Consider the following 72,089-nt stretch of genomic DNA (forward strand, 5'->3'; position numbering starts at 1 on the left):
TATTTTTAATCCTCTTAACAATTTCTCCCACTGCTCAATGGTCAACACCATGTGCATCCGTTATTAGAAGATTTAGCAACATGGAAGGAGCAACAATTAGGCCATCGCTAGAGCGCCATAAACCCTTGCTCGTCCTTCTTGCTACCTCGTTGATTCCTGTTCATACAGTCCTGCTCTCTCCTGCATGTCACTTATGTCTCTTCAGTGACGCCAGGCTCAATAATCACAAGTGGTGCTAATACAGGAATTGGTGTTTCAGAAGCTCGTCTGTCTACCTCATCTGCCATGTTATTCCCTTCACTCACAAGTTCATTTGCCTTTCTGGTGTGCTTGACACTTGATCACCGCCAACTTAGCAGCACCATCATAGCCCTGATCAGTTCTTCAATCTTCTCACAATGCTGTATAGGTAATCCATTGCTTTCCTAACCCTAGCTGTTCCAAAACTGACCCCCTAAAGAGTGACGTACTCCATGGGCATAGGCTGAGTCTGTGAAGACTTTCACCATTTTATTCATCCCAGCTTGTAAGCTTCAGTCTGTGCTTTTAAGTTCAGCTAGTTGGAGCAGAGCAGGGCTCTTTACAGCCTTGTGACACAAACACTTTAAATTGTCACTCTTTGTCCTTTCTACAATTCCAGATCCTCCATGGTTTCCTACCTGATCCGTATAACATGAGCCATCTATAAAACACGTGTGATCAGCGTTCTGTGGAGGCACAGACTCCAAGTCCAGACGTATCCTGGTGATAACTAATGACTCTGCTATACGCTCATGAGGCTCACCTTCCACGGGCACAAACTCTGCCCTGTTTAGTGTGTCACACCTTTGGGTGACACATCAGGATACGTCAGCAACTGAAAAGCAGATATCAGTCTAGCTGGAGTCAAAACAATCTGCCTCTGATTTATTAGTTCAACAATCTTGTGATGGGGCTGTAAAATGATAACCCAGTGTTATAGTGGAGGCTTTATCACTGGCATATTGGACCTCTGCTAAACCCTGAAAGTAAGGTGGGTATCCTTGTGCCACACTGACCAGCTGTAGAGCTGTAATATGCCACTGGCTGTCACTTCTGCCCTTACATGTCTCTTACATCAACACAGCAGTGGCACAGCCTGAGTGGGCATTGCCCAGGTACAGCAGAAGAGGCCTGTCATAGTTAGGTGAGGCCAATGCTGGCACTGACTGCATCTCTGCTTAAGCAGAGTCAAACGCCACGTTAGCATCAATCGTCCATTCCAAGTGATTTCTCAGATTGTGTAACCCTGCAGTTCTCATGATGTCTCTCTGTTTTCAAAAGCATACTCTGGACTCCAGTCTGAGCTAAAACCAGTCATCCCCCAAGAACGTCACCATCTGTCCCACAGGTCGTTGGCTTAGGTGCCTTGCTTATCCCTCCCAGTTGCGGTGGAGCTATTGCTTTACTGCCTTGTGTGATAATCCTTCCTAAATACTCAGCCTCAGGTTCACAGTACTGCAGTTTAGCCTTTGAGACTTTATGTCCCCCTTCTGTGAGTTTCTCAAGCACTTTTATTGAATCTGCATGGCTTTGTCCAATGATGCCAAGCAAAGCAGCAAATCATCCTGCATACTGAATCAATGCACCATCCAGAATCAAGTCCTCCAGGTCAGTTTTAAGAACCTCATTAAAACATGTGAGGGTGTTGAACCCCTGTGTCATCCTCTTAAAAGTCTGTTACTTCTTCTTATACGTAAAAGCAAACAGCGGCTGGCAGGCCTCAGCCAGTGGAATGATGGAAAACGCTTTGAGCAGTAATCAGTGAGTGGAAGAGCGTTTTGTACTCTCAGGAATGTCTGTGAGCTGACGCGTGTGGGGGTTAGGGATCTCTGCTGGCCAGTCCTGTACTCCCTCGTTCACCGCTCTAGGTCATATTCTAACCTCCACTTTGATTTATCACCTTTCCAGACATGAGCAGTCTCGTGATTACAAACGCTTTGTGTCCTCTTTAAACACTCCTGCCCTGTAAAGCCTGTTATCGTGCTCTCATATGCCTTCCTCTGCCTCAGCTTTAAGAGGGGCTTGCAACCCAGGCTTCACCCGTCACTTCACTGGACTGGCTCAACTACTAGGCCCACATCGTTGTCATGTGCAGACCACAGCTCGGTCAGGACTGCTCCTCCATGTCAAGCCTTAGCAGTTCTTGTTTTGTTTCATGCATTTCTAACTGTCGAGATGCTGGCAGTTCCACTACTTTGGGCACACCTTCCATGCTGTGTACTAAATTCTTATGTATTTTTCATCCTCAGATCGATTAATCATTATGTTATCTGTCAGGCTCCATCATGCTCGCTCTGCGCCCTTCATCACAGGCCCTAAGTCTTTGCTCTCAAATCCCTCAGCTACTAGCAGAGTCACGTGTGGCACAGCAGAAGGGTTTCTGAACCATTTCTTAGTGAATTTGTGTTTATCTGTCTGCATAGCAGCTCCCTGTTTGCTGATTATCACATAGCATGTGACAAGAAGGACATTCTGAGGAGCAGTTTCAGAGAGCCATCTCCACTCCAACTGGCCATCGCCTCCATTATCATAAATCATCATGCAGTGAGGCTCCAGTTTAGGTTTCCTGGCCCTGGTAATTTCATTTCAATAAATGGTCCCCATTCTTACCAGAGATCAGCTCCAGCCTGACTGATGGAGTAAGGTGGCTTGTCCTCTGCCAAGTAAACTGTTGTCACAATGGTTTGCAATGTCATTTGTGTCTGACCACCATTTGGAACAATGCATACCCCGTCTGGGGTACACCAGATAGTCATATTTAACTTGCACAGCGTATCTCTTCCTAGTTTATTTTACAGGTGAACAGTCAGACACCAGTATGCAATTCTAGTTATTTTATCTTATATGTACAGACGCACTGGAGCCATCAGAGGAATTAATTGTGTTTGTCCTGAGAATCCTACCATCTTAACATGTTGACCAGACGTTAGAAGGTGCATCGCATCTCTCTTGTTGACATGTAGAAGTGGCTCCAGTATCTACCATTACAGGAATGCCATTACTTTTAACTTCAATAGTTGTTACTGGCTCTGTGTCTGCACCCCCGTTAACATCATATATTGACCTTCCCAAGTAGGATTCTATGGCCCCCCTAAAACTCCTGATTAAATCCCAGCCAAGCATTGGTGGGCCCTGAAGCAGCCTGCTGCTGACTCCAGTTTGGCTGACTGAAATTCTGCTGGGAATTAGACTGGCGATTTTGATTATACTGGGCTGACTGATTACCCTGTGCCCATGGGTTTACCTGCAGTTTCTCCTGTTATGTCCCAGAAGGCCACATCCCCAACAGACACCAGGTGGTCCTTGCAGTGGCTTAGAATTTCCACCCTCTTTGTACTTTTGCTGTCCCTAACCCTAACCAGACTGCTGGACATATATATTAACAGGGGTTGGTGCCATTGGGAGCGTTCAGGCAGCTACAGGATGAGGGATTGGTGAGGGAGATACCACAGGCGCCATTACTGAGTGTTCTTCTGCTGCATTAATGTCTGGGGCACGGACCAGTGGAGCCTGTGTTTTCTTTTTGATTTTCTGTGTCAGCTCCCCCATATGGAGCATACATTGGAATAAGTATCAAAAGAGTCCGCATCATACATTACTGTTCCTATAACTGTAGCCAGATTTGATTTTCCCAGTAGGTGTTCCATTTGGCTGGTGTCCCCTATCTTCACCAACAGGGCTTTCATATCTCCTATGGCCAAAAGCTTACCCATCGTCTTTTCCTCTAAGGCCCTAAACCATCAACCACCGTGTATGTAGGAAGGTCAGACACTTGGCCCTCCGGTCCTGCATTCCTCATGGCGTGTACTGAGCTCCATCTCCTTTAATTAATACTGGTAATTGAAATTTACCCACTCCTGGGATTTCTTCACCATTTTAGTTTAAATTACCTCTACTCAAATTCCCAGCACTCCCCGCTGCGCTCTGCAGTTCACCTGTGTGAAGGTCCATGCCAAGTAACCCTCTCCATTCTGCACTTCTCTTTATTTCTTTCCCTAATTCCACAGCACAAGTCACTCCTCCTGGGACCCCAGCGTGGCGGCTGTTTATTTCTTAATTCCCTTTTAAACTCCTCTACAAATTGATGTGTTAGCTGCAGCTTTTGACATTGTGGTCCTCTTTCCCTTTCCTTCCATCTTATCATATTTCTTATCAGACCGTCCTGCTGCTCACTGTTTTCATTCTCTCCCATTTCATCCCTTACTATACTCTCATCTTCTTCCTTCCAATCATCTGAGTCTTTTACTACTAACATTTCCTCCTCGTCACTTACTTCAAGTTCACTCCATCTTTTAGGCTTTCTACTGTTCATTGATTTATTTCTTTGCATTTTCTTTTTATGACAGGTGTTAGTGTCCTCCCTTCTTTTTTCTTGGTCCCTTCTAATCTTATTGTTGTTTCTTTTCTTCACATGGAAATTCACAAGGAGTTCCTATAATCTTACATCTTTCCTATAATATGCCCCTCTGTTAGCCCTCCTCACATTCTCTTAGTATCCCTCCAGTTTTCTGCTAGCGGTCCAACATGTCGCTCATGTCTTTATAATCTGCTGCCCTCTGTGTGCTTCCCCCTATCATCTCCTCATAATCTGAATCCTCCTCTGTCTCTTTGTCTACCTCTGCTTTTTGACAATCGCTGTTCCCTTGCCAGTATCTGTCCTTTTTAAACTCTGCCTTTCTCCTCCGTTTGGGGGTCCTTTTCTGTTTTTCTCCCCATATTGTTTCCTCACTGCTAGTCTTTATCAGAAGTTCTGTGTCTGCTCTCTGCCATCCCTGTCTGTGTTTCCTGCTCCTCCTCTCACTCGTCCTGTAATGTTCACTTTCACTGTCATTAATGGACGTTCTAATGCAGCATCTGCCGTCCCCCCCGCCTCCTCCCTGTCCTCCTCTAGCAGCTCTCTGATTTTATCAGCGCTGCTTCTCTCTTTGATGCTTTGCCCAACTACATTTACATCATCTCCAGTTCTGCCTTTTTCTGCTCGTGTCTTTTCATTTATAATTATGAACACGCTCTTGCATATCTTTACACACTGCCATGTTAAATGATCCCAATATAGAGTACTCAGCACCAAGACTTCTCGCTCTTTTATGTCACTTTTTGTGACAGGTCTATGTGTTTTATTTATGCTGAGGGATTTTTCATCCCAAGTCCTCAACGGTCACCTGACCCTCCGCCATTGCTATTCCCTGCAGTCTCAGACTCCATGTTACAAGCTTTAGCGTTGGATTTTTGCTGTGTTGCATGTGTTTCTTAAATGAGAATTAATGTGAAGTCAGGCTTATGTACCACAGACATTGGATTCATTACGTCCATCCATTCATTCATTTCTCTAACCCACTTCATTCTTAGCAGGGTCACTGGGAAGCTGGAGTCCATCCCAGCAAGCATAAGCAAGAAAAATCCCTGGACAGGACTGTAGTCCATCAAAAGGTGGACACACCCACCCACACACCCACCCACACACGCACACGCCCACCCACACACTCACACCCCCCCACACAGGCCCCTCCGCCTAACCTGCATGTGTTTGGGCTGTGGGAGTAAACTGGAGCACCAGGAATAAACTTGACAAACTCCATACAAGGAGGAGCTGGGATGAGCTCATTTCATTCCTGAAAAACTTATATGCAGCTAAACTTATGTTTCTGGACCAGATTAAGCCATAATCATGTGATCCATAATTCTTATGATATAATAATTCACTAATCCTCCTTTACGCTCACAGACCACATGACATCAATCGGGCTGATCTCAGACGGCGGTCAGTCAGCCAACAGAGAGGAGGGCGGCACTTGAGAGAATGGCGCTCGGTTAATAACCTGTTCCTGTTACTGTTACTTAGTGCCAGACAAAAAAAAATAAAAAATAAAAAAATCCTCATTTATTTTCAGAGGTTTAAGAATGATCTGGCAACACTTAACATAAATGGGGAGAAAAAAGAAAGAGTCTGCAACTTTACATTTTTGGGAACGTATCTAATGGACGACTAAATACATCATTGATCAAGAAGGCACAGCAGCTGCTTTTGTTTTCTCAGATAAATTTAAAATCTGATTTTCCTTTCAAGTCAGGTAATGTCCTCTTTTTGCACAATACGGTATTTTATTAGACGGGGTTTCCACGGATTTCACCGATGAACTGTCTGACACATTCACTCTTTCTGTGCTATTCCTCCATTTCATCTCCCTTATCTTAGCTGCTGTGTCGCTCGCTCCTCTTTCCTCAGATATGCCGATCATCTTCACACACCGCCACCTGCACCTCTTGATCTGCTGGTATGATGGCTGCCATCCTCTGTTTCTCAGACATGAAGTCCGTGGCTGATCGGCCGTTCAACGCTCAGCACTTAAGGGCTTCTAAAGTTTGCGGATCAATGTATCCGGATTCGCGAGATCCGTTTGGAATCAAATGTTCTAATCCTCTGGTGTGAGATCTCCCTAATGCGCAAGATGGAGTCCGTTCAAAGATCCAAGATGATCTTAGTTCTCTTTCTGGAACAGACCTCTCGTTTTAAGAATGAGTTTACTTCAAATGCGCCTCTGCATTGAGTGTTGCACTGTCCCCCATCGCCCTGACGATGGCGCTGTTGTGCAAGAAATGAACTAAGTAAAGCCGGACTCCATCAGATTTTTAATGTTTTTAAAGTTTGTATCTGTATTTTTATTTTAAAAGTTGTCATCACTCAAATTTTCACGACAGGCTCAGTGCAGTTCCTTATTTAGAAACGTATTTCTTTTCAGAGTATTTATCAGTTTCTTTGTCCCTGTTTCAGGCCCTTAGACCCCCAGTGTTCTCAGGGTGCGCAGGTGAAGCCTCAGACCTGGTAGTCTACAGCTTTTTAAGTGACCCAATGGCTCATCTTTGGGTTTCAGTTTTTGGAGGAGCCATCGTGATTGCCATAAATCTCTTGTCTTAGTTCTCTGTGATATGATTTAGCACCTTCAAGAAAAACTGGCAATGCATGAATATTCATTTGTGTTCCAGCTTTGAGTGTTAAATATTTGATTTACGGCGTCTTTAATGCTGTCTCTCGGTGGCTGTGCTGTACGACTCTGATGACTTGTGTTCTTCAGGCAGGTTCAGTTTTAAGGTCCTGCTCTGGCGCCCCCCTGTGGCTCCAGATGTTTATCCGCCCCAAATTCTTCTTTTATTAGAACTCTTACATTAAGCTGTTCCTGTTCTTGTACCGCGATGAAGCAGAGGCAACAATCTTGTAAAGATATTAGACAATTTAAACTTGTGACACAGGCGTCTCACTAATATATTCAATGGGACAATAGTTTTTCCAATTAAAAAAAATACAAGGGAAGCTTTATCTTGTGTCAGAAACATTTACAGTATATCCTTTAAAACAAATAAATAAGAACTCTGAATTCATAAGAGATATCTCCTAGATGATTTATTTATTTTATCAGTTGCAGATTGATTATGCTAAATTTTCACTGAATGAAGTTAGGATTAGGTGCATTAAAATTCTTTTTAGTATTTGGTTCTTTTTTGAGTTTCTGATTATATTTGCCATTATTTACTACACTTACATTCCATTTACTTATATATTTGTCTCACTCCCTCTGAGGCAATTTACAACTTTTGAGGTACAGTTAGCTCCATTTCTTTTGTTATTTCAGTTGTTTTCCAGGTGAAGTGTCTCGCTCCTGGTCATGATGGTGTCAGTAGTGGGATTTGAAACCACAGCCTAAGAGTTTGAAATCCAAGGCCTTAACCACCACACCACACCACACTGTCTGTCTGCTAGAAATCACACGAGTGGGTGACACTACAAGAGGTGGCCTTTGGCTCTCAGTGTCACTTGTCCTCGTGTCTATTCTGCTTGTCATACATTATCAGTGTTCAGCTGCATTACCGGACAAAAGTTTAAGAACACCTCAGTTTGTTCAGTTTTATGGAAATGCACACAAATTAATGTTTTAATGTTTCATGAAATCAAGGGACCACCCAAACAATGGACCGCATTCTCCATGAATGTTCCTGAGGCCCTACAGGTACAGATGAAGATCTTAAGGATTAAATGACGCCGCTCTTACCTGGATACAGCAGTGGTGTGAAAATATATGATGATGAAGGCATAGAATATGTATAAAATATTAAAATGTTTGATTCCTCAGAGTAGCCTGCACCTTTTACTGCTATAACAGCCGAACTGTGGTAACCCTTTTGATTCAGAATGCCAGTCACTCTGTGCAGGTCACCAACTCTTTCTCCAGCAGAAGACCCCCAGACCACCACACCTCCTCCTCCATGTTTGACAGCTGGTGTCACTCACTGAGGACCTTCATGTCACCAACTCAATGGCACAGAGCTGTGTGTGAAGCTGTGGTGCTGTGAGGCGCCTGTGGTCACTCAAGCTGGTGACCCTCAGAAACTCATCTTCTGATTGGCTGGTGACTTTGGCTCTGCCACATCTCTTCCTATCAGAGTTTCTTCCAGTTTCTGATTGTCTGTGTAGGACTCCACTGGACTCACTGACACTTCGATTTTTATTTTGTAGTTTCTCTAAATGAAAGGCCTTCATTTCTAAGAGTAGTAATGCTCTGTCTCGTTTCATTTGTTAATTGCAGTCACTGGAATGTACAACTTTCTAAAGTATAATTGTGTCCAAGTCGTACTTCAGAGGGTGTAGTAACACAGTCTTGCTCCAACTCTGACACACAGAGAGGTTTTAGGTAACCCACAAAAGCTGGGACACCTGTGCAAATTGCTTCAACATGGAAGGCTCCTTTTACTTTAATTGCTTGCGCCACATCTGTAGGTTAATCTATTAGTTGATCCCAGACAAAGGCCCATTTGTAATAGCCTAATATTCCTTTTTTTTTTTTTTTTTTGGTTTTGAATTAAAATGAAAAATGACATAGCCCAAATTAAAGAAAATGGTAAAAAAGTAACAATTTCTTAATCTGCACTTTTCCAGAAGGCAAAATAAGAGAAGAAATAAAAAGGAGAGTGCACTAAACAGGTAGAACAATTTAAGATGAAAATGACTCACCGATTGTGGAACTGGTTGGAACAAAAACCTGCAGCCACAGGAGGGCGCCAGAGCCACTGCTGCAGGGTGTTAGTGCGGGGACTCAGAACTGAGGAACACAGGAACAGCACTGAGAGGAAGGCTGCGGACGTGAACCTGCAAAGTCAATTAGATTTTATTGTGCACAGATAAATAAACACAATCATAAAAAATCCAAAAACGAGGCAAAGCAGGAATAGTGAATACAAGTGTTTTAAGAGTTCAATAACTTGGAAAAAACAGTATAATCTTTTTTCCAAAGGCTTTATACTCTACAGTTTTTCTACAAAGTAACACGAAAAACAAGAACACTCCTAACAGGTTTAAAGAAAATTAAGCACCCGCAGCAAAGACTCTTCTTTATGTGAGAGTCAGAGCAGGACTATCATCCAGCACTGGAAGTGACCGACCCTAAACTGAAGCCCCCCCGTTTGAATGGCTTAAATGCCCGCCAGATGGTGCACCGCGCCTCAGTTTAAATCTTGGACAGTTGTGTGCGCGTGCTACCTGATCTGCTTCGCGTATGCGCAATAATTTCCAGGCATGCGCGCTCTGCCTCCAAGTAGTGATGGGCGGAGTGAAGCCTCACAAAGCATCAAAACATTTGAAGCAATTGTGTCGTAAATCGTATCGAAGCTTCGAAGCATATGACACTCACATCTCTAGTGACACCTCCTGGCAATTTTCATTAACGTTACACAAACTTGTAACGTGATCCACTTCAAATGACGTCTGTTAAAACTCTTATTGCTTTTACTTTTCCGCTGCTACAGACTGACAACGAAGAGAAGGGTTTGTCAGCAGCTTCTAGCGTCAGGCAAAATGCACAATACGATAGCAAGAGTTAAACAAAATAAGACGCCTCACTCATTGATCCCCGGCTCTTTCAATGAATATTTACTTTTGCACTGTATCATTATAATCGCTCCTGTTATTAGTATTATAATTAACCCTCATCTTTTCTTGAGATCACATTTAATAGCCTTAAATGTTTCTTTGTTCTGACTTAATTAAAACGGAGTAGACGGAACATAAAGGTTTATCCCTGTACTTTGCCATGATATAGGTAAGCACATTTGAGAAAGAAAAGGTGAAATCCTTAAATCACAGATGTAATTATTCGATCAAGTATTGAAATATTTCATTTATTAATAATTCACAATATTTTGTCACAAAAGTGACGAGTTCGCTATGATGAAAAGACACCGTCAGTGGCTCAATTAACTAAGGTGGTTGATTTTCAAATTCTGAACGTAGTGTTAGCCCGAGTTCGATCCGAACTAAAGACTCCTCATAATTAATAATAATTAAAAAAATAATGTCGAGTGAAATCTTTATAACCAATTTGAACTAAATAATTTTGAGAGATACTGTGGAAGGATCGCATAAGAGATCTGTTCGGGAATCATCCCCACTTAGAATCGCCATCAAAATGCGATGACTAATTGCGTAAGGCAGCTCACGTATTTACATGAATTCATCTTCTATTCATCGCCATTTGACGTCCATGAACCCCTCCATTGAATAAGGTGATAACAAACCCACTGTGGTAGATCAGGTTGAATTTGCTCTGCTGCACCAAACATTCAAAGGTGTCAATCCGGAGCACATCAGAGAGGCTGAGAGACACGGCGCAGATCGGGAGACTGGAGATGCACCAGAAGAACTTGTGCCCAAGAGAGAAGTTCTCTCACAGTCGTTCTGCACAGCACTTTGTCGTGCTTTCAGCTGTGAGCATTAGCATATCACTTGCTGCCTATATTGTAGCATTCCAACTGTTTTTTCAGAAATGCTCTGCAATATGGCAGTATAGGAAAATTCATACTGTATGGGAAATTAAAAGCTACTCCTCATTTAACATAAGTACTGTAAAGATCATTTTTACTGCTTCCATGTATTCAAAGAAAGAAAGTTATGTGTAGTTGCTGTAATAAAGACAAAGACCAACAAAAAATAATACGGTACCTGTTTTAGAACCTTGAGGATGGTGTTGGTCCTTCCCCAATGGATCCACCTTTGCTCCTCATCATTTCCAGTAGCTGAGTAGAGTATCTGTCACATTGAGAGATGAATCTCACTTGTAGAGGAACTGCTGTTATTCGAATAAACTCTGCATTGATCTGAGAGAGTGCATGAAAGATCAAGAAGATAAATACTTGTTTTACCCTATTTTGGTTTTACGCACCAAGAGTGCCAATATTACTGAAGGGCACTATAGAAATTGTATATGAACAGAAAACAGCATATCTCATCCATCTGAAAAAGTGCTGGCCATCTCTCAACAACATCCTCAATCCTGGGCTGTTTATTCACAATTTCTGTCTCCTGTACCCGAATGTCTTGGCCATCATCATCATCTTTACTGCATTTCCATTCTTCTTTTTTACCTCATTCAGCAGAGATCTTCTCTGTTCCTCCAGACTTTCAGGATTTTCACCAGTGGAGTGAGGGATGGTGGTTGGCTTTAGCTCTTTTTGCTCTTTATGTTCTTTGCTGGATGGGCATCATCGTGAGATTTATGTTTCATAGAATTCACTATTAGCTCGGGTGATGAGCAATTTGAACGAAGTACAGTATGATAATTACCCATCTTATATTTAAATCTTTGCTTCCAACCACAGTTCTCGTTGAAAGAGCCTGGCTCTCTTAAGCAAGGGTGTTTTTGTGTCAGTGCCTTTGCAACATCACTAAAGTCAGCATCAGTAGGATACGCTTTGTATTTGTAGATTTCTTCAGCCACTTTATCTAGTATATCGGACAGTACTTTTGGACTGGGAGTCATTCTAGTCGGACTTTTTCTATACTCAGCATTTCCCTTTTCCAGTTGCCATTCAGTGTTGTTGGAGAAAACAGGGATGGGAAACTCTCTTGGCCATTGCTGTGTTCTCAAAATCTCTGAAGAACAGCTGAGTATTGTATCATTTGAAGCTGAAGATACTGAGCCATCGTCATCATCTTGGCTGCAGGATGGGGTACCAACTGGCTCTAACACTATTAGTGTGGATTCTACGTTTTGGTGAATGACTTTGAGGTTTGTAAGATCACAGATTACTGAAGTCGAGGTCAAGTTTACAAATGTGCCAAAATCCATGTCCTTATACTGCAGCCTTATGTTTTCTTCAAGTCCACATGAATTCTTCACGTCTTCAATTACCTGTTCGACATTGTCAGGGATACCATTTTCAAGGTCCATTCGAATGCTGTTGTCCTCTGTTAGGATAACAAGCAGTCTAACAGCTTTAACTGCCATTACGACCTGCATAAACAGAATGATATCAAGAGATAAGTAGAGCAAAATATGAGGTGGAGGGTTAAAGCTTCAAAACTTTAATTAATGCTATAAAATGTGTACAAAAATCTGCATAAGCAAATAAAAGTAAGACCGGTAAATTCCCCACTAACCTTAATTTGCATATGATTTATATTTTCAATAATAAACATGTGCAAATCGCAAACGGCCAAATTGGAATTTAGCTCTTAATAAAAATGACACACTGTTGCCGAAAGGTGATGCCTTTAAATAGGTGGCTACAATTAAACCTGGGAAACATTTAAGTAGTCTGGCCATCACAGTAGTCAACTCCATGTACTGGAATATTAAAATGGCTACATTAAAAGTCACAACATTCACTTTAGCCACTGGAAGTAAATGTAAAAATACTTGAGATTATAAATATATGTCTAACACAGTCACTGAACAGACTACACTGAAGTAAACAGAACAGGCCCAGTAAACTAGAGTTGCAAATGCTGACAAAACTCAGACCTTATATGTGTTTATATCTTTGTAACACCACAAGACGCATTCCTCCAACTCCGTAGTCCACCAGTGGGTACGAATCTCTAAGGTCTTTTGGCTCAAGCACACCAATAGCCTTTGTGGGACACTCTTTCAGTTCATAGGCTCGGTAGTGTTTCTGGTACCAACTGCAAAGCTTTCTTACAACAAAAAGCAACTTGTCCTTGTGGACAATCATATGGATGATTGCTGTGAATTCTGGCAGTCCAGAAAGTGAATCATGAGGGAGGATCATTCCCATCCTATAGGTGGTTCCGTCATATGTGACATTATTAGTAAAGCACACATCCTGCAGGTCTGGTTGCTTTAATTTAACAGCCTGTGCAATGTCTTCTTTTAGAAGGTCACAAAAGTAACATTTGCCACCAACAGATGTTTAGGGACACTACTAACATAAAGCTGTTGTGCCATGTGAAACTGATGCCTCTCTGCCAAGGTCTTCAACACATTTTTAAAACAAGTAGTATGTTTCACAACCCTCTTAAAAAAGCTATGTATTGCCTCGAATTGCAAAGTCCAAAGAGACGCCAAGGGCCCAAACTGAATTATCAGCTCCGGGTAATGCTCAAGAAAATGGTGTTTGGGCAGCAGATCAGCATCAGGGAAAAGTTCCTTAAATCTTGACCTGTGTTCCATGATTTTAAAGTTCAAATAAGCAATTGATTCCTTTGTATGAAAAGATGTTACAACAAGGTCCACAATGTCCTTTAGGTTAGTGAGGAGGTTCCAGGCGGGTTCATCAGCAGGCACTTTCTGCCCAACAAGTATTGCAAAAAATCTTCTCAAACTTCAGTTCTCATAGCAATTTCCATCAATTGTCTTCTTTGCAGAGTAGGCAGGTGGTATTGAATGAGGGCGATTTGTTTTATCTGTCCATTTAAAAGGAAATGTTTGAATAGCTTCATTCAAAAAGGCCAAAGTAAAATACTTTTTTGATGTGAAAACAGAAAGACATCGGGCAATTTCCATAGGTACTATTCCTTCAAACAAATCATGAACAATGTCAGGTGGGAAACCAGAAGTAACATTAAAATGTGAAAGCTTTTCAGACAAGATGCACCTCTGCCTGACACCAAAATGGTTGACCAATGACTCTTCAAGTGTTTTAAGGTGCTCTCTGTGCATCTCCTCTGTTCTCAAAGACAATGCTCCACTCCCTACCTCTTTTGTTTGGAACTCAAATCTCTGACCTGTACAAAACCTGCAAACATAACCACTTGAAAAGTTCTCTGTAAAACCGGCAATACTATGGGCTCCAAGACGATCAGCAACAACACACTGCACAGTTCCCTTTATACATTTTCCCAACCTGGCAATAAACACTCCATGTTTCTCCGATGTGACAAGATCACTGACCAAAGGCTCTAACACTCTCTCATGACCGTAATTCTTTAAATCGTTACTATTGATCAGTGCAGCTACATGAATAGATGACAATGAAGAATGATAACCAGATGGCAGGTTGCCTAAAACCCAATACAAGGCACAAATTTTATGTTTCTTGCGTGATGTGCCCAGAGGATTGTAAATTTCAAATTCATCTACAGTATGTACAATATTAAGAATACTGTACACTCATGTGAAAGAAGGGCATTTCTTTTAAAATTTTGCCCATCCCAGACAAACTTGTATACTTGTTTATCACTCTGTACTGGCTGATACTTCTCTTTTAAGTTTAGGGTTGCGCTTATCACATGCTCACAATTCAAGATTGTTTGAAAATTTTCTAGTATAGAGATGTACTGAAAAGATTTCCCACACTTTAAATCAATTATATATTCCACAGGCTCAACTACATTGAAGTTATGCTTGTAATATTTTTTGCGTTTCCATGGACTTGACAACGGGCCATCTTTTCCAATTGCAGCTTGAATAGGGTTTAATGTACAAAGCGCTGAAGCCAACTCCTGAATAACTGATGTATCTACTTCACAATTATGAACACCTAAAATCTGACCAATAGTCTTTTCAGTGACTGAAACAGATGAAGACCCGGAAAGATAATGGAACTCCTGCAGTAGTTCGTTAATAGCTACACTTGAAACCAAATAACTGTTTTCCAATTTTAAACGAACTGAAGCAAACTTTAGTTCAATGTCTTTTGTTAACTTTGTACATTCTTTTACAGCACGGTCTTGACAAATTAAATCTTCATTCATATCAGGACTGGTGTTACTCACCAAATCAACTGAAGAACACAATGGTGCTCCACCAAGTACTTCAGGCTTGAAATCTTGAACTCTACATGTGTTATGCTTTCTCCATTTGTGGGTGTGAAAACTGCCATAACTATTGGTTTGGTATGAACAGCCAACAAATATACAAGTGACTAATTCATGGTTTTTTAAATGCTGGCCAATGTGATGAAAAAAATCATTTTCTGTAGACAGCGGAGTGCAGTTACAAATGGAGGATATGACAGTTGATAGATCTTTCCTTGAGACATGTGGTGAAGGATGGCATTTACAAATATGGCTCAATAGAGCATTCCATCTCTTGCTTGAGGATGGGCAGTTTTCATAAATGCAAAGACAGCGCCTTCCATACTGTTGATGATAAAGTCTATAATGCTTAAGTAGTTGAAATCTTCTGGGGAATGAAGGACTGCATTCTTTGCATTTCCACATTTAAGTGATGACTGCAACAAAGAGAGGGGTGTATATATAAGGCTTTCATTTGTCTGTTAATATTATTATTATTATTATTTTTATTAATGATGTTTGGATTATAACATATTATTACTTGACCTACTAAGCAGTATCACCTATCATGGATCTCAGAAACATTATAATAATAATATTAATAAAAAAACAGTACATAAAATACTAATGTTGGATCATTTCTAAATATAATTTTGTATTTTCCTACATTTCATATTATATAACAAAATCAATACTCACTTTCCAGATGAAGATGATGTTACGGGATGTCACTGTGGTCTGCTAAGGGCCCACTGCAAAGGACAACAGGTACTTTGTAAAGGAAGACATCTGCCTTATATTTTTGCTTACCTCAAGTTTAAACTTATGTAAATATCAAAACTCTTGTTAGCATCTTAGAAACGCAAATAAAACACACCTAGTATTGTGGAAAAGCATAAACTACAACGTTACATTTATTTTTTCTCGTTTCCCTTTTTCTAAACCAAACAAGGCTGGAGTCACGCACCTCCCCAGTCACTTCCCGCTCTTCCCCATCTGATCCTTTTGGCCAATCCCATTGCAGAAACAGAATACAGAGCTTCACTCAACCAATCACAACAGACATACAGGTTGTGCTCTGCCTGTTAACCATGAACTTTTCAAACAACGATTAAAATAATAATAAAAAAAAATCTTCATTTCACTTTCTGTAGTTTATTAAAATCAAACTAAAGGAACTCTGAAACTTAGCTGGGCTACAGTTATTTCTTATTATATACCAGACAGTTAAACGAGGTCAAAGAGATAACAAAATTGTCCGTATTAACAAAAGAATAAATAACTCCATGACTGAAACAGAAGGGTCCCTAGTTTCGCTACAATCGTAAGAGTGACTGTGACGGTGTCTGTCAGCATGAGACAAAAGTAGCACGGAATGTTGCTAAGGTTTAACAGTTTAAGATTTCCAGGTGAATCTCGCGCTTGTTAACTTTGGCTCCAAAAATGAAATACGCTGCGCATATGAACCATAAAGTCCGTACAGGGACGGTTTGGAAAGAACACATGTGGCATTGTACCAAGTGGAAAAATAAGCATATTTGGTAATCCATTACATATACTGTATAGTTACCTATCATAATGTCGGGAATTCATTCTCGGAAACCCGTCCTTAAGCCATTTCTTTGTTGTGCGAACGCCTTTGATTAACAGGAAATTCTGCGGTGTTACACACAAACTACTAAACATTGAACGGCTACTTCTAATAGTAAGACAACATAACTTTTAATCTATTCTTTCATTAATGGAAAAAAACTGCAAATGCATATAAAATAATACCACACGCAAAGCAGTAACATGATCATGGCGAATCAAAATTATTAAATGTTTCTACAGCTTTCATGCAACTAAAGTTTTAATACAACAATTCTTATACTTAAAGTTAACAATTGAGAAACAGCTTTACTTACCAGAAATCCTCCGTTATAAAATCCCGCTGCTGTAAATGACCAAACCTGTACAACAATGTCCACTCCACTCGGGAAACTGTTTTTCTTTTCAATTTTTGGTGGTTGGAAAGTCAGCACTCTGGAAAGTTCGAACGGAAGAAGAATAAACGGCTCCTCTCACACAGATGGGAGGGTCAATCAAAAATAGCACTTAAAAATATTAAGTTAACTGAAATGGGATTTTTATGTTTGTTCCTTCCACCACAACTTACTTTAATACAAACAATTTTTTTACGTTGATTGAAATTTAAAACCAAATATTTCGAGCTACAGTACTAAATCTATCTATCTATCTATCTATCTATCTATCTAAATGGACTAATTTAAGTTGCTCGAAAGACGAAATTTACATTGAATGAACAACGTCAATGTTATACTTTTTTCAGTTTACTGTAAGATGAAATGGGAGCAGATCAGCATAGCGAATATAATCACGGAGACAGATCATCCCGAGGTGCAAGATCGCCAGGTACAAAGAAATGTTCGTAGGTCTCGTCCCGTGATCCACAGACTCGGCTGTTCCCAGTAAAGTGGAGTCCATAAAATCTGTAAATATTAAGCCAAATCCAAGCAAATCGAGTCAGCTGTATCCACGAACTATACGTACAATAAAGGAAATAAAACAAGCGTAAGAAAGTGCAGAATTAAGGCGAATTTTGCAAAGTGTTGTTAACAGGAAGGAGCGGCGACAACAAGCGTGCGCCAGCGTCTCCTCACCTGCTACAATAAAGCAGTTATAATAAAGAAGTTTAGTAGACTTTTACTTTATCTCAGTTAGTGTTCTTCCCGGCGGTGTTGCCGTTTTTTAGTGTTAGTGTCTACTTAGTGTTTGTGTTTAGTGTTATTGAAGGAGTGATCTTACCACTGTCAGATTTTGCAATGAATGAGTTCTTAAATAATGATTATTTATCAACAGATCACATGAGCAAATTCAACGAAATTTTAGCTGCGCATACAATTTTCCAACCTCAAGCGGTTTTGCTAATGTGGACTCCTGACATACCTATAATGCCCATTCCACAAAGTGCAAAACATATTCAAATATTACCTTCTGCAGCTACTGAACGAGTGACTCACTGGGTGTGTACCTATTATGATGGTGCTGAAATTCATGTCTATGACAGTTTAAACGCTGATAAAAAAATTCAACCTCACCGAAGAGCAGCTTCGTGTCCTTCATGCTTTGTTTCCTTACAAACCTCCCATAGTTTATGAAGACGCACAGCAACAATTAAATCATACAGATTCTGGTGTATTCTCAATTGCATTTGCTGTGTGTATTTCTTTAGGTATTGACCCAAGTGATCAAGTTTTTACTATTTTTTCAATGCGAAATCACTTACAAAAAATTTTTGTTACTCGACTATTGCTTCCACTCCCTGTCGAAAGTAGCCGACGGGCGACACCAGTTACAAGTATTCAGTGCGTTCAAAGACCTGTACGAAGTACGGCCACTAACACAGTCACTCATAAAAGGGGAGATGACTCGGTGCAGGAAATGGGGATTGAAACTACCTGGGAAGACATGCAATCAACGAGGTGATTAAACGGATCTCAAGAGACGTCTTCTAGGTTGGAAAGAAAGCGCTTGGCTGCCAAAACCATATATATACATATATATATAAATAAAAATGTAATTGTTCGTTTGTTCAAAACCTTAAATCTCTGAAAGTTCTTCACCGATTGCTTTGAAATTTTGACACAACGTTGCATTCGAATGCGCGCATGTTTTTATATACATATTATATAGATGTGACACCTGTGACAGGTAAAAACATGCTTTATTTGAAAACACAGCGCCATCTGTTGGACGTAAAAGCAACACACGCTATACTAAATATTTTACGATTCTATTTCAATGTTTCGATCAAATACATTTGTAAGTACGTGAATAAAGGCAGCGACATGGCAGTTTTTGGCGTGCAACCAGAAAGAAGTGATAGGAATGCGGTCATACATATCGATGAAATCGCACAGTATTAGGCTGGAAGATACATAAGCAGCAATGAAGCTGTATGGCGAATTCTTTCATTTCCCATACATGAACGAAGTCCAGATGTTGTTCACTTAGCAGTACATCTAGAAAATGGACAACGCGTTTATTTCACAGCTGCAAATGTGCACCAAATAGCCCTGAATCCACCGGCTACAACGTTAACTGCTTTCTTTACGTTATGTCAAAATGACGTGTTTGCGAAAACACTGCTGTATTCGGAAGTGCCTACGTATTACACATGGAATGCGAGTAGAAAATCATTTGAACAACGCAAACGAGGAGAGCGAGTCAACGGACAACCTGGCATATTCAAAGAAACTACGATAGGCAGACTGTACACCGTGCATCCCAATCAAGATGAATGCTTCTTTGTTCACATGCTGTTGGTAAATGTGCCCGGTCCAACGTCTTTCCAGCAATTGAGAATTGTCAACGGCGTTACACATGCCACTTTCTGAAGTTCATGTCAAGCTCTGAATTTATTGGAGATGACCGACACTGGGATGTGTACATTAATGACGCGTGCAACACGTCACATCCAAATCAAATTCGTGCATTGTTTGCAATCATATTGACCGCCTGCTCTCCTTCATCTCCAACACAGTTATGGGAGAAATATAAATCGCACATGGCTGAAGATATTTTCCATCGAATACGCAAGTAAAATTCAAATATAAACATGGATTTCACAGCAGAAATCAGCAACTAAGCGGTGATAATGATTGAAGATTTGTGCTTAGAAATCACGAACAAAGTTCTCAATCAATTGGGAATGCCATCACCGAATCGATTTGCTGCTTCTTCGTTCGATGTAGAATTGCGTTGTGAACAAAATTACAACACGGGTGATCTTTTGTCGTTTGTGCAATCAAATATTCCTAAGCTAACGCTTCAGCAAAAAGGTATTTACGATCAAATAATGCAAACTGTCAATAACGGGGTTGGAGAAATCTGGAAATTCGGAAGGGAAAGGTGTCGGTTGATCTGACCTCAGGACGAATTTCATTGCCTCATAACTTCTGCAATTTAGTGACGTCAAAACAAGAATTGGTTGAAAAAGTATTTCCCAATATTCAAACCAATTATATGAATCACGACTGGCTGAGTGAACGAGCTATTCTTGCAGCCAAAAACAAAGACGTCTACAAACTTAACAATATTATTCAGTCTAACATTCTGCACAGACAATGGAACAACAAAAAATATTGTATAGCCACAAGCATTGTGAAATTAAGCATATTAGAAACGTGCGCTTTCTCTTTTCTTTCTTTTCCATTTAACCAGATAGATAGATAGATAGATAGATAGATAGATAGATAGATAGATAGATAGATAGATAGATAGATAGATAGATAGATAGATAGATCCACAGCAAAGCTATCTATATCTATCTATCTATCTATCTATATACACACACATATACAGTATACATACACATCTATATTAATAAAAGGCAAAGCCCTCACTGACTCACTCATCACTAACTCTCCAACTTCCCATGTAGGTAGAATGCTTAAATTTGTCAGGCTCATTCCTTACAGCTTACATACTAGAGTTAAGCAGGTTGCATTTCAAAATTCTACATGTAACGGTCATAACGGTTGACAACGTCCGCCATGTTAAACTTTCTTATTTATGGCCCCATCTTCACGAAATTTGGTAGGGGGCTTCCCTGTGCTAACCAAAACCGATGTGCGTACTTATTTCGGTGGTATGACACCACTGTCGGCCACCATCTTAAACTTTCCAATGGTCTTTGTTACTTAATGGGCCCATCTTCAAGAAATTTGGTATGTGGGTTCCCAACGCTAACTGAATCCTACTTACATACATATATACGTCCATAGCCTGCAGCTCAGTCCATACTCTAAATCCTCCAGGCACTCCTGAGCATAATCTAATTTTGAAGGTTTGGGCACCAATAATGTTACTGAGAAACTTACAGCCACTGAAACTTTGTAATGGCACGAGACTTCAGGTCACATGCTTGCAAAAGAACCTAATTGAGGCAACTATTTTTACTGGCGGTGGCTCAGGGGAGAGAGTTTTTATTCCTCGCATCCCCGTTATACCCTCTGATCTCAATTTCAATTCAAACTCCTCCAATTTCCAGTAAGGCTCTGCTTCACAATGACAATTAATAAGTCTCAGGGACAGACCCTACAAAAGGTTGGCATTGATTTGAGGCAAGATTGCTTTTCACATGGCCAACTATACGTTGCATGCTCAAGAGTAAGCTCAGTGCACAGCTTGGTCATATTACAACCAGAGGGGCGAACTGACAACGTGGGATACAAAGGGATCTTTAACAAATAATTATTGGTACATTTTCCCTCAGTTTATTATTTAAAATATTAAAGCAGTACTTCGCCGCTGCGAAGCGCGGGTATTTTGCTAGTATTATATACAGGTGCTGGTCATAAAATTAGAATATCATGACAAAGTTGATTTATTTCAGTAATTCCATTCAAAAAGTGAAACTTGTATATTAGATTCATTCATTGCACACAGACTGATTTTTAATCAAATGTTTATTTCTTTTAATTTTGATGATTATAACTGACAACTAATGAACGTCCCAAATTCAGTATCTTGGAAAATTAGAATATTGTGAAAGGTTCAATATTGAAGACACCTGGTGCCACACTCTAATCAGCTAATTAACTCAAAAGCCTTTAAATGGTCTCTCAGTCTAGTTCTGTAGGCTACACAATCATGGGGAAGACTGCTGACTTGACAGTTGTCCAAAAGACGACCATTGACACCTTGCACAAGGAGAGCAAGACACAAAAGGTCATTGCTAAAGAGGCTGGCTGTTCACAGAGCTCTGTGTCCAAGCACATTAATAGAGAGGCGAAGGGAAGGACAAGATGTGGTAGAAAAAAGTGGACAAGCAATAGGGATAACCGCACCCTGGAGAGGATTGTGAAACAAAACCCATTCAAAAATGTGGGGGAGATTCACAAAGAGTGGACTGCAGCTGGAGTCAGTGCTTCAAGAACCACCAGCACAGACGTATGCAAGAAATGGGTTTCAGCTGTCGCATTCCTTGTGTCAAGCCACTCTTGAACAAGAGACAGCGTCAGAAGCGTCTCGCCTTTGGACTGCTGCTGAGTTGTCCAAAGTTATTTTCTCTGATGAATGTAAATTTTGCACTTCCTTTGGAAATCAAGGTCCCAGAGTCTGGAGGAAGAGAGGAGAGGCACAGAATCCACATTGCGTGAGGTCCAGTGTAAAGTTTCCACAGTCAGTGATGGTTTGGGGTGCCATGTCATCTGCTGGTGTGGGTCCATTGTGTTTTCTGAGGTCCAAGGTCAATACAGCTGTCTACCAGGAAGTTTTAGAGCACTTCATGCTTCCTGCTGCTGACGAACTTAATGCAGATGCAGATTTCATTTTCCAACAGGACCTGGCACCTGCACACAGTGCCAAAGCTACCAGTACCTGGTTTAAGGACCATGGTATCCCTGTTCTTGATTGGCCAGCAAACTCGCCTGACCTTAACCCCATAGGTATTGTGAAGAGGAAGATGCAATACACCAGACCCAACAAATCAGAAGAGCTGAAGGCCACTGTCAGAGCAACATGGGCTCTCATAACACCTGAGCAGCGCCACAGACTGATCGACTCCATGCCACGCCGCATTGCTGCAGTAATCCAGGCCAAAGGAGCCCCAACTAAATATTGAGTGCTGTACATGCTCATACTTTTCATGTTCATACCTTTCAGTTGGCTAACATTTCTAAAAATCCTTTTTTTGCATTGGTCTTAATTGATATTCTAATTTTCCGAGATACTGAATTTAAGACTTTCATTAGTTATCAGTTATAATCATCAACATTAAAAGAAATAAACATTTGAAATACATCAGTCTGTGTGTAATGAATGAATCTAATATACAAGTTTCACTTTTTGAATGGAATTACTGAAATAAATCAACTTTGTCATGATATTCTAATTTTATGACCAGCACCTGTATATATATATATATATATATATATATATATATATATATATATATATAATATATATTTGGTGTCTGCTGGTCCCTTATATAGATCACCCAGAAGTGCTCCAGGTGCTCGTTGACCCTCATCCAGGTGTGGCAGTAGAACCGCCCACATAGGCTCAGGGACAGTTGCAGCACATCCTGGCGGCCCCCCGGATCACAACAGGGCTGTAATGAACTCCAATTCCCATGAAGCCCTGCAGAAGGCCGAGGTATCACTGCCATCCAGAGAGGCTGACATCTAACATTCCGGGGAGGTAATGCTCAGTCCACATTTGCTCCCCAGGGGCCTCATGTATAACGCCGTGCGTAGAACTCACACTATAACATGCCGTAAGCACAAAAGCGGGATTGTGCGTACACACAGAAAAATCCAGATGCAGGAATCTGTGCGCACGCATACTTTCACATTCTTCCACTACATAAATCCCGATCAGCGTGAAAAGTAACGCACGTGCACGCGCCTTCTGTCCCTCCCCAACTCCTCCGAGAATTACGCCTCTTTGAATATGCAAATCAATATAAATAGCCTTCTGTGAAAAGACAATGGGAAAAGCACGGGAGAAAATATAAGAATTTCAGCGAATACCAAGTGGAGGCAAAGGAAAAACATACTATTTGTTGGTTTAAATAGTGGTATAATCAACAAAAGGAAGCTGATCGAGTGACAGAGTGTCAGAGAAACTCAAAAGATTGAGTTCACAAAGTCGCACAGTGCCCGAAATAAAAAAGATATCACATATCAAAGTCACCGTGAAAAGGCAAGTCGTAGCCCACCGTCTGAGTGTCATATGAAAGCTTATTAGGGTACAGACAAAAAAAAGGCTCACAGTGGGGAAAAAAGCACGAAATGTCAACTTTCATCTCGAAATTTCCACTTTAATCACATAGTTTATTTTGCCATTAAAGTAGAACATCATAAACTTCATCTTAAAATCGTTTAATTTACTAGTTTCTCAAATCCCATTGTAACTAAAGTGGCATGTTAAATGCTTTGTTCTGTATTTGATCTTCTATGTGCTCTATGTGTATGAATCACTACCTGCTTTTTAAACGGGCTTTCTCTTTCTCCGACAAGACACATAATCCATTACATTAGTGATATTACAGCTCTCTGAATAATTAAAATACTGACATGTATACGTGATATCTTTTTCATGATGATAGGAATGAAAGCATGTTATTAAACATGGGAACACGGTGGCGCAGTGCTTGTTCATGTCTCACGCAAGAGGCTTGCTGCGCCATGTGCGACCTTCAATTAAATAATTTATCACAGCAGTACTGTCTCTTTCAAACGTACTAACCTCCAATTCCTGTCCTTACTTTTCTTTCTCCAAAAACTCAATCGCCACACAATAAGCTATGTAATAGACGTGAAGCCATCTGTAAGCTTAGAACTTCGATTCTTCAAAACTTTTAAGGAACATTGAAATATCTTAGTAGTACGTGTTTAATTATTATATCCGTCTATCTTTCCAGTGTCGCGTCAGCACCAGCAAGAATACAGCGCAAGGCAGGAACAATTACTGAACTAGCTAGCGCTGCGGCACCGTGTCCTCACATGTTTAATTATTAATAATACAGATTATTTAAATGAAGTTAAAGTTTTATCTGTACAATATAATCAACATGTTTTGCTGCATGTCGTCTTAGAAATGAATACCATCATCATATGTAAATACGCGCTTTATAAAGTGGCGCAGGTTGTGCAATATTATAACTGTAGTGCAAGTTTACAGTGAGGTAATTGTACTTATAAGTAAACATTTCTACAAGGACCACTTGAGTGTGTTTAGAGTTCTTGGGATGAAACTGTTTCTAAACCGCGAAGTCTGTACAGGGACTAAAGCGTTTGCTGTGGCTCAGGCAGCATCTGCTTCATGCTGTGTACCGATAATTCTCTTTCCGATCATCTGCTGCTGTGATTTCCCACTCAGATACAGTGATATAAATACTCCGAGTGGTGCAGTGAGAGTAATGTGGAAAAAGATGATCTGTGTGGCAACCCTTAACGGGATCAGCTGAAAGAAGATGCAGTGAGAGTTACAACGCTAAAGCAGTTATGGTATTTGGAATACTATTGCTATTCCCTGGACCATTATATTGCTACAGGTTAATTACAATCAGATGCATTACACTAATAAACAATATTCAGTTAATTTCAGTGTATTTATAAAGCCGCGCCAGGAATGTGGATTTAAGAATGAAAGGGTGATCACACAGGAATAGTAGCACTGCTTTGACACTGGGTGCCGCCAGTCTGCAAAACCGGGCGGATAAATTGTGTACGCCAAGGAATGAGTTACCGTGGAAATGTGTGTGGCTTTACGCCAAGTTTAGGTTTTATACATCGCGATTCGAGCGTGGAAACGTTCGTACGCAACATTTCTGTGCGTACGCACCGTTTATACATGAGGCCCCTGGTCCTTCCAAGGGAGAGGCATCCTGGCTGGGTGGGGGCCCCGGCCACCCATAACAAGTGATAAACTGTTTCTAAAGGTTTATATCATTTTAAAAACCCATAAGAAAGTATAAAGACGTATTAGGACATCATTGAGAAAGGCCTCTTCAGAAGTCCTCATTTTTCAACCCAAATGTCTTTATTTCCAGAGAAAAGAGAGTTGGCAGCCCTATGTTTGACAGTTCTGGATATTTCAGAGTTTTACTTGTTCGAGACAACAAGGCACTCCTTTAAGTAATGCAATGACTGTAAGAAAATAGAATGTTTATGAGGCAATCATCTTTACAATTCTTTTTACAGTTGTTGCTTTCTGTCCTGTAACTGAATGTATCCTAAATGATTTCTTTCAATTAAGAGTAAATAAAATGTCATTACCGTATATACTCGTGGATAAGTTCTCCCACGGATAAGTCGGGACTTGATTTTACTGTATCATTTCTGGTATTTTATAATGTCATTGTATAAGTTGAAAGAAGAAAACTGACGCTGTTGGTACAAGAGATTACGATATGCTAAGGCCCACCTGAGCGAGTAACCACGGAGCACACGGCCTTTATGTTCTGTGGAGGTGCGGCAATGTGCTGTATCAGCGTGTGCTCCTAACCTCTCTCTCTCGGGCCTACATGACCACATGGTAATACCCAAACTATTTCGAAGCAACATTTGCACTGATTTGTGTTTTTTGTACCTCATACCCTCATACACCTTTATCGTAAGAGCATCCCTTATCTACGATGGAGCGTTTGATCAGAAGAAAATATGAAGCTGGTTTTAAATTAGACGTCTTTGAAGTAGAGAAAGAAATTGGTAACCGCGCTGCTGCAACAAAATTCAATGCACCTGAGAAACTGATGTGAGATTGGAGGAGGCAAGAAGATGTTAAAAAAATAAAATTAAGTGTTGCATTTTTGAACGGACGTATAAGTCGGGGTCTGATTTTAGGATGGATTTTTTGGATTTCAAGACCTGACTTATTCGTTAGTATATATGGTAATAAAAAAGACCCTAGTAAACTGGGGTACTCCCCGTTTTTTATTTTTTAAACTTTACATTTTTCGTTCTGTCATTGCACTACTTAAAGGAATGCGTTGCTGTCTCAAACAAGTAATACTGTCACACATAGGGTCACTCGGAGCACATATAAATCCTGAACGTGATGGTGGATTTGTCATCTCTTCTGCTGCTATACCTCTCCAATGATACAGCAATCAATCAAACGTAAAATCACCATGGACCACTACGTTAGATTACAAATAAATTCCTTTAGTGAGTGTTATTACAATAAAATGGTATGTAGAATCTTAAAATGGAGCAAACTAAAAAAATGGGGAACACCTCAATTTACTTTGGGGTCTTTTTTTATTATTTTTAACAACTCTCACATGGGAAAAAAAGAAATGGATGTCCACCTGTTAATGTACAGCAACATGTACACACACCGGGAACTGTGATCTCCAACAATTTAATTGAAATAAGAATGGCAGGTTAACGTTCCCTCACTCAGAACACCACTTAACCGGAAACTTCCTCTGCGGAGTGACAGGCAAACCGTTGCCACCAATCAGTGGTTTTCCTTTAGTTTTGCCACGGTAACTACTGTTTCCGTCCACTTTCACTTGTCATCAACCCTCTGACTGTGAGTAGTATTGGCCAGGTGGTATCTGTCAAACTGTCAATCAAAGAGGATTGATGACCTTAAGCCCCTTTCTTCTGATTGGTGGGTTTGAATGATGTGCCCCGCCCCCGTCAGTGGATTGGTGAAGGACAACCTGTGCTCCGCCCCCGACTTAATCCCACCCCTCCACCTAATTGGGGTATTTAAATAATGTGCCCCGCCCAGACTCCCGTCCCTCAGTCTCCTTCCACTTGCTTGACCAAGGTAAGTGTCAAGAGCATTTTGATGGATGTCGGTCCCCTGGTCTGTCAACACCGGTTTGTGGCTGGCCCGGTGGCCCCCCACACCTCCCTGCCCCTTCTCCCAAGGACAAGGCCAGACATATTCTTATCTATACGCTGCCGGCCCGATCGACATGTTCAGGCGTGAATGGCCTGCCTCTGACAGGTGAGAAGAACACGTTCAGATAAGTCTCCTCCCTTCTGAAAGTGGTGTATAAAAGAGTGGTTCATCTTCTCTAGCTCAATGATTTTAATATTATCACAAAATTAAAATATCTAACCTTTGCTTTATCATTTGTAAACCATTTTTATTTGCTGTCTGGAAGCCGCAGTTCAAAACGAAACGGCTTCCCATCTCACAGAAAATCCTTTCGCAGAAAGGTATAAGCTTCCAGCCGCAGCAGTGAATCAGGTTTCCCATTGAGCGGCTCGAAGCTGAACAAAGCCTTACCCTCACACAGCTGACAGCCCTTACAAGCCTGTGTAGAGAGAGCTGCCAGCTATCCTGCTGGGTGAGACCCTGCGTGTACGCGCAGTCAAGAGCATGGAGCTCGCAGATCACAGAAAGTCTCTCTCTACACACTGAGACATGAGTTCGGAGCTGACAGCCTCTGCGCGCCCTTGAGTATGAGCTGGCCAGCGCCTGTTTGCTGGAAGCTGTAACCTGTGTGAGCCCCGGCGCGCTGCTAAGTGTATACGATACGGCATAGACCTGGAAACGGACAGGGCCCTGCTGTGTGAGTCCCGGCGTGAGCTCGCCTGCAAACAACTGTGTGTAATCTCCCACCAGTACCCCGCTGACTGACCCCCTGAGCACTCGTCTGCAAGCTGCTGGGTGTGAGCTCCAAACTCGTGAGCGTGCAGCCCGTCTGTCCATGAGAGGTTAAAGAATTTAGCAATAGTATGTAAAGCACGAGATAACTAGTTTGGATATAAGCCCTGTAAAAATCACACAGAGGTATGCATCAGTTCCCTTTTAAATCATGTATAAAAAAATCTATCCTTGGCTTTATAATTCTAATTTATATAAAAATTATACCTAAAACAAGCCCTTTTCTATCCAATACACCCTACATTTTAAATAATCAAGTGCCTGTATTTTCAGCTGAGAAAAGATCCACATTGCAAAAGTAAGGCGTTTAGCTTTCTAAAAGTTAGAATTGTACTCGGACACACCGAGAGTGAATGGAGCACAAATATTTACAAGAAGCGGGATTCGAACCCACGCCGGCATTTGCCCCTTGGATCTTAAGTCCAAAGCCTTCACCACTTGGACAATCTGGTGATAGAAAAAGCCGCTTTAAAACACCATGGCGCTATTCCATGAATACGGCGGTCATTTTTCAGCTCTTTCCAAAACACCTGAAGCTAAGGAGGGAGGAGGTCAGGGATGATTCACACTTCATATAAGCTGCAGTTCCCTTTTAAATCATGTATAAAAAAAATCTATACTTGGCTTTATAATTTCTATTTATAATTTGTATAAAAAGTATATCCTAAACAACCCCTTTTCTATCAAATACACCCCACATTTTAAATAATCAAGAACAATTATGTATTTTCAGCTGAGTTCAGCATTCTTCGCCACTCCATGAAAACTGGGATCCTTCTTTCAGTTCCTTCAAAAACAGTTGGAGATTCCTCTTCCGACACGGGAGGCCAGAAGGGCCAACTTCATCTGTGGGTACTGCTCAAGCATTTTGCTGATAAGTGTAATTGGGCAGCTGACACAAGAAACAGGATCACCCATACAAGCCTTTAACACAAGTTCATATCTTCCTGTGGTCAATGTAAGTGGTCTTAAAAAGGGACAAAGGGCACACATTTGCTAAAAGAACTCACGGTCCAAATTTATGTGGTTCATTGATGCTCGTTCGAGAAAATGTGAGGTTTGTAAACTCTCTTGGGACCTCCGCCAACTAGACAGCATTGCAAAGATCATCCCCGTTTCTGTACGGGGCAAAAGCAGGCTCACAGCTATGCTGTGTCTCTCTGCCAAAGTAAACAGAAAAGATCTCGATGGGTGATACAAGGTTAGGAGCAGGTACATTGTAAATGGAGATAACAGGATTACTTGGTCACTGACCTGGCCACGACCCTTCATGACTGTTGTGTCTGTGTATAGCAGAGTGGCAGATCAGGCTACAATAAATAAGTGTGCCGTTCCTGTTTCAAGCTGAATAAAGCTGGTTTTGCAAAAGGACTGCGACGAAGCCTCGTGTTTTGGGGTGGAAGACGGGGACTTATAGCGCTACCCCGATCTTTAATGATTTGCTTATGTGGCGCTTCACTGAAGTGCTGTCAGGCTCCTATTGCCCTGCCCCAGCAAACGGACAAACAATCTTCAACAGACACTGCGATCGTGCTTTGGGACAGAATTCAGTGTGTCGTTGCCGTTCGGTGGGGAGTGGAGGGGTTCTCAAAAGTGTTCAGAAACCTCACAATATGAAGAAGGATGATTCAGCTTCTGATTGATAACTGTGCTGCACACAACATGCTTCCACATTTAGATAATGTTTGTGTTGAATTCCTCCCGCCCAGTTGCACAGCAGTGCTTCAGCCATTGGATTTGGACATCATTCGCACCCTGAAAGTGTATTATGGCAAGGAAATGCCGAGAAAAAATATCATCAGCATAACTTGTAGGCAGGAGGAGATTAAAATTAACACAAAAGAAGCCATTGAAATGATTGCAGACGCCTGGACACAAGTTAAAGAAAGCACTATAGTAACAAATACAGAATATCATTACAACTAAATATTTTGTAGGTGCCTGGGAGTTCGTTGCAACGTAATTTTACCTGCATTTTAGTTTGTTTATTAAACAGTTTTGTGTAACAGAAACTAATGAACAAACAGTGAAACACTAATCAGTCAATGGCTCAAAGTAGGATTTTTATTTTTAATTTTAAGCCACACAACAATGCAAATTAGTCAGCACTTTGGTTATGTCAATAATTCTGTCTTTAAAATGATATGAAGAAGAAAAATAAGACATTGCGTTTCTGACTATTTATTCAGCCAGTTGCTTAGGCAGACAGTTTATTTCCGCTATTCATTCCACAGATGATATCCCAGATAGAAAAACAAATGTTCAAAAACAAAGGTTACTTAAATTAAATTCATTACATTGCTCATTAAATATAAAATCCTAATCTCCTCCAGTTCAGCACGTTTCTTTACCTCACTTTTCTCGATGGGGGAAAAAACAGAGTTGGATTAAAGCTTTACATCCACTGAATCTGTTACTGCTGATTTAACTGATCGGTTACTTAACTGCACTTCTCGGTTTGCTACCAGCACTTTCCTTGGAGCTCACGATGGAGGGCACATCACCTCTCTAAGGACAGCATCTCACATCCCAGTCTGAATGGTGAGATGCAATCTTCGTCTCTCAACAGCCTCGGCCGAGCACTTCAAGCTTACTGCATGGAGCCCGTTGTCCGAAAGGCCGTAGCGGCATCCACAGATGGGTTGTCTGCAGTGTGTGAGTTGGGGTTTGGCTGAATGTGGAGATATCAGCTCAGATGTTCTCTTCTACACCTAAATAGTAGGGTTGTTGGTGTGATCAAGTTGGACAGCCGCTGCGGCCATGGTGGAAGAAATAAACAGACATGGAATAAATAGGGATTCCTGGGGAGTAGCAGATCGTAGGAAGGATTCGACCCAGGGAATATCAACCTCAGAGGGAAAATACTGGGCTGTACAGTGAGCAATCTCAGGGACTTGGAGCAGGGGAAACACACAGGGGGGGAAGGAATGTAAAGCCATGAGGAGCATGGAAGTGGGGGTGGGAAGAAGGGTCCAAGCTGCGAAGGAGGGGCGAGGACGGGTGGCCTGATAAAATAACTTTGGGGAAGAGCAGTGAAAACCATGTTCAGTCACAGACATGGAAAGAGATAATTTAGACATGAGGTCACGGCCTAGAAGGTTAACAGGACATAAGGGATTGAGGAGGAAACGGTGAGAGATGGAAGGGCCAGACAGATTAGATTGGACATGTAACGGGACAGAGACCTTAAGAACATGAGGTTGGCCTGAGGCGGTGAGGACGGTGGTTGTATCGTTCGAGGCAGGGACCTTTACTGTAGAAAGAGTTGAGCGTGTGGCACCAGTGTCCACTAGAAACATAGTCTCTTGTTGATTAATATGCAGGGGAAGAAAAGGATCAGTCTCAGAGTCTAGAGTCAAAAGAGGAGAAAGTAAAGCAGAACAGTAGGTCCCTGTGGATTCCTATGGCCATCCTCGATTCTCTGGAAAACCAGGTGTATAGTCCTCAGAAGAGAACATGCAGCACTTTCCCATCCAATACAGGAAGTGCGTACTTTACTTTGTATGTCAGATCTCAGTCCTGAAACAAAAGGAGGCACAGCTGCACGTTGTCGGTCGTCCACATTCTCCAAACCATTGTGATTTGCCATCAAGTCTTGTACTCTATGTGCCCATTCATCTACTGTTTCATCTTTCTTTTGTTTTGCGGCGGAGATGAGGGACCAATCTTTGCCCTTTTTATATTTTCCTGCAATATTCTGTTTCAAAGTTTCCCATTGTTCCTGGAATGCGACGTTTCCATCCACCCCGTCCCCTCGATGTAGAGCAGCATTCCAAGCCCAAGGTTGCCCATTTTGGGTACCTCGATTTACAGTGGCCCAAGTAGTGCCTAGCTTTCGTCTTAACACCTGCGTCCATTCCGCGGCGTTGGGCTTATACATACTATCCAACTGTTCCAATTGTTCCACAAATTTCAGTCCACCCACCGCCTTAGGGGCCGGCAGTTCAGTAACAACATCTTTCAATTCCTGAATGTCCCAGTTTCGATGAATCATAACAGTGGTGGGGTTTTGGGCATTCACTGCTTGGGCAGGGTTGTAGCAGGGATTGGGGACCTCTATTAGTGGACAGGAGGTGGTGAAATCTGAGGATCTCTGGGAACTCGGAGGGACGGAAGAAACAGAGAAAACTGGGCCTTGGATTAGTTGTGCTCTGGTTCTGCGACCAACAGGGGTTTGACCAGAACTCGTATGAGTGAACCCTGAGTCTATATGGACATCAGTATCATCTTCTGACGAGTCACTTGACACCTGAGGGGCACTCGGGATTACTGGAGGGGCAGGGGGAGGTGGTGGTGGTTGGTAGGGGGGTGGAGGAGGACATATTACGGGATACATCGGGTCTTTATTGGGATCATTTTTCTTTTTGTTCCTGGCTGTTGACATTCCTGATTCAGGGGTTCGGGCTTTCTGTAACGCAATTAATAACTCTTCTTTCTCTTTTTTATTCTTATCTTCACTAACCCTCAATAATTTATTTTGTTTCTGGACAGTCTCCAGATTTCGATCTTTAATGACCAATTCCCACCTGTCAAACATGTCCATCCGATATGGACCTCCATTACAACATCCCTGTGTATTTCTACACAGAATCTTCCTTATCTCTTGTATCTCATTTACTTCACCTGTTCCCTCTAGTGGCCAACGGCCCCCACTTTGTTTATTCCACTTTTTACATGCTTACTTAAAATCTAAACCTGTACTTTTCTCGACTAATTTTCTCGGCGACCCCTTTTTCGGCGTCTGTTGATCCTCCAAAAATAATCCTTCCAATGTCATCCCCTTCCCCCTTTCCCCGGATTGTTCATTATTTTTTATTTTTTCTTTACTACTGACAGAACCCATTTTCCTTCAATGTAAGATCTACTCTTTTCCAGTGTACAATTTATTCTTCTTTTTCCTCTTTAAGAGTCTATATTTCCTGTGGTAAACTATTGTCCCAGCCTTAAAACCTTATAGCCATATAATAGAACACGGGTTCTTTTCCTGGTGTGCCACGCACCTTAATGTCCCGTCAACTATTCCCTTAATTTTTATTCCGATAAGGATATCTAATCTTTTTCTTTTCCAGTTTAACACTTATTTATATGAGTAGATTTTTCCAGGTCCGTCAGTTAGTTTCTATTTAATTTTCAATATCACCCATACCACTAAAAAACTCCCAAAATACCCAACGGTTCCCCCGGGGGTACTTACCCCAGTCTAGATATTTAGGACTGGTGTAGTAAAAAGGAGACCTGTACTCTGGGACGTCCAAAGGAGACCGGAGACTCCTTTCACAGAAGTCGACCAGCGCAGGGCAGTCCTAAGGTTTGCCAGAACTGATTTTTCCTGCTGTCGGAGCTCAAAGACAGTCTGCCATCTGGGTCAGATCACCGGACCGAATTCCGTTGAAGAAGTCAACCGATCGTCTTTGGTCCCATCTGGGGTGCCAAAAAACTGTGGAAGAAAGAATTGTTGACCCGTAAAATGGAAGGAGTCAGAGTCTCACACCAGAAGAAATGTTCATAAGCTTCCTTTTATTGTTGCATACCTAGACTGGAGTGTCAGTAGCATGCGCGCTGACAGGAAAGAGTTCAGCTCTTTTATATCAGCTGATTGTGTGCAAACTTTACAAGTTCGTATAAAGGCAGATTAATGCATGAGCCTTTTAGGGCTTAAAATAGACGGCGGTTACAGATGAGTTCATAGCTTAGCTTATTCGTAAAACAGGAAGAACAGTTTATAAAAATACATTTCTGGTAAAGGCAGCTTTCTGGTAAAGTCAGATTCTTTTGAACTGCTCACACAGGTCAGCATCAGTAATATATGTTAAAGGTCACATATACAGTTTCTGAAAACTGTCAAGTACACATTTTCTTATAATATAAAAAGGACAGTTATCTGTAAACTGAAAATTTCCATTCCACAATGCCCAGTTCACTAGAGATGAGGTTAGGCTCCTCCGCACACACTGCCTTGGCCATTTTGGTTTCAGTCAGTCTGCTTCTGTTCCAACTCAATACAGCGTGTTAAAGAAGGGTTTCATGGACCTCTGAAAAATGTGGTAATTCACGGGGTTTGGCCAACAGAAAGTCGAGTGCAGGAGTCACCGTCAGATGATTGGAGAGGACAGACAGGTGAATTTGAGGATTTTCTAATTTATTCAAAGCAACAAACAATTTACAACAACAAACATGAAAGCACACTGTAAGTAAATCAAGAGAGCAGAATTCAAAGTCTCTGAGGAACAGGAAACCCCTTTTGGCCGAGGGCGTTATTTTACTAAACTTTCTTGTAATTATTATTAATATGTGACTGATGACAAGGCGACTTACAACATGTGAGACACAATTGCTTACATTTCTTTTGTTTTTTCACTATTAGCACAAGCAGGTGAAGTGACCTCCTCCTGGTGACACACTATCAGTGCCTATCAGTCATAACATATCAAATCCTTTTGAAATTCACTCAAACACGTCTTTGACAGGTTACCATTGCTAGTACCTTATGAAAGCTCTCTGAAAGAATATTTTTCTGGGTGGGAGAAATAAATTCCACCATTACTTTTACATAATAACAGTTCAGGAATAAACGATTTAACACCAAAATAAAATGTGGGTACTGCAGAATATTTAAATTCTTTAGGGTGGTAAACCAAGACAAAGGGGGTTGATGCCCCCGGTGTAGATCTTCTCCAACTAAGCCCACTTCTGGAGGTGGCACCCAGTCTGAATTCTTTTGTGGCCCAGAAGATTCTGGTTTGTGAGACTCGTCGGCCACATCCAGTACAGCAATATGGCTTCTCGAGATGAATTCCTCCAAATTTTCTTGGCCTTTGTATGTGTAGCAAAGTGTATTCTGATTTTTAATTTGTTTGTTTGTAGCTTTTAGTTATGAATTTCCACCAAAAGTAATTGTTTGCGTGTACTTAGTTTCATACCAATGGTATTTTGTAGTACAAATGCTAATTAATTAATGCGACTCTCCACAGACAGCAGGCACCCTCAGGTGATGGTGGATGCTGTACAGGTAAGTCTGCTCTCTCCAAGCTTTTTCTAATTTTATTCTATTTGACATAAATATTATTTGGTAATTCTCAAGTGTTAAATAACTAATGTGCTCCCCTCCCACTGAGCTCTTGTATACAGTCATTGTATGTTTTATTATCAAAAGCAAAAAAATAAAAACAAAACTAAATTTAAAAAAACAGCATTTCTTCTTTTAGTGCGCTACCACAGCGTTTTAATATAATTCAGCATGGTGTACAACATGACCATAAGGATACTTTGGATTTTCATTTTACATTTTATTTATATTGTATTAACAGTTTGTGTTTGTAATGATTAGTAACTGATTTGATTTATTATTTAATAAGCATTGGCGAGAAGCTGTTTGTATGGCACCCTGTTTTTTTTTTTTTTTTTGTTATGTAGCCCCTTAAAACACAAGTTATGTGGTGGTAATAGCAATGGTGTAATATAAATTTGATTAATACAGTCAAATTTATTGTATGTGTTGTTAAAACGTTATGTAATTTCTAAGGTTTTAAATATAAAAAGTAAATGCTGGTATTTATATTAAATTATTTTATTGGTTTGGAAAGTAGCAAAAGGGGTCAGAGGTCAGAAAACACGAGAAAAGGAGGGGCGAGAAAAGAAAGGAGAGAACTGGGCTTTTGTGCTGAAAGCGAGGATTGAAACGCAGTCCATGGTAAACATCAGCGAGGAGTTTAAAAAGACGACCAGATTCCAGCACGGAATTAACAGTCGGGACAGAAAACGTGAATGTGATTGTGTTTGGACGGACTGGTCGAGAACGACCAACCAGTGAGCTAGGGAGCACTGTCTGTGAAATGCTGAACACGGAAGACGTCTGCAGACATTGGATTACATTGTCGATATTGGATATTGTTACAGCTGACCAACTATCGCTGAGAATTGATACTCGCTAGGAAAGAAACGAAAGGGGACGCACATCTGCTGGAAACCAGAAAACGAGACCCGTCTGCTCTATTACAGAATAAGAGGCAGTCAACGAGTAACGTCACAAGCACCTTCAAGTAACAGGCCTGCAACGCTCATCTGTGGTACCTTTTACCCAACTTTTGTTTGGTTCCTTTAATTTAGTTTGCCACCTTCGGTTTTATAAGGTGATTGTATTGGTTATTGACATCTTTGCATTCAAAGAAAGGACTGCTGGTTCAACACTGATATAGATTTCTTGGATTATTTAAATTTATACTTTTGTATGGATGTGTTATGTATATATGTAAATAATTTATTTAAACTAAACCATTGAACTTTGCCTTTTTATATACATAATGGCTGGCTAAGCAATAAAAGGGGAAGAAAAAAAAAAAAAAAGGAAATCACGTTTGTCAGGTGGCTATAGTATCCTTATGTGGAGTCTAGTAACGAATTGTACAATTAATGGTAGAGTTATGTAAATTACATTAGTAACACAGGTTTGTTCCTTGAAACAGTTGTGCTGAGAACACTAAGGTAAAAATTTATATTTACAGAAAGTAAAGAAGGAAAAAAAGAAGAAAACAACTCAGGTAAGAACCCTCAGTAAAAGCAGAGGGGTGCTACAGTTAGTTTTTGGAAACGTTTATTTTTTGTTATATAAAAATATAATTATATAGCTGAACTATGATTTATTATGTGAGGTTATGTATATTGTAGAAGTTCTTTTCTTATGAAATGTGTGTAATATATTGTAAATAGTTCTATATGTAATACGTATGTTATGAAAACAGAGCTAGGCGCATGGTGGAGGCTGTAGGGGCTTTGGTGAGAAGCGGTTTGTATGACGCCCTGTTCTTTATTTTGTTTCTGGAAAAGGAAAAAGGATATAAACTTCTATTTCTCCTCCATGTTGATTTGTTTTTGACACAACACTAAGTAGGATGGATTCCAGTCAGTTACATGTGCTTACTGTCCAGGCAGTAGTGAACCTCACTCTTTAGTCAGGACAGTTCAGTTGTACTTCTCTCCAGTGTGAATTCTGGTGCGTCTCTGAAGAGAACCCCTCTGACAGATATGTTTGCCACATTCCAAACAGCAATATGGCTTCTCTCAGAGATTAATTTGTCAACAATGCTTACTTTTCAAGACAGGAGTGAACCTCACTCTCGAGTTCTGAAGGGTGCTTGTTTTTCTGGACTGATTTTTGAACTGCTACCCTTTATATTCTGTTGTGAACTCTAGTGTGTCTCTGAAGATTGCTTATACATGAAAATTGTTTACCACATTCATTACAGCAATACGGCTTCTCTCCAGTGTGAACTCTCGTGTGTATCTGAAGATGGCTCATTTGTGAAAACTGTTTACCACATTCATTACAGCAATACGGCTTCTCTCTCGTGTGAACTCTAGTGTGATCCTTCAGACTGCTTATACGTGAAAACTGTTTACCACATTCATTACAGCAATACGGCTTCTCTCCGGTGTGAATTCGAGTGTGGCTCTTCAGACTGCTCATTTGTGAAAATAGTTTACCACAGTCATTACAGCAATACAGCTTCTCTCCAGTGTGAATTCGAGTGTGGCTCTTCAGATTGATTTTATGTGAAAACTGTTTACCACATTCATTACAGCAATACGGCTTCTCTCCAGTGTGAATTCGAGTGTGGCTCTTCAGACTGCTCATTTGTGAAAATTGTTTACCACAGTCATTACAGCAATACAGCTTCTCTCCAGTGTGAATTCGAGTGTGGCTCTTCAGATTGATTTTATGTGAAAACTGTTTACCACATTCATTACAGCAATACGGCTTCTCTCCCGTGTGAATTCTAGTGTGGCTCTTCAGATTGCTCATTTGTGAAAATTGTTTACCACAGTCATTACAGCAATACGGCTTCTCTCCCGTGTGAAGTCCAGTGTGGATCTGAAGAGCACTCCTGCCAGAGAATTCTTTTCCAGATTCCAAACTGCACTGATCTTTGTTTCCTGTACAAAGTTTAAAAGAAAAGGGGAAAAAAGAGCTTACTTTCAGTCTACTGCCTTTATTATTAACATTAACTCGTATTAAATACATGGCTGAAATTAGGAACAACCTTTGATAAGCATAACCAATTATAAAACTGGAAAGCACACTCAATTTGTTAATTTTACGTTTTCTATTACAACTACTTAGCAGGGCCACATGTATAAAACTTGCTTATGCTCGGCAACATGTGTAAGCCATTTCTCACACAAAAGTTCTGATTCTTAAAACTAGAACTTTGTGTTTAAATTGGCTTAAAGTTACTACAAGTTTTGAGCATTTGTAAGTCCCATACAGACTTTATTTGTGTTGGCATTTTAGCAACACCTGGTGGACAAACAAACTGAGCAGAAAATCTCATTTCATTGCACATTTCACATTCTGATGTTTGAAAGGCTACACAAGAAGTGAGTTGATATATCACAATGACATTTTGGCTCATGATGATGACTGAATTCTAAGCTGATTTAGACTCCCTACTGTCATCCTCTTTGAAGTGTGTGCTGAACATGTGCCTTCATTACAGGTCTTAACAGCTGTGGGTTATTTGGTGATGGCGGCTTTTCAGTGTGAACTGCCTGACCGGTGAGGAACCTCTGAGTCACCCTGAGCCACATCATGACATCTGTATGGGGTGGTACATTTAAGATGTTACAGAGATGCACGCAATATCCTTACTATCAGGATGTGCAAGCTGTAATCAAAATGCAATCTGCAGCAACATCTTCTGTCATCAGCAGTGGTGGTCTTCCTTGGCCTATCTGTCCCTTTGTGATTACTGAGCTCACCTGTGCATTCTTCTTGTTGATATTCCACACAGTTGATTTAGGTCATCCTAACGTTTTACTGATGTCTCTAATGGTTTTATTATTGTTTTTCAGCCTCATAATGGCTTCTTTGACTATCATTGGCACAGCTGTTGAACAATGGCCACTACAAACTCCAAAGGGCAGAAACAAGATGAGGTGTCTTAGGCAATGAAACACACCTGAGGAATCACAAACTCCTCTGACATCAATTGGCCCAAACATTACGGTGCCCTGAAATGGAGGGGGAGGGGGTCATGTAGAAAAAGTGCTGTCATTTCTACAGTGTGTGACTGAAATGTTTGCAAATCCCCTTTTAATGAAAATGTGTAACTTTAATCAAATCTAAATTTTTTTAGTCTGTTGAGAAAAGGGGTAAATGAAAGAAAAATAATACTTTGTTTCAGCCATTACAGAGAGTACTGTATAAAACACAATGCCATGCCAAGCATGAAAAAGGCACTTTCAATAATCAGAATGTGTCCTTACATTTATGCACAATTAAACCAAAACCATTTTACACCAAAATAAACATCAAAATGGCTTCATTAAATCACCAAGGAAAAGAGAGCAATGGATGAGTGACGCCTCAGTGCCCAGGCCTACAGAAGCTGCTGTGACCTCGGAGAAAAATGAGAAGCTGTTGGTATTTCAGCTCTATAGGGGAGAGGCAGGTGACACAAGGACTGGTCACCTTTGTGACACACTGGTCACCTTTATACTCACCATTATAATGTTTATGGGTATCTACTGTCAGGACTTATGTTGAGTAAACTAAAATTTGCCAGGTTTACTGTCTATTTGCTCTAATGTGTGTGTTCACGTATGGAATTATTATCTCTGTTATGGATGAAAACATCAAGCAGTCTAAGCCTGCACTCAATGAAGAGCGCTATAAACAATAAATACAACTGAACTATAACAGTAGTGTTAGACCAGTGATTCCCAATCGGTGGCTCGCATGCTTTATAAAAGGGGTTTGCAAAAAAAATATTGTAATGGCGGAATTTTAAATCCCCAACGTAAAAAATAACTAAATATTAAATGTTGGCAAATATATTCACAGTACTATTAATAATACAATAATAAAAATGGGTCAACAAATCAATTAAAATGTCAAATTCGTGAATATTACCTCAGTCACTTACGCATTGCGACGGAAGATTCCGTAAACTTGTTGAGTCGCAACAGGTAACAATATGTAACGCAATGAGACGCTACGCCACTGGCGATGCGTGTACATTCTCGTATGATCCAGAAACTTCCAATTCAGCAAACCGAGAACCCCGAATGCGCTCGAAAGAGCAAGAATAACGTCTGCCGATATAAAAACACATCAATCAGACAAGGAAGAGTAGAGTCGAATTGAATCGTACGATGCGCTTAAGAACCACGAGTGATTTTAATAAGATAAATTAGTAGTGCATAGTGTGTGTAAATAAATTACGATAAAGACTTTTTACTTAAACGTGCGCACATCAAAAGTGAATAATTATTACTCCGTAATTTTATTATGGATTGATGGTTAAAAATGGGTAGATTCATCAAATCTGACAAAAAGCTGGACGAGAAATCAATTGCTTCTACTTCAGTCCCTGATTTGGTACCAACACAGGGTGATGACACTGAAAGTTGCAGTGAGCTAACATCTCTCCAGACTGAAAGGAAGGAAAAAATAGGCAAACATAGTAGGACAAAAGAGAAGAAATGAAAATATGACAGTGACTATTTACAAATGGGTTTTTATTTTACCGGGGATGAGTCGGAACCTAAACCGCTTTGTGTAATTTGTAATGAAGTCTGACAACAGCAGTTTAAAATATCATCTTCTTCGTAAACACATAGAAACAAAACATCCAACGTACAAGGTTAAACCTTAGTTTTATTAATGTTTGTCTGTAAATGTTTTACAATTATGTTTAGGTTTTTCATTATGAATTATTTAGTATTCAAAATGGAAAATAAATTTTAATAAACAATCCAATTGTTTTATTTACTACTAGCCATGTGCGCCCAACTACGTTGCGTGTATTAAAGTTGTCTGTGAAGCGCTCCCTGTTTAAACGCGGCTGCCAGTCGTGAACTGGGCCCTTCGTCACACAGCATTATGATTTTTTATAAGGGAAACAAAATTACAAAACAAAACCATTGGACATTGATTCGATAGGAACGGCCTACTCGGAATCACTGTCCGAATAGTAATTATGTGGTGGTGGAGGAGCATTTCTGCTTCTCTCCGTTCACAGTCCGTCTCGTTTTCACGACGCTGTCGTTTCCTCTCACGATCTGTTCTCAACCTTTCTCCAATCTCGCAGGTTGCTTTGTGGCAATCCAAAGAGTAAGGAAGAACCAATGCTTCTTTCTTGAACTCCAAACGCCGATTGATGGAAAATCACAGAAGTGTGTCCGACTTACATACTCTGACTGCCGACTCCAAGAAGTGGGTGAACATTCGATTTGGACGAAGTGGTGCCAACGACGGTCGATAGAAACACAAAAAACCACAGTCTCGACAATGAAGTAGGTGTCGACGCCAGGTCTAAACACAAAGAGTGGTGTCGACAGTGTTTGTAAACAAAAGTAACAACCAAGGCAGTGTCAGAGGAACATGAATTCGCGGACAAACACAGATCAAGATCCAAATGAAGATTATATATAAAGATATCGTAATGACTACACAGGGGGTTCGCCAATTTATTCCAGTTTTTTGAAGTGGTTCACAAGGAGAAAAAGGTTGAGAATTGCTGTGTTAGGCAAATTAATCGGCCTTGAATTAAAATTGTCCAGTTTTTGCTGTTTATTGTGAAATCGGTTTGTAGTTGGTTGACTTGTCTACCGATTTCTTGATATGGAATATTTTAATCTGAGGGCACGCGCAGCACTGACAGAGAGCACAAAGTGGAAAGTGGTGTAGAAAATAACTGCTGTTTGGAAATATCTTAAAAGTACCTGAAAAGCGATAGAAATGTTATATGTGAAGTTTAAAATGAAAAATTTGTACCAACTTATTTGATGAGACACTTGTAGATGTAACACTCGATTGAGCGCATCGACTTTCAGCAATGCAGTGAGAGCAGGAAAACCACTAAGGAAACAAATGCGTCTCAGCTCTCAGTAATGGCACTGTTTGAAAAGAACCAGAAATATGATCGGGACAGGACAAAAAAAAAAAAAAAAATCAGAGTATCCCTCAAAAATAATTGCAATTTATCATTTTAGATACTGAGCCATTTTCTATAATAGAAAGTTTAGGATTCCATCATTTAAGTCCTATAACATGGATGCACGATATACACTGGTGAGAGGATGGTTTGTTTTAGACGTACACTTCGTGACATTTCATATACAGTGACATGTGAAAGTGTGGGGACTCCCCCAGATCAAAATAACTGTTACTGTGAATAGTTAAGTCAATAGAAGATGAATTGATCTCCAAAGGCCACCATTCTTTTCTGCGATTTAAACAAGATTTGTGTATTATTTTTGCTTTGTAGTATGAGAAAAGGAAGAAGTGCCCCACTAATGTATGGGCACCCCAAGTGATCAGAGGTCTCAGATAACTCTAAACCCCCACACATCCCCCCCGATGTCATAGTTTAAATTAGCTCCTTAAGGGCTTTGGCTTGTTCACAATCATCATTAGGAATGGCAACATGATGCAAATTTCAAAGCTGTGTCAATTCTCAGACTCCTCACAGCTTGTCCTAGCACTCTGAGGAATAAAATAAGTGGTGCCCACAAAGCAGGAAAAGCCTACAAGAAGACAGCAAAGAGTTTTCAAGGAGCCATTTCCTCAGTTTGTATCGTTATTAAGAAATGGCAGTTAGCCGTCTGGAAAACCAAAACAATTTTCAAGAGAACTGCTCATAAGATTGCTAGAAAGGCAATTCAAAACCCCAAAAGCTTCATGAAGGTGTTTTGTAGTCACACTCTGGAGTGGTGATGCGCTGTTCTTCTGGTGCAGTGACACCACCACAGATATGACCTTCACGAAAAAGCCATTAGAAGAAAACCTCTCCTGTGTCCTCACCATAAAATTCAGTATCAGAAGTTTGCAGATGAACATCTAAACAAGCCAGATGCATTTTGCAAACAAGTCCTGTGGACTGATGAAGTCAAAAGAGTACTTGTTGGCCACAATGTGCAAAGGTGGGTTTGGAGAAAAAAGGGGGCTGAATTCCATGACAACAGCACATCTCTGACTGTGAAGCAATGGGAGAAGATTGATCATCTTTCGGGCTTGTGTTGCAGCTGGTAGCCTGGGGGTATTTTTCAGTTTCTTAAATTGAGTGTGCGTGAGTCACCTTGACATCAGTCTAACAGCCAGAGACAGCAACAATAACATTTATTTATATAGCACATTTTCATACAAAGATGAAGACCCCATCTTCATACAGAGCAAGGAAAGGTGGACAAAAATCACAGCCGTACAAAATTATTTTCCTTTGATTAAACAGAAATTGGAAATATTACAAAAAATCTGATGAGAACAGGCCATTCAGCCCAACAACTCTTGCCAATTTGATCCACCTAACCTCTCTAAAACAACATCACTTTGAGTTTTCAAAGTTCCTAAAAGTCCTACTTTCCAACACACTACCTGGTAATGTTGTCTGTTGTTTTCTGTGTGAAGAAAAACTCTTCAATGTGTAGCGGAGCTACTGGGGAATGAAACTTCAACTCCCAGCAGTGGCTCTGATTGGTCGTCTGCTGAGGGTGCAGGGGCTGCTGGGGACAAGGAGGCAGGCGCAACATTTAAAAGGAGGCCAGTTCAGAGGACAAAAAGTCTTTTGTGTTTGGTGTCTGGAGTTGCCTATCTGTCTGCCTTCCCATTTTGCTACTTGTGTTTTCTCATTTTGTCCTGGAGATCGTCTCCTGTTTTGGGTGTATGGACTGTCTGGTGTCTTCCTGCTGCATGAGGACTGTCTGAGGATTTATTGTCATCCTGCAAAGAAAGGAGCGCTCCTGATCCCATTGACAAGTCATCATCTCATCAGGAAATACCAGTAGGACTGACCTTTACGTTCATATACAGCGTGCTGATCTCTGGACTACCTACCACCATCATTTCATTTTATCAGTTGCCGTTTACATGGACTTCATTGTGTGTGGTTTGTGTTAGTGGTTTGTTATTGTTGAATTCGTGTTTATTGTATATCACCGTAAGGGGAACTGGGGTAGGATCATTTTCATTTAATATTCTTTAATTTCTATTACCGGTTGCTTTTTTGTCTCTGCAAGGGAGTGTGTGTGAGTTGGGTGCATTCCTGGGATCCCGACTGAAAAAATAAATAAATCACCATCTTAATCAACGGTGGGAATCTTAGCTGGGTTTTTTAATCCGTTAGAGATCTTTATGTGGAATTATCCCCCAAGAAGTCTCCAACTGTGTCTTCATGTTCTTGTTGAACTCTTTTTAAAAGTAACAGCCAGGCTCCACTGCTCTAATTACTTTCATGACGTTAAACACTTCAGTCATGCCTCCTCTTAATCTCCATTTGCTTAAACTGAAAAGGTTGAACTCATTTAATCTTTTCCGATAATTCTACATCTCACCCCTAGAATTAGCTTTCCTCTGCAAATTTTCTAGCACTGCTTTGTATTTTTTGGAGACTGGAGACCTCAAAAAAATGCGGAAAAATGCTTGCTCCCTTCCTTACAGCTACTTTGTCCGGCGGTGCTTCGCATATTTAAAAGCCAAACAGCCCTATTGATTTTTGACCGTTTGCTTTTTTTTTTCTCTCTCTTGCTCTCTCTCCCTGATGCACACTCCTTTGAAGAGGAAGATGTGTTTGCATTCTTTTAATTGTGAGACGGAACTGTCATCTCTGTCTTGTCATGGAGCACAGTTTAAACTTTTGAAAAAGAGACAAATGTTTGTTGGCAGTGTTTGAATAACGTTCCTGTCTCTCTACAACCTCCTGTGTTTCTGTGCAAATCTGTGACCCAAGCATAACAATATAAAAATAACCATATAAACATATGGTTTCTACTTCGCGGATTTTCACCTTTCGCGGGGGAGTCTGGAACGCAACCCCCGCGATGGAGGAGGGATTACTGTATAGAAGATTAGTTTAAGGCATGTGATTGTAATTAACCTGTAACAATATAAATGGTCCACAGAATGGTCAAACTATTCTAAATTCAATAGCTGCTTTAGCGTTGTTACTTTCACTGCACCTTCTTCTGCTCCCGTTAGGGGTTGCCACAGTGGATCATCTTTTTCCATATTACTCTCACTGCACCACTCGGAGTATTTATAACACTGTATCTGAGTGTGAATCACAGATCTACAGCAGCTGATCGGAAAGAGAATTACCTGTATACAGCCATTCGCCATTTGAACTCTTCTCACACGGCAAACGCTTCAGAGCCTTTCCTGTTCGGACTTCGCTGTTCACAAACAGTTTCATCTCAAGAACTCTTAACGCACTCAATTAGTCTATCAAGTGCTCCTTGTAGAACTGTTTGTACTTGCAAGTTACAGTGAGGTAATTGTACTTATGATAATTATAATATTGCACAACCTGAGCCACTTTTTAAAGCGCGCATTTACATATGATGACTATATATTTTTAAGATGAAATGCAGCAAAATATATTCATTATACAGATAAAACTTTACACGGTGCCACAGCGCTAGCGAGAAGCTTGAGCTCCGTGCACGGATTGTTCCTGCATCACGCTTGTTTTAGTTTGGGAAAATGGTTCAAAGGTTTTAACAGAAAATAAGCAGGCAAGAATCAGAGAGGAAAGGTCCAATACTTCAATTGTGTTTACTTGTTCAAATATAATATCAGTTACATACAATATAATAGCAATGTACATGCAGATATATGAATTATACTATACTTACAGTAATATCAAAAGACCCAGAGCCATCATCCTAGACCAGTAGACTGAGGGAGCCCGCGTGTCAGTCTCGTCAGAGGATCAACTCGTGAGCCTGGTCCAATACCGGGCGGTGTGCACGTTCCCCATGGTTGAGCTTCCAAAGAAACTGAGGCGGAACCTTCCCTTATATACTAATTGAGTGTCCTTGCCCAAAATGGCTTACGTGTAAGCAGTGTATACAGAAGTGATCAGTTTCTGCACACATCTTCCCACGGGACAACTTATGTGTTATCTCTACTAAGCCTAAAACAACCCTTCTTAGAGACATCAAAACAACTTACAGAAAAACATCTTGCATTAATTAACCTTTCCCTAAAACATTCTGAAACCCTTTATGAGAAAGAAGTTTTTGCACATTCTTTCGCTATCATCCCAAACATTCCAATCTTTGTAGCTGGTTTTGCACTTAAGCGACCAACCCCCTCTTTCTCCTTTATTTTATCCCTTCTCCTGTTACAGAGAAAACCTTTTTATTACAGCGCTGTATTCTTGCTGTGGCTAGCGCGACACTGGAAGAATAGATGGATAGCATAATTAAACATTATAAAGATATAAAGATATTTCAATGTTCCTTAAAAGTTTTGAAGAATCTGTGTTCTAAGTAGGGAATCCATTCCCGGGCATTTTTCATTCCCGGGAATGAAACTGCTGTAATTACCGGGGAAACGGGAACGGCCAAGCTTGCATATATAGCGTGTAAAAGTGTAAAAATCGATCAAGAAATAACTTGATCGTTGTTATAGTTGAAAATAATTAAGTGGCACAGTTTTTTGGCCCACGGTGTAGTGTGCTGCCGATTAATTCAGTCAACAACAGACCAGCAGCAGTCAGTCTCCCGGCTGACTAAGCACAGTGGACTGGAAGGTGTCTGCAATCTGCAGCTCACAAATGCCAGGACGGGGCAGAGTTCATTGACGTCTGTGCTGTTGACAGCTTTGAACAGCAACTTGAAACTGCAATGTGTCAATATGTTGCATACGCATTATCTGTGCTAAGAAACTTGCCATCACAGAATAATGACAAGAAACTGGATGCATCAGTAAAAGCTGAAATGGTGTTTCAGAGCAGCAGCAAGTGCGGGCATTGTTTAGAACAAGTGTATTAGTATCTGATGACTTTGCCGCTTATTTCAGTGGAGGCAGAGCGTGCTTTCTCAGCAGCTGGTGTACTCTGCACGAAGGTGCGCTCTCGCCTGGACGACCGCACGCTCGACACGTTGTGCTTTCTACACTCTTATTACCACAACTAACTAGATACGTGTACTTATATGACAGCATGAACTGCTTGTAGTTAAGGTTAGTCTTTTATTGGTGGCAACATATTGCAGTAGTTTTATTAAAAATAAGTGTCGCTAATTCTAAAACCGTTCACATGTGAGATGTCCGTGCACTGTGTGACATGCGGGATTCCCGAGTTCCTGGGAATGGATAAACCTGTCCGGGAATGGATTCTCTAGTTCTAAGCTTACAGATGGCTTAACATCTATTACAGAGCCGATTGTGGGGCGATTGGGTATTTAGAGTAAGAAAAAGACGGACAGGAATTGGTGGTTAGTACGGTTGAAAAAGACAGTACTTCTGTAATAAAGCATTTCATCAAAGGTCACACATGGCGCAGCAAGCATCTTGCGTAAGCCATGAACAATCACTGTGCCACCGTGTTCCCATGATTAGTAACTCCTATCATCATGAAAATGATATCACGGATACTTCTCAGTATTTTAATTTTTCAGAGAGCTGTAATATTACGAATGTAATTGATTCTGTGTCCTGTTGGAGGAAGAGCACGCAGTGATTCAGGCACAGAGCACATAGAAGATCAAATACAAAACAAAGCACTTAACGCTCTACTTTAATTTACTAGTTTCTCAAATCCCATTGTAACTAAACGATTTTAAGATTGAGTTTATGATGTTCTACTTTAATGACAAAATAAACTACATGATTAAAGTGGAAATTTCGAGATTAAAGTTGACATTTCGTGCTTTTTTCACACTGTCTTTTTTTTTTCCCACTGTACCCTAATAAGCTTTCATATGACACTCAGAAGGTGGGATACGACTCGCTTTTCACGGTGACTTTGATATCTGACAACTTTTTTTATTTCGGGCACTGTGCGACTCTGTGAACTTGAGCTTCCGAGTTTCTCCGACACGGTATGTCACTCAATCAACTTCCTTTTGTTGTTTATACCACTGTTTAAACCAACAAATAGTACGTTTTTCTTTGCCTCCACTTGATATTCGCTGAAATTTTTCTATTTTTCCCTCGTACTTTTGCTATTGCCTTTTCACAGAACACTGAGCTTAAGGACTATTTATATTGATTTCCATATTCAAAGAGGCGTAATTCTGGGAGGAGTTGGGGTGGGGCAGCAGGCGCGTGCACGTGCGTTAATTTCCATGCTGGCCAGGATTTATGTAGCGGAAGAACATGGAAGTTGGCGACCGCACTGATTTATGCATCTGGATCTTTTTGTTTGTAAGTACATTTCCGCCTTTTGTGCTTATGTCATGTTATAGTGCGAATTCTACGCACTAAAAAATTAAACGAACACTTTGAAAACCCATCAGCACTCAATGGGGAAAAAAAATCCTGCTGGCTATCCCTACTGCTATGGCCTGATATGGTAATGTGTTACGAACGAAAGGATGGCAGCCACATTGTTTGATGGAAATGAAAATGATCAACCTACAGAGGGCTGAATTCAAAGACACCCCGAAAATCAAAGGGAATAAATGATGCAGTAGGCAGGCAAGTCCATTCGGCCAAAATTTACTTGCAGCAACTCCAAATCATATTCAGTAGTTTGTATGGCACCCATGTGCTTGTATGCATGCCTGACAACATTCTAATAAAAAGACGGATGGTGTCCTGGGGGATCTCCTCCCAAATCTGGACCAGGGCATCACTGAGCTCCTGGACAGTCTGAGGTGTCGGATGGACCGAAACATAATGTCCCACCCAGAGATGTTCTATTGGATTGAGGTCAGGTGAGTGAGTGTGGGGGCCAGTCAATGGTATTAATTCCTTCATCCTCCAGGAACTGCCTTCATACTCTTGCAGACACATGAGGCCGGGAATTGTCGTGCACCAGGAGGAACCCAGGAGCCACTGCACCAGCATAGGGTTTGACAAAGGGTGGGCCAAGAATTTCATCCAGATACCTAATGGTAGTCAAGGTGCCATTGTCTGGCCTGTAGTGGTCTGTGCATCCCTCCATCAATATGCCCCCCCCCCCCCAGCTATACCATCCCTGACTGACCCACCACCAAATCGGTCATGCTGAGCAATGTTACAGGCAGCATAACGTTGTCCACGACTTCTCCAGACCCTTTCACGTCTGTCACATGTGCTCAGGGTGAACCTGCTCTCATCTGTGAAAAGCACAGGGTGCCAGTAGTGGAATTGCCAATCCTAGTGTTCTATGGCAATGCCAATCAAGCTTGACAGTGCCCACTAGAGGACGTCGAACCCTCATGTAGTCTGTTTCTGATGGTTTGGTCAAAGACATTCACACCAGTGGCTTGCCTGCTGGAGATCATTTTGTAGGCTCTGGCAGTGCTCATCCTGTTCCTCCTTGCCCAAAGGAGCAGATACCAGTGGGTACTGCTGATGGGTTAAGGACCTTCTACAGGGGGCCCTGTCCAGCTCTTCTAGAGTAACTCCCTGTATCCTGGAATCTCCTCCACACCCTGTGCTGGGAGACACAGCAAACTTTCTGGCAATAACACGTGGTATTGATGTGTCTGCCAATCCAGGAGAAGTTGGACTACCTGTGCCATTTCTGTTTGGTCCAGGTATCACCTCATGTAACCAGAAGTGACACTGACTGCAGCCAAATGCAAAAACTAGTGGAAAAAAAAAAAGATGGAGTGAAAAATGGAAGGACAACATGAAGGAAACCAGTATAATCTAACAAAAGCATCACTGCACATCTCAAACTTGTAAAAGATCACCACAATGTTCCAGAGCAAACAATGTTCTGTAGACGAATCAGGAAAAAGTTGAACTCATTTGTCAAAACATGTGACACCATGTTTGGAGGTAAGAGACAACAGCACATTGATACTAAAGCATCAAGGTGAAGGGAGCATCATGGGTTGGCGGAGAGGTGCAAACGGATCTAAGACGCGATTTAAGGTGGGACGGATTTACGAGTTTTTTCGTAGGCTCTGGTAATTCTAGTGTTAAAATTCAAGGCTGACCACCAGCCACGTGAAGTTTGGTGGAGGCCATTTCTATTAAAGAAGGGTCAACCAGTCTGTAAAGACAGGAGGGTCACAGAGCGGACTGTGAATGTTAAAATGATGTGTTCAGGACTGACAAGAAGTCCTCCAATTGTTTGTGGGTTATTAGCTTTGGTTGTCTGTATTTGGAGCATAGATGAAGATCAGACCTCATTGTTAAGATGAATTAAAGCAGACATCCAGGGAATTCCAAAAGGTTCACAACCTTCTTTTGCAGCTGTATATTTGTATTGCACTCTTTACCAAGGACATGTTTAGGACTTTTGCATGAAAAATTGCAAACCTTACATAAATATTGATGAAATCTCAAACAACATTTAAGCACACAATAAAACACAGTATTTCTCATAAAAACAGCAAGACTAGACCTATCAAGCCCATAAACTCCAACTCTAAAACTTGCCCATTTTTTATTTTGCACTTACTTTTTCCAGACTGCTTTGTAGATGGTGGCCGATTTTCTTGAGCTCTAACAGATGTACTTTTCTTACTCCTCTTTGGTTTAGACTGTAATGATTCAGTCTTCACATTGACAGAAGGCTCTGGAGATGAACAGTGTCTGCTTTGAGAAGAGTCTAACCAGGTTACCACTCCATCTTGACACCCATCATGAAGGTTGTCTTCTTTTACACTGTCCAGATTTGTATGGTTAATTGTCTCAATGCTGACAGACTTCTCTTCAGCTTCATCTTTAATTCCCACTGTCTGTAGTTCACTGCTCACCTCCTTAATGCTCAGACTTTCCTGTTTAAGGTAGATGGACTCCAACTCACAGTCCTCCTCCTTAATATCCATGATATTTGTGTCCACATCACAGCTCTCCAGTTTCACATCCATTGAGATGTTCCAGTAAACATCAGCGTCTTCTTTTTCTCTGTAAAAAGAACAGGAAGTAACTTCATTAAAACTTCATCACTTAGCTCTGAAGTCACTTGAATGTCATTTCATAACACCCTCTCTGTTAAGGTTTATATAAAGACCAGTAACGGCGTACTGCACGATAATGTGCAGTGAATACACTTGACTTGTGCATTCCTAGTTTTCTTACTCTTCCTCTGTCTGTTTAGCATTCGCTTGCTCAGAGGTTGATGCGCTTGCTGCTCTCTGAGCAGTTCTTCTTTTTTCTACCCTAGCGGCCCGCTGCTTCTCTTTTATCTTTTCACGTTAAAACTGATTAAGTTAGTTTTTATGTTGCAATTACTTAGTACATTTACTTTAATTTTTCACTTAAGCTGGCACTTAAGTCTTCAATCTGCCTCAAGAATAAATTACCGAATGTGGTAGGGAATGATAACGGCGCCCATACGCATGCACCGCACGGCCGCCCTGCTGCATGCTGCCGAGAGTTTATTCTACAATAAAAAAATAAAAAGAGTAATAAAAATTATCACCTCGAAAGCGGACAGTAGACGTCACGTAGTATATGTGTACCAAATTTCAAGTCAATAGGTGAAACGGTTTGCAAGCTACAGGTGATTTAAAATCCTGGACAGACAAACGAACAGCCACGGTAGCGTATTAAATAAGAAGATTGACCGTTCGTAGCATGCCGACAGTAACACATTACTTTTTATTTCAAATTATCAGTGGATGGAAGGTCCAACAGGCTGAAACGAGAAGAATAATCTACTATGGGTAACCCTAAGAGGAGAAACCAGGTAAGTAGCAACCAATTACTAACCTTCATGAATATTCTACTCAAAGAGGATCTTAATAACAGGAGAGAGGTCAGGTGGTATGTAGGGATGACCATTATTTACCAACTCAGTACCAATACTGCGGTCTGAAAGCTGGTATTGATACCAAAGTCAAAAGAGTCAGTATCGATCTAACACTACCTTGGTAAAGCAAAGTTAGATTTATAAATACATCTTTAGAACATGGGAGAATAAATATTATTATTAATAATAATAATAATAATAAAGGCAGAAACAGGGCACACATGAAAACTGCACATGGGAAGTAAACAGGCTGAGGTTTAAACTCGCACTACTGAAGCTGTGCAACATTAACACAGACTTCAAATTGTTAATAACAACTTCTTTAATACTCATTATCAGGCATTACCAGTTGAACTTTAGCACCAAAAGATATAAAATTGTGCAGTACGGTGGTATAGGATTAGGGAGAGAAACAAAAATCCAATCCCACTCAATGCATGGAAATGTATGCTGTTTAAACTGGATTACGCAGTTTACAAAAACCATACATTGGCTCTAGAAGACCCCCGTGACCCTGTAGTTAGGATATAGTGGGTTATATACTGGGTGGATGGATGGATGGATAGATGGATAAACCGTATGGAGGCTTCATCAGGTATTCAGAGCCTTTCATTTTCTGTACACTTGATTGTGTTGCAGGTTTAATTTTAAATGGATACATTTTACACTTTTGCCTATTAATTTACACTTAATAACCCATAATGACAACATGAAAATACATTTTCAGAAAAGTCTCAAAACTGTATTCTCTCATTTCAACAGTAGAAGTATTCAAACACTTTGCTGTAGCTCTTCAGATAGTGCTGCTGCTTTGCAGTAAGGAGACTGTGGAAGGTTGTGGGTTCGCTTCCCGGTTCCTCCCTGTGTGGATAGCGCTTTGAGTACTGAGAAAAGCGCTATATAAATGTAATGAATTATTATTATTATTATCCTATTTGTTTTCATTCTTCTTGAGATGTGTCTAGAACCTCATTGGAGACCACCTGTGACAAACTGACTTGATTTGACATTGTTTAAAAAAAGCACGTGTACCTGTGTATGTAAGGCCCCACGATTCAAACTGCATGCCATAATGAAACCTAAGCGAAGATGTCCAAGAAACTCTCTGTAGACCACAGCAATCAAATTGTGGTCAGGCATAGATAAAGAAAAGGGCATAAAAAACATTTCTAAAGCTGTTGGCATTTCCAGGAATACTCTGGCCTCCAATAATTGTGAAATGAAAGAAGATTGGCACCACCAGGATTTCACCTAAAATGTGCAGTCCAGCCAAACAGAGGAACACTCCAAGATAGGCATTGGTGAAGAAGGTGATCAAACACCTAATGGTTGCTGTAACAGAGCATCAGAAGTTGGGAGAACCAATTAGAAGAACGATCATCTTGGCAGTAATCAATCAATCAGGCATTTATGGTACAGTGGCTAGATGGAAGTCACTATTGAGTAAAAGGCACAACACGGACCACTTGGAGTTTGCCAACAAACATTTAAAGGACTCTGAGAGCAAGAGGAAAAAGATTCTCTGGTTGTATGAGACAGAATTTGAACTATTTGGGCAAAACTCCAAGCACTGTCTCTGGCAAAAATCAGGCACTGCTCATCATCTGCCTAATATCATCCCTTCATTGAAGCATGGTGGTGGCAGCATCATGCTATGGGGTGCTCCTCAGCAGCAGGGATGGAAAAAGTGGTCAGAACTGAGGAAAGAATGAATGCAGTCAAATACAGAGAGAACCTTGAGCAAAACCTGCTCTAGAGTACACACAGCCCCAGGCCGAGGAGATGGCTTTCCTTTCAGTATGATAATGACACAAAGTATACCACCAAGTCAATGATACGCTGGCTTTGGGGGAAGTTTGAGTGTCCAAGAGTGGTCCGGCTAAACACCACACTTAAACCCCATAGAACAGCTGTGGAGAGACCTGGCAGATTTGCAGATGCTTCCCATACAATCTAACAGAGCTTGTGAAGATCTCATGTCAGGTCAGGCTGGGGAGCATGCACTGGTACAGCGTGTTGCCACACCCACCACATGACAAAACAGCTCGCGATCCTTATTGGCAACCCCCATTCAGTCCAGTCCTGCAATTGGTCCTCCATCTTGCAGGAAAAACTTGGGAGTTGGCGGCAGGATTGGAACGTCAATCACCATAAAATAACTTCACACAGCTCAAAAAATGGAAGACAGATCTGCCAAGAAGAATTTAATAAACTGCCTAAATCCTGGTGTTCTCAGCTTATAGAGACTTACTTAGGAAGACTCAAAGCTGGAACTGTTGCCAAGGGGGCTTCTGCAAAGTACAGAAGTAAGAGTCCGAGTACATATATGAATGAGAGGTTCAGTTTTTTGATTTGCATTACATTTGCAAACCTTTCAGAAGACATTTATTCACTTTGTCATTACTTGTTATTGAGTGTATATTGTTGGGTAAAACTGGCAAATTTAAAATTAAATCAACTTTCTGCACACTTTGTGCTGTGGATGGATGACCTTTGCCAGTTATTAACATCTACAGGAAAATTAGAAAAATTACCGTGAGGAACTACACTTATCTCCCACTCTATACATTTGTATTCGTTCTCATCTCATATTCTGTCCACCACAGTCACAGACTCAAGTTCTGCTCAGTTTGTTTTCTCATTTACTTATCAGAATTGTAAAGTTCTGTCTGATGACATTGTGATCTGTAGCGATAGTAGGGAACAGGTTGAGGAGACCCTGGAAAGGTGGACATCTCCTCTAGAGAGGAAAGGAATGAGGGTAAGTAGGAACAAGACAGAAAATGTGTGTGTGAATGAGAGGTAGGTCAGTGGAATAGTGAGGATGCAAGGAGTAGAGTTGGCAAAGGTGGATGAGTTGAAATACTTAGGATCAACAGTACAGAGTAACAGGGCTTGTGGAAGAGAGGTGAAAAAGAGAGTGCAGGCAAGTTGAAATGGGTGGAGAAGAGTGTCAGGAGTGATTTGTGACAGATGAATATCAGCAAGAGTGAAAGGCACTGACCAGAAAGAAGGAGACAGCATCTTTAACTCTGCCACCTCCAGGTCTAAGATTTACATTGGGTGTGACGAGGATGGACAGGATTAGAAATGAGGATATTAGAGGATCAGCTCAGGTTGGGAGACAGAGAGGAGAGATTGCGCTGGTTTGGTGCAGAGGAGAGATGCTGGGAATATTGGGAGAACAATGATCAGGATAGAGCTGGCAGGCAGGAGGAAAAGAGGAAGGCTTAAGAGAAGGTTTATGGATGTGGTGAGAGAGAACATGAAGGTTATGAGTGTGACAGAGGAAGAAGACAGAAAGAGATGGAAAAAGATGATCCACTGTGGCAACCCCTAACGGGAGCACCCGAAAGAAGACTTATCAGAAATGTAAAGTAGTAATGGGCAGAGGGAAGCCTCAAGAAGCATCGAAACATTTGAAGCAACTGCGTTGGAAATCATGTTGAAGCATTTAACACTCACCTCCCTAGTGACATCTCCTGGCCATTTGCATTAACATTACACAAACTGATGATTAAGTTCAATGACATCTATTTAAACTTTTACTACTTTTAGTTTTCAATTGCTAAAGGCTGGCAATGAAGAGAATGGTACAAGAAGAGTCTGAAATTTCTAGAGCTGAAAATGTATAGGAAATATGAGATAAGCATTCAGCTTTTGGTAGTAAGAATCTGCCATGAATGGTCAGATCTCTAGCCAGCCATGAGTTAATTGTTTTCTTAATGGAGTAACAACTGGATTAAGGTTTAGCACACTGTTTTCACTTCTTGTTGTTGTTTTGTTGATTTTAATTTCCAAGTAAGTAAATGTGTTTCAAAAGGGAAATTTAATTGCTTTTACAAAAAAAACAAAATAATTAAATTTAAAATTTTTGTAGGGTTTCCCTAAATTCATAAATACATTTTTGTCAAAAGATATTCATGTCTTATTGCATCAAATACCCTTTGAAAATCCAGAAATAGAATCACTGAGTCTCCACAAAGCAATTCATTATATTCAGTCAAGTCTAAAAATCAAACAGAAATTATTAGAAATATAACCATCTTTAACATAACTTGACTGACATTCGTCAACAAGGTCATTTATCCCACATTTCAGTCTTTTAGCGAATACCAAGGCTAGTATCTTGTAATCATTGTTACAAAGCGTTACAGGATGCCAATTATCCAAAAGTAGAATATCTTTATTAGGCTTAGGAATTAAGGTAATGATGCCTTGTCTCACTGAATTAGGTCATTCTCTCATTTCAAAGCCTTTGAAAAAGTTGCACGTAAAAATATGAAATGTGACCTACGTTCCCAAGTGATTTATTATCTTTTACATTTTTTGATGGCCTATTTCATTTATACTTATATGCTGGGACCCAAATATTTCAATGGCCTTGTCAAGATTACTATTTAATATATAAAGTTCTTTGTAAAAAAATTGGTTGTAAATTCTTCACTTAATGTAGGATTCTCACAAAGGACACCTTCAATTATGAGCTTTCAAAGCATGTTGATTTTACCCCTCTATCTTCTAGACTTCACAAAAAAAAAAGATTTTTTTTCTCCTTTTTCCAACCACTGTCTTATTGATCTCACAAAAGCCCCCCTTTGCTTGGTAAACATTTAAGTTATTAGCTTCTCTGTATCCAACTACATGTATATACACCTGCACACTTTTTTTGAGATTTACATAGTTTGTTTTTTTTTTAAATTAAGCTATATTTCAGACAGGACCACTACCAGTCAAAAGGTAAGCAGTAAACTGTCAGAGGTTTACATTTCAAGTTTAGGTTAGCAACAACTTAAAAAGGGAATTTCAGGGAAAACTAATAGGTTACAACCTACAGATGTTCTGCAGCAATTCAAGTAAATGAAGCCTTGAAATTTGAAGCATACAATTTGCACAGGTGTCCCAACTTGTGTTGATTACTTACAAACCATCTGTCTGCATTAAAGCAGAGTTGGACCAGACTGTGTTACTACACACCCTGAAGTACCACCTGGACAATATTCCAGTGATAATGGCAAGAAAATGGCAATTAACAAATCAAATGAGGCAGGACATCATTTCCATTAGATGTGTAGGCCTTTTCATTTAGAGCAGTGTATAAAGTATGAGAAGGTCTGTGATACGGTTTGCAAATTTGCAGATGGAGATCCACAAGGGAAGAAAATGAATCACATATCATAAAGTAGTTTTTAATCCTGAGCTTGCACCCCTGTCAGGGGCCTTCACCAGAGTATAATGCTTAGACTTGCAAGAATCAAAGGCAAAATATAGAAAAATTGACTTGGAGGTGTGGCGGATGGGATTTGGGCTAAGTCAGTGTGATCGGGGGGTGGGTTGTAAAGTTTTATGTATTATGAACATGTTCTTCTTAAGTTTGCATATGCTGGGTTTATGTCCAAATGTCTGTTGATGGCGTTGTCGTTTGCAAGATTCGACCAGCTCTCTGGCACTTTTAGTACTGGCCTTAAATCTTACTTGTACATTGTCCCAGTTAAATGTATGTCCTGTCGATTTAGTATGTGCATAGATCAATGATAGTGCGTCCTTTCTTCTGACGGCGCTGCGATGTTCATGTATACATGAACCTGGCCAAGTCAGGTATCAGAATAGCACACAAACCCACGAACAATCTGCTCACGGTCCTCTTTAATGCTAAAAACAAGAAATCGACAGCAGAATGACGAAACATGGTTTATAGAATTCCATGCAGTTCTTGCCCAGCGATATACATAGGTCAAACTTCAAAAAGAATCGCACTGTGACAATGTACAAGTAAGATTTAAGGCCAGTACTAAAAGTGCCAGAGAGCTAGCCGAATCTTGACTATCAAACGAAAATGCCATTAACAGACATTTGGACATAAACCCTGAATATGCAAACTTAAGAACATGTTCATAATAAATAAAACTTTACAACCAATATGTGCGTATATATATATATATATATATATAGATATGTATGTGTGTATATGTATATATGTATGTACTGTATGTGTATCATGACTTACAAACCAGAGCGCACATTAAGATCTCAAGATGCTGGTCTGCTTATGGTTCCAAGGATTAATAAAATAACAATGGGAGGTCGAGCTTTTAGTTACAGGGCCCCTAGACTGTGGAATGGTCTGCCTGCTACTATAAGAGATGCCCCTTCGTCTCAGCTTTTAAATCCCGGCTGAAGACTCACTACTTCAGTTTAGCATATCCTGACTAGAGCTGCTGATTAACTGTACAGACTGCATCTCTGTTGTTAGTCATTAGCACTAAAACAGAAGTAACATGATAGTTAGAATCGGATACTAACCCTCACCTATTCTGTTTCTCTTCTCGGTACTCAAATGTGGCACTTGGTGCCACGGCCCACCCACCAAGTTGTTTTGCCTGCCTAAGGTAAAGTCATTCCTGATGAAGGATGGCAGGAATTGTGGGAAAGAGGGGTCCTTTCATTGGATTGGCTGGCCCAACACTGTCTCAGCTGTGGAATGGCCAAATGGGGGAGGCAGCTTGATGGATGAGGTCTCCAGGAGTCTAAAATTATCCAAATCTTATTATGTGATATCATCTACTGTTAAATTCTGCTCCGTACTTCTAAAAAAATTTTCATTTTTTATTGAGGATTTGTTCTGTTCTGTGTATTGTATTGACCCCCTTCTTTTGACACCCACTGCACGCTCAACCTACCTGGAAAGGGGTCTCTTTGAACTGCCTTTCCAAGGTTTCTTCTATTTTTTCCCTACAAGGATTTTGTTTTTTTGGGAGTTTTTCCTTGTCTTCTTAGAGAGTCAAGGCTGGGGGGCTGTCAAGAGGCAGGACCTGTTAAAGCCCATTGAGACACTTCCTGTGTGATTTTGGGCTATACAAAAATAAACTGTATTGTATTGTAATTAAATAATTGTAATAAGTTCACTTTTCAAAGCTGCTATATACAATTACATTTTAATAATATAGCCATTAACTCAGTTAATAACTCTGTAACTACAATACAAGATATACTGTGTATATGTATTTTTTTAAGATTTGGTATACTGTATTAATCCCCGAGGTGATATTGTCTTTTCACATAACTTTTATAGGACAGAGTGCGGGGTCGGCCATTGTACAGCAAGAGATCCTGAAAAAACTTTCAGGTTAAGGGCCTTGCTCAAGGGTCCTTCTAGCAGTAAAGAGATTTGAATCTGCATCCTACCCAATACTAGCACATGTAAGAGATGGATACCATCATATGCAGAATAAAGTGGGTATGAACCAATCTATTATTAAATCAACTCAACTACACCCATAGGTTTGTAATCTCAACAAAAACAAACTATTTACTAAATCAACTGCTCTGATAAGAATTCTTAACTTAATCTAAGTTTGATATTCAATTTTCTGTGTGTAACTTTTTCCAGTTTTATCCTGTGTATTAAAACCTAAGAACCGTAGGCCTTATATTGGTTATATCAATTGTCATGTTATGTATTCTTGGAAGGTGTAGATTTTTTTTTTTAATAAAAAGTAAACGATCCTACACTACATGTCTCGCACAAATACTCATTCAGTTGGAAGAATTCAAATACACCCGAGCTTGTAACTCAATGGAAAATGAGGTCTAAACTTCATAGGAATAAAATGTAATTGTCTCTCTTAAGAGATGTTTGGGTGTTTGCGGGATTTATTAAAAAATAATTTATCGTAAAACCGCTTGCCAGGTAATCGGTTGAGTATTAGTGCCGTTTTAAACGGAAACACAAGGAGGTTCAAGTTGGCTAATTGTTCTCATTTTCAGTCCCACCTTAAATCGTGGTACCCCAAACGGCTTTTTTGGCCATATTTGCTCTCAGATACTGATCGGAGGAGGAGGTTGTGTGTGCGCTTTCTCTTATCTGATGGAGTTTTAGGACACAATGGCTGTACTGCTGCACTGCTCTCACGAGTTATGTTTAATTTAACCGTGTGTTGCGGTGGGCGTTTTACTCACATCTCTTTAAAAAAAGCGTACTTTGACTATGAAATTGCCTTCTCCTCAAGCTCAAAGAATTCTTGGATCCCACGGAACACAGACAGAAGATACGGCTAAGGATGGCGAAGTTCCTCGGTGGTTTAAAGTAGAATCAAGTCTCGACAACACGAAGCGACGCGAGCCATATACAGAAAACAATGAATGGCGAGTACCGAAGGACACACAGAAATGCAGTCGAGAACAATCTGTAACACTCCGTAGCGTAGCGTGCAGTAACTCGGAGTGAAGTTGAAAGATTGAAACAAAATTCACATCAGAAAAGTCAAGACTCCAAACTCGAACCACTTACCTTCTGCCTCTGGGTGACATGATGCTTTTTTAAAAGTCTGCTCACTCAACCGTCTCGTTCTACTTCTCCAGTTTAGTTCTCACAAGTAAAATACACGAAACGCACGCGCTCTCCAGTTTTGTTTTCCTCACTATTGATGACGTCACATTGCCTGCAGATTACGCGCGCGCCAAGGGTATCGCGGATTGGTGGAGGTGTAGCTGCGATTCTTGAGAGACGGCCTACCAAGAATTACCATAGAGATTTCTGTTCGAATCCAGCTCATGGCACATCGCTGAATGGAAGAATATACAGTATCTCTAAAATATATATTTTTTAAACTTTCTCTTCGACGAACGGTGCTTTGAATTCTACTTTGCAGATTTAGTTATTTTTATTTTTTGATTAAACAAAAACTGTTTAATGAATGATTTATTTGTTAAGGAACACATGGACAACAAGCATAGTTAAAATCACAATTAAACAAACTGCCTGCAAATTCTATTGAATCATAATTATAACAAATAATAACGCATTTCACTTACTTATAGAGCACCTTTACCATGGTCTCAGACGGCCGCAAAGATAATCAAGAGGGGTACAATAAAAATGAAAGCACAATAAGAATGAATAAATAATAGTTCACAGCCTTGTGTTTGTATGTATGTATAAAATTTGGGAAGTAATATATTCTAGTTGATGCTGACATTTAATTAATTTGAAGCAGGTAAAAATAAATATTTGGAAATATTGCGAAGAGAAATGTTTATATATTATAGTAAACAGCACACACACCTTATCAAATAAAAGAAAACTAATCAATGGTTTTATTCACTTTCCTTACTTCAGCAAGCCGAAAAACAAAACGAAGTCAGGACAAAAGAAACAGCAAAAAAACACACCACACTAAAAACCCAACCCACATAAAAACACCCCACCTTTCCAGCACCCCAGAGGCTGTTTTATTAAGAGTGGCAGTTGTGTCTTAATTATTTGCCCCTCGGAGACGCAAACGCACCCGCCGCCGTCGTGGGAAAAGAGCCGGGATTGCTGTTAAACAACGGCGACTCAAGTCCCAGAGCTTTGTTTCCCGATGCCTGCGAGTCGTTTATGACCCATCTTCTCCTGCTCAGGACTCCATCACTGGTTCATGGGCGCTGGACACCGGATTTAATTTCTCCATTTCAAGACAGCATCACTTTTCCTCGGCCATGCAATCGAGTAGTAAACACTGCTAATCTTCACACGCTCACCCGTGCTCATCCTGCAGCGAGCTCTTCATCTATCAGGGCTGCTCTCTTGAACGTGAGATCAGTGTCTAATAAAACTTTTATTCTGCAAGACTTTATTACCTCAAATAATCTGGATTTCTTCTTCATCACTGAGACTTGGATTTTAAATGGTGACTCTTCTTGTTTTACTGACTTGACTCCACCACCCACCCATTTTCCAACCCGCTGAATCCGAACACAGGGTCACGGGGGTCTGCTGGAGCCAATCCCAGCCAACACAGGGCACAATCCCGGGCAGGGTACCAACCCACCGCAGGACACACACAAACACACCCACGGGCCAATTTAGAATCGCCAATCCACCTAACCTGCATGTCTTTGGACTGTGGGAGGACACCGGAGCGCCCGGAGGAAACCCACGCAGACACGGGGAGAACATGCAAACTCCACGCAGGGAGGACCCGGGAAGCGAACCCAGGTCCCCAGGTCTCCCAACTGCGAGGCAGCAGCGCTACTCACTGCGCCACCGTGCCACCCTAGACCATCATAAACGTCATCTTAAAACCGACCCAGTTGTTAATCGCTATGAGCTTCTGGGGCTTCCTCCAGCAGGGACAGCAGCAATCGCCACACAGAACACATTACATTTATGATATTTCAGCTCTCTGCACATTTAGAATCCTTAGGTTTACACTGGATATCACTTTCATGATGAAATACATTAAAGTATTTATGTTACATTTTACAGATAAGTCATTAAGTTCATTTAAACAATGAATACTGTTAATAATTACACATGTGGGGGCGGCACGGTAAAAGAGCGGTAGCGCTGCTGCCTCGCAGAGAGTCACGTCGCTGGTGTTCCCTGCCTGGAGTTTGCGTGTTTTCCTGCTGGGTTTTCACAGTGGGCTCCGGGTTCCTCCCAAATACATGAAGGTTTGGGGATTTGGTGCTGCTAAAATGACGCTAGTGTGTGAGTGTAATTGTGTTCACCTTCCGATGAATTGATGCCCCGTCCAGGGATTGTGTTTCTGTCTCGTGTCCGATGCTTGCTGGATTGGGCGCATCCCCGGATTGAGGGATGTAGTCATTAAACATCCTTTTCAGAGATATTGTGCCAAGGTGTCCTGGGAATTTAATGGATGTTTCAGGCAGTGGCGTAGCTAGTATTCGTGCTGCTTGGGGTGGGACGGTGCCTTAATTTGCACCCTCCAACTTATGTGAATATGTTAACCTATTTAAATAGAAAATTAAAATGACGTATAGAGAAAAAGTAAGATACATTTTGCATAGATTTGTTCATATATAGAGAAACAGCAATACTTTTTCACATATAATTATTAATAAGCATCAACTAGACAAGAATATAGTATAGACGCATTGATAAGCCGTGTTCTAATTATTAGTTTCATATAATTATGCTGTGAAAAGCAGTGTAGTGTACCAGTGATAGGTGGGGATGTTTTCTGCGCACAAGGCGAAGCTCTCAATCTACCAGTCGATCTATGTTCCTACCCTCACCTATGGTCATGAGCTATGGGTAGTGACCGAAAGAACGAGATCGCGAATACAAGCGGCTGAAATGAGTTTCCTCCGCAGGGTGTCTGGGCTTTCCCTTAAAGATAGGGTGAGAAGCTCAGTCATCCGGGAGGGGGCTCAGAGTAGAGCCGCTGCTCCTCCGCATCGAGAGGAGTCAGATGAGGTGGCTTGGGCATCTGATCAGGATGCCTCCCTGGTGAGGTGTTCCGGGCACGTCTAACCGGGAGGAGGCCCCGGGGAAGACAGGACACGCTGGAGGGACTATGTCTCTCGGCTGGCCTGGGAACGCCTTGGGATTCTCCCGGAAGAGCTAGAAGAAGTGGCCGGGGGAGAGGGAAGTCTGGACATCTCTGCTCAAGCTGCTGCCCCCGCGACCCGACCTCGGATAAGCGGAAGAGGATGGATGGATACCATTAGCATTCCATATAGATGATCGATCTGAAATTATCTGGTGTATGTAGCAATGTAGGAGCCATCAGAGAAATATTCACAACAGCAGGAATGGAGGTCACAGTCATAATATCTGTTCCAGTTCTTGTTGCACATAATTTAGCAATTAATGTCTTAACAAATTTTAGAAAACTTCTGGTTTTGGGGCTGGAAAATGTTTTAAGGCTAAGAGAGCAGAAATATTTTCCTTAGAGGGACCAGCAGGGTGAGCCTTGAGCCCATTCTGTTTAATCTGAGAAAGGGGTTTCTCCTCTGGGAGGACACCGGGTGTAATCTGCTCTGCGCTCAGCAGTTTTGCATTAGTGTATAGTCAACAAAAGTCCTCTAACATCATCTGTGAAGAAACACAGTGCCTGTTCTTCCTGAGGAGGGATAGACTCCCATATTTTTGGTCATGCTTGTGACAACAAAAGGAACCTGGAAGTGACGCATTTTATTTTAGATTCTCAGTACCATTTTCTTGAGGTAAGGATAAGTTTCCTATTCACTTGTCTGCTCACAGCAACTGTCACGAGTAGAGTTTTACATATTCCACAGTGACTTCACCTATCAATAATTTATTCAAGCCTCTTAGCTTCAGGCTGCATATGTTAATTCTTTTGTCTCTCCAATTCTGTTTCAACAGTGGATTTGTTCTGCTGTGGCTTGTAGCAAATAATTACACAAAGATGCGCCGAGGGGCCAGTATAACAGCAAAGCCATCAGTATGGTATGAAATCTTCTGGTATGAGTATGCACATAGCAAAAGGCGACTGTGTGTCTATGAGGAGTTCAGGACATGTAGTGTTCACTCTGGAGTGTCGGTCAGAACACAGGCAAAAGAATTCAGAGTATTTCACACTGCAGCTCAGAAGGAAATTATAGCTTATTTATTGGATGGTATATAAAGAAGTATACATACATGGATATGAGTATGAATGTGTGTGAAATGTGTCCTTCAATTTCGTTGTTCCTTTGTAAAAGTGACAATGACAATAAAGATCTATACATCTAAATTATAAAGTAAAAGCCATTAGTAACTTACACAAAAAATCCACTAGATGTCAATGTTGTTCTCAAATGATTCTGGTTACTAAATTGTCGGAGGTATAAAAATGAAAGCAATACAGTTTATCAATAAAACCGCATCGGGAGACTTAACGTAAAGTATTGCATTAATATAAAAACAAGAAAATAATGAGGTCAGTAATAGCACAGTTCACAGTAGTAATGCCAAGTGAATATTCGAAAGAACTTCTGAAGACCGGCATGCACTGTTTACTCAAATTATATGGTTTATTTGATTCATATTAAGGAAATTCTCTATTAATACAATTCATAATGGTCTATTGTATTTGTAGCAGTCAAGACAATAGCGAAACTATACCTTATGCCGTTTTGCACTATGCCACCTTAAATAAAAGTAATGTTTGATACGTTGTTCTTGTGTTTTATTATATTGAAATGTGATGACATTGTGGCGTTCTTATTATGCATTTATTTTCTTACATTCTCCATATACAAATATTAACAGACAAACTCATTCTGTGGTAGTGACTTGCTGTAAGAGGTCCAGATGTGAAAATACATGTTGCAAGTTTTTGAAGCGTGCATTACACAGGCCTCGAAGCTCCCGATTCCATCTGAAAACGGGGAGGACGACACACGAGCGCATGAGGAGTGTGTCTCTAGAAGGCGACGGGAACGTACGGGCTTCATAGTGTCTGAGGTGCGCTGGTATATTAAGAACTGAAACATGCCCTGACTGCAGTTGGATGCTTGTATAGTTTTTTTTACATCACTGCAAATTTAAATTCTTAAAAAGCAGAGTGGCGCAGCGGGAGCGTGCTGGGCCCATAACCCAGAGGTCGATGGATCGAAACCATCCTCTGCTAACTCTGTTTTTGAACATTAGCATATCTCAGCATTGTATTCTTCACGTGCTATTTACGTAGATCCATTGGTATACGTTAATTTTAAAACCCTATACATTTGAAATATTGTTTTCTCTGGAAAGTGTTTTGTGATCGCACACATTGCTATTAAAAGTACAGAATATATTCTTTTTCTGGGTAATATGCTCAGTTCAAAATGACAGATTTTTATCCGCGTCCCGGCTTTAGTCTTTAAACAACGCAATTATATAAGAAAACAAACGAGTACTTACGAAAACAAAATACTTTTTACCTATTTTAATAAAGTGAATGCCTAAACACCGCGGGCATTTTAGTAGTACGATGGTATTGAAACTATGGTGTGATGGTTAGCACTCTGAATCCAGCGATCCGAGTTCGAATCTTTGTGGAACCTGCGTTACGTTTTAAATAAAATTGCTATTGACCAGTTAATAGTCGGTAAAATGATTTCTACTTACGTATATCTGATAAATACGTTAATTGTAACAAGTCTCAGTCATAAACAAAGATAAATATCTAGATAGATTGACACGCGAACTCAGTTTGGCATAGTAACACAGGGGCGCTTTGCTTAATGTCGTTCGTTAAAGCAAGCTATTGACTGGAAGATATTTAGCAAAGTAACCTTTTAATGGTTCGCCAATCCTCAAAAAAAATTATTTGTGACACAACAAGTTCCAAAAAAAGTTAAATAAAATGTCAGTAGCACGTAGTCGTTCATATACTGTAGATTCAGAAGGCTCAATTAAGAAAGGCTTGCGATAAAGTATAGACAAAGAGGATAACTACAGTATGTGCATGTTCAACAGTAAGAGAAGAGATTCTGCAGGTAGATGAGCCTGTGGTGTCCCGGATAACGGGACCAACTGTCAGACAGACCTCAGTTTGTGAGACTTAAGGACCACACCTCTGACGTGGATGTGAACAACACTGGGACACCAAAAGGAACAGTCCTGCCTGCTCTTCTCTTCACTCTGTACACCTCATACTATAAATATAGGATCAGGTCATGTTACTTGTGGAATGTCTCAGATGATTCAGCAATTATGGGGTATATAATGATAAGGGGGATGAGACAGAGGAGAGGAGTCAGGTAAACAACTTTGTTTCTTGGTGCAAAGAGAATTGTCTGCATCTCAGAAATCAGCAAAACCAAGGAATTGCTTATTGACTTTTGACACACCAAATAGCCTCTATGTCTGGTCACTAAGCAGGTAGTGGATATAAAGATAACGAGGTTCTACAAGTACTTGGGGGGCCACATCAATAACTGGGTGGACTGGTCTCAGAACACAGAGGAACTATATAAGGAAGGGCACAGCATGCTCTTTTTTACTTGGGAGACTCAATAGTGACATCCATCACATCTTCTGTGACTCTTTGATAACCAGTATGGTGTGTGTTGGGCTGGTAAGATCACTTCAAGAGAGGCCACTGAATGTACAAGCTAACTAAAAGGGCAGGCTCAGTTATAGGATGCATTCTGGACCATGGAGGTAGCAGCAAAGGAGAGAGGTAAAACAAAACTGAGTGGCATTATGAACAATGCTGCACATTCTCTCCATGACACACTAACACTGAGGCGTTTTCTTTCTTCTTCCTTTTTAGTCATTCTGGTATATGTGTGTATATTTGTATTTATCTGTCTATTTATGTATTTATTCATTTAAAGAGCTTTTATAGAAAGCCAAATTTCCCCTTGGGGACAAATAAAGATCTATCTATCTATCTATCTATCTATCTATCTATCTATCTATCTATCTATCATATCTATCTATCTATCTATTATCTATCTATCTATCTATCTATCTATCTATCTATCTATCTATCTATCTATCTATCTATCTATCGAGCAGACAAGCGTAACTGAGGGATGTCCAGCTACTGACATTTGAATACATTTATGATGTTGTTGTTGCAATAATTTGCAGAGCTCTGAATTGTAAGGTTTATTCAGTGAGACAAAGGCATGTTACTGTGCACTATTTTGTTTCCTAAGTATAAATTCTAAAACTTCACAATTGTACTTTTCCAAACAAAATGTATTTTCCAGATGACTGGATAAGCAGGTTTGAAAGATGGAAGGACGAATGGATGTAATTGGGTAAAGCACGATGCACATAGCCACCGACTATGTTCGGCAACAATTATCCATCCATCCATTATCCAACCCGCTATATTCTAACTACAGGGTGACGGGGGTCTGCTGGAGCCAATCCCAGCCAACACAGGGCACAAGGCAGGAAACAAGGGCGCACACACACACACACACACACACACACACACACACACACACACACACACACACACACACACAGACACTAGGGACAATTTAGAATCGCCAATGCACCTAACTCACATGTCTTTGGACTGTGGGAGGAAACCCACGCAGACACGGGGAGAACATGCAAACTCCACGCAGGGAGGACCCGGGAAGCTGCGCCACCCAGGCAACAATTATGACTTTAAAAAGATTTTAACTATTGTATGATACACAATATTTCAATTGAATAATAAATGTATTGCTTTTCTTTTGCCTTGTTATTTTTATACTCTGGTGTCTTTTGTGATTTAGTTATAGTTTTGAACATTTGAGACCTATTTAAATCATTTTATGGCACCGTTAAGTGATCATTTGGTTTACTTTTATTTATTTAAATAAAAATAAACTGGATTTGATAAACATCACCCTCTAACGACATGTTGATTATTTATTTATTTATTTACAAGTGGACAGTAATATCGAGCAGAGTGGCGCAGCGGAAGCGTGCTGGGCCCATAACCCAAGGTCGATGGATCGAAACCATCCTCTGCTAAAAATTTACTTTTTAACCTTTTATTATTCTGTTCACAGCATCAATTGTATCTTCCTGTTATGTAACATTACTTATTTTGCAAAGTTGTTGTGCCAATAACAAACTGAAATAATGTTTTCCTTTTAAAGCTCCTTGCAATGGAGCATATTGTCAATCGTTTTATAGACGAGTCTATGCTGCTGTGTACAAGGCGGGACCTCACCCTGGTCATTGTATACCCGCACGTCTATCTGCACTCAGTAAGGGTTTCCCAGCGGAGAATTTTACATTAGATAGATAGTTCCTTTCTAAGTAGTACCTTCTAGTGAGACAACGAAGTAAAAATAAAACGGCCTTATCCAATGTACAAAACATACACACTGTAGTAACCAGTATTGTCACCTAGAGACGGGGATGGAGAGGCGATCGATAGCAGGGTATTCACAGGTGTTCTGAGTTCTACGTTCCTGGAACCCCAGGACATTTCTCGTTATACCTTTCAAGTCCGAGAAGGCTCGAGAACGCTGGTGGAGATTGTCAGGACAGTATAAACACGGCGATGTAAATGATAACGGAGAGACGTGGAAAGGGACACCACACGATCTGTAACACTGTGAGAGTGCAATAGCCCGTCTAGAGAAGTGACTGTTATTTTTACGGAGCGGTTTACATGGCTTTTACAGCGTAGTTTATTTCTGCAAGAAGACTATTGTACATCATTTGTTGTGGAAAAAATGCGCCCATTATTTGGCTTAACTCCCATTCGTTATGGGTCTTATAGTCTTTCTATCTCGATGCTCTACAATAATGTATAAAAAATGGGCCCAAAAGAAATAATTTTTGTTGTCGCGTTTTATCTAGAGAAATTCGACACGTTTAATATTGTAACGGGATTGGAATGGAATGGAATTTGCCGCTTTACACTCCGATGGGCGCTCCCAGCTGCTTATCTCATTTGCCCACACATAAACACCGCCTGCCCAGTGGCGTCGTTAGGCAGGGGTGTTCCAGGGCTTTAGCCTCCGATCTCAAGCGTGTTGCCCCTAATCTTCGAGAGACGTCCCCCAACATGTTCACAGAAGCTAGACCTATAGCCCCTGATCTTTGAGCCTTGTTTCCCCTGTTCAGCTCTCGGAAAACGGCCGTGGACAGAGCGAAATCATCACGCCACCCCCCATGCGGTTTTCAATCGGACGCATCTGACAGTAAAAGGTGTATTACAGAGGTAGGGCTAAATTCTCGCGTACCCGGGGTCACAGGTAACTTGTCTGTCTCCCTGTTCCTCCCCTCCGTGAGCCGACCTAATAGTCGGGTACACATTAGAGCCGCGCAGCCAGGGGGATGGGCTTCAGCAGCGGTGACACGCCCCTCTCAATTTCCGCTCACTAGCGAGGATTTAAAGTCCGCTTCTCCAGGAATCCCATCATTTTGGACTTGGCCTCTCAAACACTTAGTCCCTCTTATATCCGGACACAGGTATGCTACAATATGTTTCGTTTGCTTCTTATTTTTTACGATTTTTTTAGAACATCTATAATTGCTTTAATTCTAATAATAATAATTCTTTGCATTTATATAGCGCTTTTCTCACTACTCAAAGCGCTCAGCAATTGCAGGTTAAGGACCTTGCTGAAGGGCCCAACAGAGCAGAGTCCCTATTGGCATTTACGGGATTCGAACCGGCAACCTTCCGATTGCTAGTGCAGATCCCTAGCCTCAGAGCCACCACTCCGCCTTTTGGGCAACATATGAAATGAACAGGTACTGCAATCCAAAGAGTCTCCTAAGACACTCAGAAAACTTCAAGTGAGCTCAGCTATGAGGGAAGGTGAGATGTCACAGGTAGGAACTGCGGAAATTCTCACCAGAGGTAAATAAAAACTCTTAAATGTGTGAAGGTCGTCCCAAATATGAGACGCAAAAATGCAGTGTATGCATCGGGTAAAGATTCCGAGGGCACAGAAGTATTACAAGTATATTTACATTATTAAAAAAGCACTGAACAGTTTTTAGTATGTCAAACGAGCACCTAAAATGTAAATAAACACGTTACAGTGCTTTGCCATTACCGTATTTACTGTAGAAAAGTGCTTAAGACGGTCCCATGGTGTAATGGTTAGCACTCTGGACTCTGAATCCAGCGATCCGAGTTCAAGTCTCGGTGGAACCTGTTTGTCTGTCTTGGTTCATAAAATTCGGACGCACGAAACAGAGAGACATTACTGTTCGGTGATAAAAGTTCAGAGCGAGTTTTAAAAGCATACATTTAAAAGGACTGTAACTGGTTACTTCACTTGCACACTTCGTGAAAAATCTAAGGCAGTTTACTCTGTTTGTGCGTTTTTAAATATCTGCAGTGTGGATAGCGGCTGACAATTGAAGTTAATCTGCTTGCAGGGGGGACTGTGCAGACCTCCAAATTCTCCTGGAAAGCACTTACTTGCCCTTTGGCTCTCACAAGTGATCAATAATCTGAGGTAGCTAACATCTGTTAATATTAATAATAATTACTATTTGCTAATATTAATCAGCTAATATTTGTGTTCTCAACACCCTCCATCCAAAATCTATAAAAACAATCGGAGAATTATTTATATTGCAGGAATTTCTTTTCTAACCCCGAATGGGGACCATTTCTTTCTCTTTCTGTATTTTCTTCCACATAAAGATATTTGAGGGCACTTTTTTACATGCACAAATTTAACATGATATGGGCGATTTATGATTTATAAATATGCCACAAGTGTGAAGAATTTAGGAACATTTATTAATTCATACAGATGTCTTATATACTTTGCACAAGAACTTTTTGGGAAGTAATTGTACATTACAGTTTTGAATCATTCATGTTTTTATAAGTTAGGATATGTTCAGTATTTTCCAAATTGAAGTTACCTCTTCACTGTAATGGTATATTTTAATTTGTAACATGACAATGATTTTTGAAGTGAAGCATATTTTTTAAAAAATTCAAAAAACTAAACAGCCTGCTCTTGTGTTTTACAATCGAGCTAATGGGTGGAACACATATTTGTAATGTTCCTGAGGCATCGTTGTAACAAACAAAAGTAAACTGGAAAAATTTCATTTTACCACAGATTCTTGGTATTATTTAATTAAGGTTAGGCTACAATTCTTGCTTATTTTTCTGCTCACAGTGGGTGTCATAGCTGGTGTTATGATACCACCATTCCCCTTCTTTCTTCAAATTACAACCCCAATTCCAATGAAGTTGGGACGTTGTGTAAAACGTAAATAAAAACCGAATACAATGATTTTCAAATCCTTTTCAACCTATATTCAATTGAATACACTACGAAGACAAGGTATCGAATGTTCAAACTGATAAACTTTATTGTTGTTTTGCAAATCTTCACTCCTTTTGAATTTGATGCCTGCAACAAGTTCCAAAAAAGCTGGGACAGGGGCAGTAAAAGACTGGGAAAGTTAAGGAATGTTCAAAAAACACAGATGTGAACATTCCACAGGTGAACAGGTGAATTGGAAACAGGTGTTTGTCATGATTGGGTATAAAAGGAGCATCCGCAAAAGGCTCAGTCGTTCACAAGCAAGGATGGGGCGAGGTTCACCACTTTGTGAACAACTGTGTGGGCAAATAGTCCAGCAGTTTAAGAACAATGTTTCTCAACATACAATTGCAAGGAATCTAGGGATTCATCATCAACTGTCCATAATATCATCAAAATATTAGAAAATTCAATATTAGGAGAAATCTCTGCACGTAAGGCTGAATACCAACACTGGATGCCCGTGACCTTCGATCCCTCAGGCGGCACTTCATTAACGTCCCAACTTCATTGGAATTGGGGTTGTACATTCTGCTTATTATTTTACTTTTCATCTTCAGTTCCGTTTCTTAAGCAGTTACAGATGCATGCTCAAATTGTATGATTACATTCTCCCAAACAGTGCATAGTTTTCACATTATACATTCTGTGTGGTTAATTTTCAAAGCCTACAGTGAGAGATTTGGCACGGCAATGATGAGTACACATCAGAGAGTCTTTGTACTTTATACACATAACAATACATCTAAACGGATTACACTGCATTAGTATTTTTAATA

General features: G+C 40.6%; 1 protein-coding gene and 1 non-coding gene across 2 annotated transcripts; one reads left to right on the forward strand and one right to left on the reverse strand.

Moving 5' to 3' along the window:
• Positions 1-36,856: 36,856 nt before the first annotated feature.
• Positions 36,857-60,188, reverse strand: LOC127526328 (zinc finger protein OZF-like). The gene is made up of 3 exons (XM_051921622.1): positions 60,113-60,188; positions 50,527-50,975; positions 36,857-38,116 (listed from the first exon to the last, which is right to left on the reverse strand). The coding sequence occupies exons 1-3, from the start codon at positions 60,130-60,132 to the stop codon at positions 37,353-37,355; spliced, it is 1,233 nt and encodes a 410-aa protein (XP_051777582.1). The 5' UTR covers positions 60,133-60,188; the 3' UTR covers positions 36,857-37,352.
• Positions 60,189-70,100: 9,912 nt separating this feature from the next.
• Positions 70,101-70,172, forward strand: trnaq-cug (transfer RNA glutamine (anticodon CUG)). The gene has a single exon. It is a non-coding gene; the product is annotated as a tRNA-Gln (tRNA).
• The last annotated feature ends 1,917 nt before the right edge of the window (positions 70,173-72,089 follow it).

This window comes from Erpetoichthys calabaricus (assembly GCF_900747795.2).
Source record: "Erpetoichthys calabaricus chromosome 1 unlocalized genomic scaffold, fErpCal1.3 SUPER_1_unloc_10, whole genome shotgun sequence".
NCBI classification, from domain to species: Eukaryota; Metazoa; Chordata; class Cladistia; order Polypteriformes; family Polypteridae; genus Erpetoichthys; species Erpetoichthys calabaricus.

Excerpts from the sequence above, each read along its gene's own strand:
- LOC127526328 (XM_051921622.1), bottom strand. The coding sequence starts at position 60,132 with ATGTCACCCAGAGGCAGAAG. Across the intron at positions 50,976-60,112 it reads ATGTCACCCAGAGGCAGAAG|AGAAAAAGAAGACGCTGATG; the intron begins GTAAGTGGTTCG and ends TTCTTTTTACAG. Across the intron at positions 38,117-50,526 it reads TACAAAGCAGTCTGGAAAAA|GAAACAAAGATCAGTGCAGT; the intron begins GTAAGTGCAAAA and ends AACTTTGTACAG.